Here is a 57,380-nt window from a genome sequence, read left to right on the forward strand (position 1 = left end):
AATAGGATTCCTTGAGGGGGGAAAGAGAGAGAGGGGGCCGACCACCTCTCCTAGTCCTAATAGGACTAGGGGAAGGGGGGAGGCACACAGCCACCTTGGGCTGCCCCTTTCTCCTTTCCACTAAAGCCCACTAAGGCCCATATAGCTCCCGGGGGGTTCCGGTAACCTCCCGGTACTCCGGTAAAATCCCGATTTCACCCGGAACACTTCCGATATCCAAACATAGGCTTCCAATATATCAATCTTTACGTCTCGACCATTTCAAGACTCCTCGTCATGTCCGTGATCACATCCGGGACTCCGAACAACCTTCGGTACATCAAAATGCATAAACTCATAATATAACTGTCATCGTAACCTTAAGCGTGCGGACCCTACGGGTTCGAGAACAATGTAGACATGACCGAGACACGTCTCCGGTCAATAACCAATATCGGTACCTGGATGCCCATATTGGCTCCTACATATTCTACGAAGATCTTTATCGGTCAGACCGCATAACAACATACGTTGTTCCCTTTGTCATCGGTATGTTACTTGCCTGAGATTCGATCGTCGGTATCCAATACCTAGTTCAATCTCGTTACCGGCAAGTCTCTTTACTCGTTCCATAATACATCATCTCACAACTAACATATTTGTTGTAATGCTTGCAAGGCTTATGTGATGTGCATTACCGAGAGGGCCCAGAGATACCTCTCCGACAATCGGAGTGACAAATCCTAATCTCGAAATACGCCAACCCAACATGTACCTTTGGAGACACATGTAGTACTCCTTTATAATCACCCAGTTACGTTGTGACGTTTGGTAGTACCCAAAGTGTTCCTCCGGTAAACGGGAGTTGCATAATCTCATAGTTATAGGAACATGTATAAGTCATGAAGAAAGCAATAGCAACATACTAAACGATCGGGTGCTAAGCTAATGGAATGGATCATGTCAATCAGATCATTCAACTAATGATGTGATCCCGTTAATCAAATAACAACTCCTTTGTCTATGGTTAGGAAACATAACCATCTTTGATTAACGAGCTAGTCAAGTAGAGGCATACTAGTGACACTCTGTTTGTCTATGTATTCACACATGTATTATGTTTCTGGTTAATACAATTCTAGCATGAATAATAAACATTTATCATGAAATAAGGAAATAAATAATAACTTTATTATTGCCTCTAGGGCATATTTCCTTCAGTCTCCCACTTGCACTAGAGTCAATAATCTAGATCACATCACTATGTGATTAACATTGATAGTTCACATCATCATGTGATTAACACCCATAGTTCACATCGCCATGTGACCAACACCCAAAGGGTTTACTAGATTCGATAATCTAGTTCACATCGCTATGCGATTAACACCCAAAGAGTACTAAGGTGTGATCATGTTTTGCTTGTGAGAGAATCTTAGTCAACGGTCTTTCACATTCAGATCCGTTATGTATTTTACAATTTTATATGTCTACAATGCTCTGCACGGAGCTACTCTAGCTAATTGCTCCCACTTTCAATATGTATCTAGATCGAGACTTAGAGTCATCCAGATCAGTGTCAAAACTTGCATCGACGTAACCCTTTACGGCGAACCTTTTTGTCACATCCATAATCGAGAAACATATCCTTATTTCATTAAGGATAATTCTGACCGCTGTCCAGTGATCTACTCCTAGATCACTATTGTACTCCCTTGCCAAATCAGTGCAGGGTACACAATAGATCGGTATACAGCATGACATACTTTATAGAACCTATGGCCAAGACATAGGGAATGACTTTCATTCTCTTTCTATCTTCTGCCGTGGTCGGGCTTTGAGTCTTTACTCAACTTCACACCTTGTAATACAGGTAAGAACTCTTTCTTTGACTGCTCCATTTTGAACTACTTCAAAATCTTGTCAAGGTATGTACTCATTGAAATAAAAACTTATCAAGCGTCTTGATCTATCTCTATAGATCTTGAAGCTCAATATGTAAGCAGCTTCACCGAAGTCTTTCTTTGAAAAACTCCTTTCAAACACTCCTTTATGCTTTACAAAATAATTCTACATTATTTCCGATCAACAATATGTCATTCACATATACTTATCAGAAATGCTGTAGTGCTCCCACTCACTTTCTTGTAAATACAGGCTTCATCGCAAGTCTGTATAAAACTATATGCTTTGATCAACTCATCAAAGCGTATATTCCAACTCTGAGATGCCTGCACCAGTCCACAGATGGATCGCTGGAGCTTGCACAATTTGTTAGCACCTTTCGGATTGACAAAACCTTCTGGTTGCATCATATACAACTCTTCTTTAATAAATCCATTAAGGAATGCAGTTTTGTTTATCTATTTGCCAGATTTCATAAAATGCGGCAATTACTAACATGATTCGGACAGACTCAAGCATAGATACGAGTGAGGAACTCTCATCGTAGTCAACACCTTGAACTTGTCGAAAATCTTTTTGCGACAATTCTAGCTTTGTTAGATAGTAACACTACTATCAGCGTCCGTCTTCCTCTTGAAGATCCATTTATTTTCTATGGCTTGCCGATCATCGGGCAAGTCAACCAAAGTCCATACTTTGTTCTCATACATGGATCCCATCTCAGATTTTATGGCCTCAAACCATTTCATGGAATCTGGGCTCATCATCGCTTCCTCATAGTTCGCAAGTTCGTCATGGTCAAGTAACATGACTTCTAGAACAGGATTACGAGTACCACTCTGGTGCAGATTTCACTCTGGTTTACCTACGAGATTCAGTAGTAACTTGATCTGAAGTTACATGATCATCATCATTAGCTTCCTCACTAATTGGTGTAGTAGTCACAAGAACAGAATTTCTGTGATGAATTACTTTCCAATAAGGGAGAAGGTACAATTACCTTATCAAGTTTTCTACTTTCCTCCCACTCACTTCTTTCGAGAGAAACTTCTTCTCTAGAAAGTTTCCGAATTTAGCAACAAAAGTCTTGCCTTCGGATCTGTGATAGAAGGTGTATCCAATAGTTTCCTTTGGATATCCTATGAAGACACATTTCTCCGATTTGGGTTTGAGCTTATCAGGTTGAAACTTTTTCACATAAGCATCACAACCCCAAACTTTAAGAAATGACAACTTTGGTTTCTTGCCAAACCACAGTTCATAAGGCGTCATCTCAACGGATTTTGATGGTGCCCTATTTAACGTGAATGCAGCTGTCTTTAATGCATAACCCCAAAACGATAGTGGTAGATCGGTAAGATACATCATAGATTGCACTATATCCAATAAAGTACGGTTATGATGTTCGGACACACCATTACATTGTGGTGTTCCAGGTGGCATGAGTAGTGAAACTATTTCACATTGTTTTTAACTGAAGGCCAAACTCGTAACTCAAATACTCTTCTCTACGATCAGATCGTAGAAACTTTATTTTCTTGTTACGATGATTTTTCACTTCACTCTGAAATTCTTTGAACTTTTCAAATGTTTCAGACTTATGTTTCATCAAGTAGATATACTCATATCTGCTCAAATCATCTGTGAAGATCAGAAAATAATGATACTTGTCGCGAGCCTCAATATTCATCGGACCACATACATCAGTATGTATGATTTCCAACAAATTTGTTGCTCGCTCCATTGTTCCGAAGAACAGAGTCTTAGTCATCTTGCCCATGAGGCATGGTTCGCAAGCATCAACTGATTCATAATCAAGTGATTCCAAAAGCCCATCAGCGTGGAGTTTCTTCATGCGCTTTACACCAATATGACCTAAACGGCAGTGCTACAAATAAGTTGCACTATCATTATTAACTTTGCATCTTTTGGTTTCAATATTATGATTATGTGTATCACTACGATCGAGATCCAACGAACTATTTCCATTGGGTGTGTAACCATATAAGGTTTTATTCATATAAACAGAACAACAATTTATTCTCTTACTTAAATGAATAACCGTATTACAATAAACATGATCAAATCATATTCATGGTCAACGCAAACACTAAATAACACTTATTTAGGTTCAACACTAATGTCGAAATTATAGGGAGTGTGCGATGATGATCATATCAATCTTGGAACCACTTCCAACACACATCGTCACTTCACCCTTAACTAGTCTCTGTTTATCTGCAACTCCCGTTTCGAGTTACTAATCTTAGCAACTGAACTAGTATCAAATACTGAGGGTTTGCTATAAACACTAGTAAAGTACACATCAATAACATGTATATCAAATATACTTATGTTCATTTTGCCATCCTTCTTATCCGCCAATCACTTGGGGTAGTTCCGCTTCCAGTGACCAGTCCCTTTGCAGTAGAAGCACTTAGTCTCAGGCTTAGGACCAGACTTGGGCTTCTTCACTTGAGCAGCAACTTGCTTGATGTTCTTCTTGAAGTTCCCCTTCTTCCCTCTGCCCTTTTCTTGAAACTAGTGATCTTGTCAACCATCAACACTTGATGTTTTTCTTGATTTCTATCTTCGTTGATTTCAGCATCACGAAGAGCTTGGGAGTTGTTTCTGTTATCCCTTGCATATTATAGTTCATCACGAAGTTCTACTAACTTGGTGATGGTGACTAGAGAATTCTGTCAATCACTATCTTATCTGGAAGATTAACTCCCACTTGATTCAAGCGATTGTAGTACCCAGACAATCTAAGCACATGCTCACTAGTTGAGCGATTCTCCTCCATCTTTTAGCTATAGAACTTGTTGGAGACTTCATATCTCTCAACTCGGGTATTTGCTTGAAATATTAACTTCAACTCCTGGAACATCTCATATGGTCCATGACATTCAAAACGTTTTTGAAGTCCCGATTCTAAGCCGTTAAGCATGGTGCACTTAAACTATCAAGTAGTCATCATATTGAGCTAGCCAAACTTTCATAACGTCTACATCTGCTCCTGCAATAGGTCTGTCACCTAGCGGTGCATCAAGGACATAATTTTTCTGTGCAGCAATGAGGATAAACCTCAGATCACGGATCCAATCCGCATCATTGCTACTAACATATTTCAACACAATTTTCTCTAGGAACATATCAAAATAAACATATGAAAGCAACAACGCGAGCTATTGATCTATAACATAGATATGCTAATACTACCAGGACTAAGTTCATGATAAATTTAAGTTCAGTTAATCAAATTAATTAAAGAACTCCCACTTAGATAGACATCCCTCTTAATCCTCTAAGTGATTACGTGATCCAAATCAACTAAACCATAACCGATCATCACGTGAGATGGAGTAGTTTTCAATGGTGAACATCGTTTTGTTGATCATATCTACTATATGATTCACGCTCGACCTTTCGGTCTCCGTGTTCCGAGGCCATATCTGTATATGCTTGGCTCGTCAAGTATAACCTGAGTATTCCACGTGTGCAACTGTTTTGCACCCGTTGTATTTGAACGTAGAACCTATCACATCCGATCATCACGTGGTGTCTCAGCACGAAGAACTTTCACAACGGTGCATACTCAGGGAGAACACTTCTTGATAATTTAGTGAGAGATCATCTTATAATGCTACCGTCAATCAAAGCAAGATAAGATGCATAAAAGGATAAACATCACATGCAATCAATATAAGTGATATGATATGGCCATCATCATCTTGTGCTTGTGATCTCCATCTCCGAAGCACCGTCGTGATCACCATCGTCACCGGCGTGACACCTTGATCTTCATCGTAGCATCGTTGTCGTCTCGCCAAGCTTGTGCTTCCACGACTATTACTACCGCTTAGTAATAAAGTAAAGCATTACATCGTGATTTCATTGCATACAATAAAATGACAACCATATGGCTCCTGCCAGTTGTCGATAACTCGGTTACAAAACATGATCATCTCATACAATAAAATTCAGCATCATGTCTTGACCATATCACATCACAACATGCCCTGCAAAATCAAGTTAGACGTCCTCTACTTTGTTGTTGCAAGTTTTACGTGGCTGCTACGGGCTTAAGCAAGAACTAATCTCACCTACGCATCAAAACCACAACAATAGTTTGTCAAATAGACTCCGTTTTAACCTTCGCAAGGACCGGGCGTAGCCATACTTGGTTCAACTAAAGTTGGAGAGACAGTCGCCCGCAAGCCACCTGTGTGCAAAGCACGTCGGGGGAACCGGTCTCGCGTAAGCGTACGCGTAAGGTTGGTTCGGGTCGTCTCTCCAACAATGCCGCCAAACCAAAGTATGACATGCTGGTAGGCAGTATGACTTATATCGCCCACAACTCACTTGTGTTCTACTCGTGCATATAACATCAACATAAATAACCTAGGCTCGGATGCCACTGTTGGTTTTCGTAGTAATTTCAAAAAAATTCCTACGCACACGCAAGATCATGTGATGCAAAGCAACGAGATGGGAGAGTGTTGTCTACGTACCCACGCAGACCGACTGCGGAAGCGTTTGACGCAACGTAGAGGAAGTAGTCGTGCGTCTTCACGATCCAACCGATCAAGCACCGAAACTACGACACCTCCGAGTTCGAGCACACGTTCAGCTCGATGACGATCCCCGGACTCCGATCCAGCAAAGTGTCGGGGAAGAGTTCCGTTAGCACGACGGCGTGGTGACGATCTTGACGCACTACGGCAGCAGGGCTTCGCCTAAACTCCGCTACAGTATTATCGAGGATTATGGTGGCTGGGGGCACCGCACACGGCTAAGGAATAGATCACGTGGATCAACTTGTGTGTTCTTTGGGGTGCCCTGCCTCTGTATATAAAGGACTAGAGGGGGGAGGCTGGCTGGCCAAGGGAGGGCGCGCCAGGAGAGTCCTACTCCCTCTGGGAGTAGGATCCCCCCCCCCCCCCAATCCTAGTTGGAATAGGATTCCTTGAGGGGGGAAAGAGAGAGAGGGGGCTGGCCACCTCTCCTAGTCCTAATAGGACTAGGGGAAGGGGGGAGGCGCACAACCACCTTGGGCTGCCCCTTTCTCCTTTCTACTAAAGCCCACTAAGGCCCATATAGCTCCCGGGGGGTTCCGGTAACCTCCCGGTACTCCGGTAAAATCCCGATTTCACCCGGAACACTTCCGATATCCAAACATATGCTTCCAATATATCAATATTTACGTATCGACCATTTAGAGACTCCTCGTCATGTCCGTGATCACATCCGGGACTCCGAACAACCTTCAGCACATCAAAATGCATAAACTCATAATATAACTGTCATCTTAACCTTAAGCGTGCGGACCCTACGGGTTCGAGAACAATGTAGACATGACCGAGACACGTCTCCGGTCAATAACCAATAGCGTGAGATGGATGCCCATATTGGCTCCTACATATTCTACGAAGATCTTTATTGGTCAGACCGCATAACAACATACGTTTTTCCCTTTGTCATTGGTATGTTACTTGCCCGAGATTCGATCGTCGGTATCCAATACCTAGTTCAATCTCGTTACCGGCAAGTCTCTTTACTCGTTCCATAATACATCATCTCACAACTAACATATTTGTTGTAATGCTTGCAAGGCTTATGTGATGTGCATTACCGAGAGGGCCCAGAGATACCTCTCCGACAATCGGAGTGACAAATCCTAATCTCAAAATACGCCAACCCAACATGTACCTTTGGAGACACATGTAGTACTCCTTTATAATCACCCAGTTACATTGTGACGTTTGGTAGTACCCAAAGTGTTCCTCCGGTAAACGGGAGTTGCATAATCTCATAGTTATAGGAACATGTATAAGTCATGAAGAAAGCAATAGCAACATACTAAACGATCGGGTGCTAAGCTAATGGAATGGGTCATGTCAATCAGATCATTCAACTAATGATGTGATCCTGTTAATCAAATAACAACTCCTTTGTCTATGGTTAGGAAGCATAACCATCTTTGATTAACGAGCTAGTCAAGTAGAGGCATACTAGTGACACTTTGTTTGTCTATGTATTCACACATGTATTATGTTTCCGGTTAATACAATTCTAGCATGAATAATAAACATTTATCATGAAATAAGGAAATAAAAAATAACTTTATTATTGCCTCTAGGGCATATTTCCTTCACTAGTAAGCCTCTAGTTGACTAGCTCGTTGATCAACAGATGGTTACAGTTTCCTGACCATGGATATTGGATGTCATTGATGACAGGATCACATCATTAGGAGAATGATGTGATGGACAAGACCCAATCCTAAGCATACCACTAGATCGTGTAGTTCGTATGCTAAAGCTTTTCTAATGTCAAGTATCATTTCCTTAGACCATGAGATTGTGCAACTCCCGGATACCGTAGGAATACTTTGGGTGTGCCAAACATCACAACGTAACTGGGTGGCTATAAAGGTGCACTACGGGTATCTCCGAAAGTGTCTGTTGGGTTGGCACGAATCGAGACTGGGATTTGTCACTCCGTGTGACGGAGAGGTATCTCTGGGCCCACTCGATAGGACATCATCATAATGTGCACAATGTGACCAAGGAGTTGATCACGGGATGATGTGTTACGCAACGAGTAAAGAGACTTGCCAGTAACGAGATTGAACAAGGTATCGGGATACCGACGATCGAATCTCGGGCAAGTATCGTACCGCTAGACAAAGGGAATTGTATACAGGATTGATCGAATCCTTGACATCGTGGTTCATCCGATGAGATCATCATGGAACATGTGGGAACCAACATGGGTATCCAGATCCCGCTATTGGTTATTGACCGGAGAACGTCTCGGTCATGTCTGCATGGTTCCCGAACCCGTAGGGTCTACACACTTAAGGTTCGATGACGCTAGGGTTATAAAGGAAGTTTGTATGTGGTTACCGAATGTTGTTCGGAGTCCCGGATGAGATCCCGGACGTCACGAGGAGTTCTTGAATGGTCCGAAGGTAAAGATTTATATATGGGAAGTCTTGTTTTGGTCACCGGAAAAGTTTCGGGTTTTATCGGTAACGTACAGGGACCACCGGGAGGGTTCCGGGGGTCCACCAAGTGGGGCCACAAGCCCCGGAGGGCTGCATGGGCCAAGTGTGGGAGGGGACCAGCCCCAGATGGGCTGGTGCGCCCCCCCACCAAGGCCCAAGGCGCAAGGGAGAGTGGAAGGGGGCAAACCCTAGGCTCAGATGGGCCTAAGGCCCACCTAGTGGTGCGCCCCCCTCTCTCCCCCCTTGGCCGCCCCCCTAGATGGGATCTAGGGCTGGCCGCCACCCCTAGGGGTGGAAACCTAGGTGGGGCGCAGCCCCTCCCCTCCCCCTATATATACTTGAGGTTTTGGGCTGCCAGAGACACGGATTCAATCTCCTTCTTGGCGCAGCCCTACCCCTCTCCCTCCTCGTCTCTCGCGGTGCTTGGCGAAGCCCTGCTGGAGTACCACGCTCCTCCACCACCACCACGCCATTGTGCTGCTGCTGGATGGAGTCTTCCCCAACCTCTCCCTCTCTCCTTGCTGGATCAAGGCATGGGAGACGTTACCGAGCTGTACGTGTGTTGAACGCGGAGGTGCCGTCCGTTCGGCACTAGGATCTCCGGTGATTTGGATCACGACGAGTACGACTCCTTCAACCCGGTTCTCTTGAACACTTCCGCATAGCGATCTACAAGGGTACGTAGATGCACAGTCCTCTCTCTCGTTGCTAGATGACTCCATAGATTGATCTTGGTGATGCGTAGAAAATTTTAAAATTCTGCTACGTTCCCCAACAGTGGCATCATGAGCTAGGTCTATGTGTAGTTTCTATGCACGAGTAGAACACAAAGTAGTTGTGGGCGTTGATTTTGTTCAATATGCTTACCATTACTAGTCCAATCTTGATTCGGCGGCATTGTGGGATGAAGCGGCCCGGACCGACCTTACACGTACTCTTACGTGAGACTGGTTCCACCGACTGACATGCACTAGTTGCATAAGGTGGCTAGCGGGTGTCTGTCTCTCCCACTTTAGTCAGATCGGATTCGATGAAAAGGGTCCTTATGAAGGGTAAATAGCAATTGGCATATCACGTTGTGGTTTTTGCATAGGTAAGAAACGTTCTTGCTAGAAACCCATAACAGCCACGTAAAACATGCAAACAACAATTAGAGGACGTCTAACTTGTTTTTGCAGGGTATGCTATGTGATGTGATATGGCCAAAAGGAATGTGATGAATGATATGTGATGTATGAGATTGATCATGTTCTTGTAATAGGAATCACGACTTGCATGTCGATGAGTATGACAACCGGCAGGAGCCATAGGAGTTGTCTTTATTTATTGTATGACCTGCGTGTCATTGAACAACGCCATGTAATTACTTTACTTTATTGCTAACCGGTAGCCATAGTAGTAGAAGTAATAGTTGGCGAGCAACTTCATGGAGACACGATGATGGAGATCATGGTGTCATGCTGGTGACAAGATGATCATGGAGCCCCAAGATGGAGATCAAAGGAGCTATATGATATTGGCCATATCATGCCACTATTATTTGATTGCATGTGATGTTTATCATGTTTTTGCATCTTGTTTACTTAGAACGACGGTAGTAAATAAGATGATCCCTCATAATAAATTTCAAGAAAAGTGTTCCCCTAACTGTGCACCGTTGCGAAGGTTCGTTGTTTCGAAGCACCACGTGATGATCGGGTGTGATAGATTCTAACGTTCGAATACAACGGGTGTTGACGAGCCTAGCATGTACAGACATGGCCTCGGGACACATGCGAAACACTTAGGTTGACTTGACGAGCCTAGCATGTACAGACATGGCCACGGAACACGGAAGACCGAAAGGTCGAGCATGAGTCGTATAGAAGATACGATCAACATGAAGATGTTCATCGATGTTGACTAGTCCGTCTCACGTGATGATCGGACATGGCCTAGTTGACTCGGATCATGTAATCACTTAGATGACTAGAGGGATGTCTATCTGAGTGGGAGTTCATAAGATGAACTTAATTATCCTGAACATAGTCAAAAAGGATCTTTGCAAATTATGTCGTAAGCTCGTGCTTTAGTTCCACTGTTTAGATATGTTCCTAGAGAAAATATAGTTGAAAGTTGATAGTAGCGATTATGCGGACAGTAGAAAGCTTATGTCCTTAATGCACCGCTCAGTGTGCTGAACCCCAAACGTCGTTTGTGGATGTTACGAACATCGGACATACACGTTTAGATAACTACGTGATAGTTCAGTTAAACGGTTTAGAGTTGAGGCACCAAAGACGTTTTCGAAACGTCACGGAACATATGAGATGTTTCGAGGACTGAAATTGGGATTTCAGGCTCGTGCCCACATCAGGAAGTATGAGACCTCCGACGATTTTCTTAGCCTGCAAACTAAAGGAGAGAAGCTCAATCGTTGAGCTTGTGCTCAGATTGTCTGAGTGCGACAATCACTCGAATCGAGTGGGAGTTGATCTTCCAGAGATAGTGATGTTTCTCCAAAGTCATTGCCGCCAAGCTGCTAGAGCTTCGTGATGAACTATAACATATCAGGGATAGATATGATGATCCTTGAAATATTCGCGATGTTTGACACCGCGAAAGTAGAAATCAAGAAGGAGCATCAATTGTTGATGGTTAGTGAAACCACTAGTTTCAAGAAGGGCAAGGGCAAGAAGGGATACTTCATGAAAACGGCAAATCAGCTGCTGCTCTAGTGGAGAAACCCAAGGTTGAACCCAAACCCGAGACTGAGTGCTTCTGTAATAAGGGAAACAGCCACTGGAGCAGAATTACCCTAGATACTTGGTAGATGAGAAGGCTGTCGATAGAATTATATTGGATATACATTATGTTAATGTGTACTTTACTAGTATTCCTAGTAGCACCAGGGTATTAGATACCGGTTCGGTTGCTAAGTGTTAATAACTCGAAATAAAAGCTACGGAATAAACGGAGACTAGCTAAAAGTGAGATGACGATATGTGTTGGGAGTATTTCCAAGGTTGATCAAATATCGTACGCCCTCTACCATCGAGATTGGTATTAAAACCTAAATAATTGTTATTTGGTGTTTGCATTGAGCATAGACATGATTGGATAATGTCTATCGCGATATGGTTATTCATTTAAGGAGAATAATGGTTACTCTGTTTATTTGAATAATACCATCCTGATCGTAGTGATACACATTTTCATGCCAAAGGTATAAGATAGTAATGATAGTACCACACAAATGTGGCACTGCAATTTGAGTCATATTGGTATAAAACGCATGAAGAAGCTCCATGTTTATGGATCTTTGGACTCACTCATTTTTGAAAGGATTGAGACATGCGAACCATGTTTGTTGGTAGATATGCATGAAGAAACTCTATACAGATGGATCGTTTGGACTCACTTGATTTTGAATCACTTGAGACATGCAAATCATACCAAATGGGCAAGATGACTGAAAGCCTCGTTTTTAGTAAAATGGAACAAGAAAGCAACTTGTTGGAAGTAATACATCTTGATGTACGCAGTTCAATGAGTGCTGAGGCATGTAGTGGATATCGTTATGTTCTTACTTCACAGATGATTTGAGTAGATACTGAGTATATTTACTTGATGAAACATAAGTCTGAATTATTGAAAGGTTCAAGTAATTTCGGAGTGAAGTTGAACATCGTCGTGACAAGAGGATAAAATGTCTATGATATGATCGTAGAGATGAATATCTGAATTACGAGTTTGGCACAGAATTAAGATATTGTGGAAATTGTTTCACAACTAATACAGCCTGGAACACCATAGTGTGATGGTGTGTCCGAACATCATAACTGCACCCTATTGGATATGATGCATACCATGATGTCTCTTATCGAATTACCACGATAGTTTATGGGTTAGACATTAGAGACAACCACATTCACTTTAAATAGGGCACCACGTAATTCCGATGAGATGACACCGTATGAACTATGGTTTAGAGAAACCTAAGTTGTTATTTCTTAAAAGTTTGGGGTTGCAACGCTTATGTGAAAAAGTTTCAAGCTGATAAGATTGAACCCAAAGCGGATAAATGCATCTTCATAGGACACCCAAAACAGTTGGGTATACCTCCTGTCTCAGATCCGAAAGCAATAAGGGATTGTTTCTAGAATCGGGTCCTTTCTCGAGGAAAAGTTTCTCTCGAAAGAATTGAGTGGGAGGATGGTGGAGACTTGATGAGGTTATTGAACCGTCTCTTCAACTAGTATGTGGCAGGGCACATGAAGTTGTTCCTGTGGCACCCACACCAATTGAAGTAGAAGCTTATGATATTGATCATAAGACTTCGGATCAAGTCACTCCCAACCTCATAGGACGACAAGGATGCGTACTACTTCAGAGTGGTACGTAATCCTGTCTTCAAAGACATGTTGCTAGACAACAATGAACCTACGAGCTATGGAGAAGCGATGGTGGGCCCGGATTCCGATAAATGGCTCAAGGCCATAAAATCCGAGAGAGGGTCCATGTATGAAAACAAAGTGTAGACTTTGGCAGAACGGCTCGATGGTCGTAAGGCTATTGAGTACAGATGGATTTTTAAAAGGAAGACGGACAATGATGGTAAGTATCACCATTAAGAAAGCTCGACTTGTCGTTAAGATGTTTTCCAACAAGTTCAAGGAGTTGACTACGATGAGACTTTCTCACTCGTAGCAACGCTAAGAGTCTGTTGGAATTATATTAGCGATTACTGCATTATTTATGAAATCTTGCAGATAGGATGTCAAAACATTGTTTCCTCGACGATTTTCTTGAGGAAAGGTTGTATGTGATACAACCGGAAGGTTTTGTCAATCCTGAAAGATGATAATAAGTATGCAAAGCTCCAGCAATCCTTCTAAGGACTGGAGTAAGCATCCCAGAGTTGGAATATATGCTTTGATGAGATGATCAAAGATTTTGGGTGTATACAAAGTTTATGAGAAACTTGTATTTCCAAAGAAGTGAGTGGGAGCACTATAGAATTTCTGATGAATATATGTTGTTGACATATTGTTGATCAGAAATGACGTAGAATTTCTAGAAAGCATATAGGGTTATTTGGAAAGTGTTTTTTAATGGAAAGCCTGGATTAAGCTACTTGAACATTGAGCATCAAGATCTATAAGGATAGATCAAAACGGTTAATGGTACTTTCAAATGAGCACATACCTTGACATGATCTTGAAGGTGTTCAAGATGAATCAGTCAAAGAAGGAGTTCTTGCCTGAGTTGTAAGGTATGAAGTTAAGACTTAAAGCTCGACCATGGCAGAAGAAAGAGAAAGGACGAATGTCGTCCCCTATGCTTTTGTCATAGGCTCTATACGGTATGCCATGCTGAGTACCGCACCTGATGTGTGCCTTGCCACATGTCTGGCAAGAGGGTACAAAGGTGATCCAGGAGTGGATCACTAGATAGCGGTCAAAATTGTCCTTGGAGTAATAAGGACATGTTTCTCGGTTATGGAGGTGATAAAGAGTTCGGCGTAAAGGGTTACATTGATACAAGCTTTAACACCTATCCGAATGACTCTGAGTAGCAAACCGGATACGTATAGTGGAGCAACCATTTGGAATAACTCCAAGTGGAGCGTGGAAGCAACATTTATAATATGACCTAGAGATTTGTGAAGTACATACGGATCTGAATGTTGCAGACCCATTGACTAAAACCTCTCTCAGAAGCAAAACATGATCAAACCCAGAACTCATTGAGTCTTAATCACATGATGATGTGAACTAGTTTAGTGACACTAGTAAACTCTTGGATGTTGGCCACATGGCGATGTGACCTGTGAGTGTTAATCACATGGCGATGTGAACTAGATTATTGACTCTAGTGCAAGTGGGAGACTGTTGGAAATATGCCCTAGAGGCAATAATAAATTGATTATTATTATATTTCCTTATTCATGATAATCGTTTATTATCCATGCTAGAATTGTATTGATAGGAAACTCAGTTACATGTGTGGATACATAGACAACACCATGTCCCTAGTAAGCCTCTAGTTGACTAGCTCGTTGATCAACAGATGGTTACGGTTTCCTGACCATGGACATTGGATGTCGTTGATGACGGGATCACATCATTAGGAGAATGATGTGATGGACAAGACCCAATCCTAAGCATAGCACTAGATCGTGTAGTTTGTATGCTAAAGCTTTTCTAATGTCAAGTATCATTTTCTTAGACCATGAGATTGTGCAACTCCCGGATACCGTAGGAATACTTTGGGTGTGCCAAACGTCACAACGTAACTGGGTGGCTATAAAGGTGCACTACGGGTATCTCCGAAAGTGTCTGTTGGGTTGGCACGAATCGAGACTGGGATTTGTCACTCCGTGTGACGGAGAGGTATCTCTGGGCCCACTCGGTAGGACATCATCATAATGTGCACAATGTGACCAAGGAGTTGATCACGGGATGATGTGTTACGGAACGAGTAAAGAGACTTGCCAGTAACGAGATTGAACAAGGTATCGGGATACCGACGATCGAATCTTGGGCAAGTATCGTACCGCTAGACAAAGGGAATTGTATACGGGATTGATCGAATCCTCGACATCGTGGTTCATCCGATGAGATCATCGTGGAACATGTGGGAACCAACATGGGTATCCAGATCCCGCTGTTGGTTATTGATCGAAGAACGTCTCGGTCATGTCTGCATGGTTCCCGAACCCGTAGGGTCTACACACTTAAGGTTTGATGACGCTAGGGTTATAAAGGAAGTTTGTATGTGGTTACCGAATGTTGTTCGGAGTCCCGGATGAGATCCCGGACATCACGAGGAGTTCCGGAATGGTCCGGAGGTAAAGATTTATATATGGGAAGTCCTGTTTTGGTCACCGGAAAAGTTTCGGGTTTTATCGGTAACGTACCGGGACCACCGGGAGGGTCCCGGGGGTCCACCAAGTGGGGCCACAAGCCCCGGAGGGCTGCATGGGCCAAGTGTGGGAGGGGACCAGCCCCAGGTGGGCTGGTGCGCCCCCCCCCCCCCACCAAGGCCCAAGGCGCAAGGGAGAGTGGAAGGGGGCAAACCCTAGGCTCAGATGGGCCTAAGGCCCACCTAGTGGTGCGCCCCCCTCTCTCCCCCCTTGGCCGCCCCCCCTAGATGGGATCTAGGGCTGGCCGCCACCCCTGGGGGTGGAAACCTAGGTGGGGCGCAGCCCCTCCCCTCCCCCTATATATACTTGAGGTTTTGGGCTGTCAGAGACACGGATTCAATCTCCTTCTTGGCCCAGCCCTACCCCTCTCCCTCCTCGTCTCTCGCGGTGCTTGGCGAAGCCCTGCTGGAGTACCACGCTCCTCCACCACCACCACGCCGTTGTGCTGCTGCTGGATGGAGTCTTCCCCAACCTCTCCCTCTCTCCTTGCTGGATCAAGGCATGGGAGACATCACCGGGCTGTACGTGTGTTGAACGCGGAGGTGCCGTCCGTTCGGCACTAGGATCTCCGGTGATTTGGATCACGACGAGTACGACTCCTTCAACCCGGTTCTCTTGAACGCTTCCGCATAGCGATCTACAAGGGTACGTAGATGCACACTCCTCTCTCTCGTTGCTAGATGACTCCATAGATTGATCTTGGTGATGCGTAGAAAATTTTAAAATTCTGCTACGTTCCCCAACAGCTTTCAGGAATGAAAAGTCCTCATAATTATGAAGAAACTTACATAGGTCACAAAACATGTTACAAACTTCAGATTGCCCAAGTATCTCTAGATATGTGCTTAGAGATGGATTATCCATTTGAGTTGTTAAGTCTAGGGTTAAAGTTCCTTCAATGTTGAATTGTTGCACAAAGTTAAAGAACTTTGTGTTTTCATCCCGAAGATTTGCCCATTTGACCTTTCCTCTTTACTGTTAATATGATTTTTGAAACCAAGCAGTAGTCCCATGTTAGTTTATGTTGCTTCTCCAAGGGACAAGTCGTGTGGAGCAAGTGTTCTAGATTACTCAATGCCATCAAGTACGAGAATCAAGGTATTGATGTCCTGATGATCATTCCTAAGGCCAACATGACTTTCAGCCCAACTTTTTGGTTTGTAGCATGTTAGTTTAAATTTGGCATGATCCTATTGGCAATATCCATTTAGGAATTGGGCTGAACTTGGGGTGGTTGTTTCAAATTTCATAACACAAGGCAAATAAATGACTTACTCAAAACCACGAAGTTCCATCCAGTAATTCTTAAAATCAGAAATAGGGGACTTGGGATGGTTGTTTTAATTTTCATAACACAAGGCACATGATCAAAAGTTCTTCTTTCTCAATTATTAAAATGTTGTGGATGCATAACTTCGTATATTCTTTCAACTTTGATATTCCTAAATTGTATAATGTCTTCTTATGTATAGGCTGCATAAACGTTGTTTAATTTGTCGGTCGTTCACAAAATTTGTTCCTACTAGTTTTGAAATGAATACCAAGGAGCTCCCATCATAACAGATATTCTATATATTTTTTTTATCAAATTTAAACAACCTTAACTTAAGACAAGTTGAACATGCCTTGTGAATCTGGATAGAGAGATATTTACAGGGAAGAAGAGGACAACCGATTTTTGCATAAACTCAAGCATGTAATGTTTGCTATGTGTCACCTCTGTTTCGAATTACAAGACGTTTTGGTTATTTCAGTATGTACAACATACGAACTGAAATGGGTGAACAAACGTATTAAAACACGTCTATATACATCCGATTTAGAAAAAAAAATAGAGTATCTTATAATTCGAAACGAAGGTGGCAGTACTTATTATTATTATCTTCCTTCCTTGAAGGGTTTCATCCTATCCGCAAGGCACACCGAGGATGTTGTTTAAATGTCATATCCACTGTATAAGACTAGCCACAATGGGAGTAACTTCAGCAGTAACATCAAGTCTAACTCATCAAATTTGCTTATGTGGCAATGAGTTAATGAGGAGAGAGGTAGTTTCAGTAACTTAGCTAGTTACTGTAACATCACATGTCTCAATGCAATATGAGTCTATAATATAATAAATGAAGCTTTCCATGTTACCACATTTATGTTACTATCCACTATGAAGATAGTAATATAGTCTAGGAATATGTATATGTTACTCTCCATTGTGGCTAGCGTAACTGGAATCGAAGTCATGCACCACTGATCTAGAAGAAGGTGCAGTGTCACCCGACGATGACGAAGTCAGTTAATGTCTTCCTGCTCCAGCGTCCAGTTCTCATCTTGACTAACAAAGCATCTTGACCAGAGCCGGGCATACATACATATATTCTGAACTGAACAGTACGTACCGTAAAGAAAGACAGTGCCGTCCATTCTTGATCGCACGCAGTTACGTTGACCGGCACTACTATTCGCGGCTGACGACCCTCACCGCACGCAGACCACGAAACTGTTTGGCGATTTCTGTGCTGGTGACACTTGACCGCTGTTGGAATGCGTGCCCTCTCGCCTTTGAACAGGTCTCCTTGGCGCCTCGATCGCTATATATATAGCACACGTAGAAGCGTTGGCACCAGCCCAACACCTCATCCCCATGCACTCTCTCTAGCACTCGAGCTTGTTTAAGCATACATGGGAAACGTCCTGCCGCTGCCATGCACGTGCAAGGAGGCCATGGTCGTGCATGCCACCGTCGCCGTGAAGGCGACGAGGAGGAAGCCGGTGGTGGCCAACAACGTCGGCGGCGGCAGCGCGGATCAGGACGGCGGCAAGGAGAAAGTGGCGGCGCGGCCGGGGTGCCGCGTGCAGGAGCTGGCAGCGCGCGAGGACGGCGGAGTGCGGTTGAAGGTGGTGATGACGAGGAAGGACGCGGCGGAGTTCATGGCGAGGCTGGAGAAGCGGGCCGCGGAGAGGAAAGCCAGGATGGAAGAGCTCGTCAATGGCGGCGTGATGAGCCCATGCAGGGATGCATGGAGGCCTCGTCTCGCGACCATACCGGAGATTTAGTAGCGAGAATGCTAGACGTACGCGTACGGAGGGACTACGGCGTTCCATAGGCTGACTAGCAATCTGCTGCCTCTGATGTTTGACCACGGGCTTGTAGGTTTTGCACGTAAGCATACATTTTTTGGGTTGTCGTGTAGCCTCCGATGTTTAGATTCTCTTACGCTTCAGTTTTTCCTTTTTTGAGTTATAAGCTTCAGATATTTTGCTAGCTTAACTCAAGGCTAGTATTCATCCGTGGTTCTGTCGGTGGAAAACTCAGGCATTTTAAGTCAGTTTTAAATCATGACGACGTACATGAACACACGCTCACACATGAAACTCATGCCGCCACCGTGAATCCGTGATCGATAAGTGGACTCCGGATACCGACGGCCTCTGTAATCGATCTCCAACGCTTAAGTCCACAAATGCTTACCCCGAAACCTAACTCACAAAAAAAAACCCGAGATTTTAGAGGTGCATTCTAACTGATCCCCATAACTTAAGCCTCATTGCATAGCACCCCAAAAAAACTAAATCCTCGCTTTTTTTTGCTAATTCTTACCTATTTTGTATAAAAACACAAATGATTTTAACTATATTGCCACATTAGTACCGAAAAAAGGAAAAAAAATGTAGCTAGTGGCTATTTTGGTGAACAGATTGCCCAAGTCACAGGACGGAGAACGTGGTGGCCAGCGGGAGCTCAGCATGGACATAACGGGGGCTGGGAGGAGGTTGTGGAGGAGGCTGAGAGGTGCCATGGCCTGACTCCCGGCATCACCAATGCTCAAGGGAGGAGGCAGAAGCAGACACGATGCAAACACGGGGTGAGCCGCGAGGGAGGTACATTTTGATGCAGGATGAGGCGGTGGACGGACACGGCAACACGGAGTTGTGTCGGCAGGGCCACGAGTATCGGCTCGGTGGCGGGATGTAGCAATAGTGGGAGGAGGTTCATCAGGCAAAGATGGGTGGCGACAACACTGGGAATGGTTGTGGATGCAGTTGATGGGGCCGATGCGGCTCGCTGGAGTCGGAGATATGACCGGCTGTGATTTAGTTGGCGGCAGGAGGTGACCATTTGGTTGTAAAGTCTTCTCCCCCCGAAACAAAACTAGTTTTGGGGATGGTGGGTTTAACCATTTTTTTTGGGAGTAAGGACCTGTTTTTTTTGTTAAAATCTAAAATTTTGTTGGATGCGAGAGGAGTATTGGGATGGGTTAGATGCCTTTAAGTTTCAATAGTGACAATTTTTTTACGAGCTAGGGGCCTTTTAGGGTTCGACTGAGATGCTCGTCGCATTTACTCCCTTCGTCCCGAGTTGCTGCAATTGCTCCCTTCGTTCCGAGTTACTGGATGTATCTACAACAAAAAATAATTTGGAACCGAGGGAGTATAAAAAATGCTAGATGTACGGGAAACTTTTACAAGAATTAACGGACAGGTGGGGCCCGCTTCATCTTAACAACCAATCAACACACCCCACCTCAGCCTAGCCCGTAAAACTCCTGTATATGTAGCATTGCTGAGGGAGTATATGCCAGCACCTTGAGTTCGATCTCTCCTAACTTCTTGGTCAACGTCTTCTTACACATACATAACAGTCGAACCAATCACCGTGTGTCCGTGTTGCATGCCGACCTATTCAAAGGCTAAACAAATATGTGTATAATACACTGATGACTGGTTCGGTCCAAGCCTTCAAATTATTTAGTTATACGTGATGACATCATGACATGAACGTCTTTGTTAATGTTATATACATGTGGATCTCTCCTACTTCTTGGTCGTTATCAGTGGTAGTATGTACTCGTGCCAACGCAACTGTCAAAGCCAATCGCCGTGTTGACAACCAGTTCAAAGCTATATAGGCGCGCATCCACAAAATGTTCTCCATCCAGGGTAGTTCAGACATGAGATGATCAGCTATATAGCCATTTAACTACTGATGATGAACCATCAGCATAGCATTATCGACTGGTCCAAGCTAAGTCGCTATATAAGTATATAACACAGAGGTGTCCCTCGGAAATCGAAAAGTCGACGCACACAAACATCGCCACCACCTCCTCCTCACTCTCGCCAGCACTTGCTCGAGCGTGTGGCTACGCACACATGGGCAACACGCTGCCAAGCATGTGCAAGGAGGCCAGGGTGGTGCACGGCGGCACCGTCGCCGGTGCCAAGAGGGTGAAAAGGAAGGAGCGGTCGGCGGCGGCCAAGAACGTCGTCGTCCGCAGGGAGGAGGATCAGGACCACGGCGACGAGGAGGGGGGCGAGAAGAGGCCGGCGTGGCCGCGGCGCCGCATGCAGGAGGTTGTGGCGGGCAAGGACGGCGCCGTGCGGTTGAAGGTGGTGATGACAAGGAAGGACGCGGCGGAGTTCATGGCGAGGCTGGAGGAGCGGGCCGCTGCGGGGAGGAAAGCCAGGATGGGGTGTCTCAACCACGGCGGCGCCGTGACGAGCCCGTGCCGAGATGCGTGGAGGCCTCGTCTCGCGACCATACAAGAGAACTGCTAGCTAGCTATCTCCGTGCTCTCTAGTCTGCTCTCTGCAGTCTGCACGCATGGTTTGGGCGACGTGTACTGTTACACGTTTGTAAGTATACTGTACACTTTTGCAACATGAAGCGACTCTTTGTAAAGTCACGTCAAAAACAATATTCGCGTAGTCGATTTTATATCTCCTTTTAAGACGCATAAGTACTTCTTTTCAACTCCTCTTGCTCCATATATATCAACATCTCCTGCATTACCTTGCTCCATATCCAAATTATGACTAAACAGATGTGTGTTTTGTTGTGTGGAGTAAAACTAGATTGGCTCTGGCTCCTCAACTAGTGCAGCTCCTTTTGATATTTTGGATGGTGACTTGTAAACCACACCAGCATCACTCACCTCATATATAGTGCTCTCACCAATATTGCCTATAGGAACTTGTTGATCACAAACATAACCTATGTTTAAATCTGCAGGTCCGGGCTCACTACCCCTAACTACTGTCAGGTTTTACTATGTTCTACCCCGCAAAAATAAGGTTTACTATGTTCTGATCTGTGTTGGCAGTGTGGTCCAGCATGTCATTAACCTTGTCATCATCACATACCTCCTCCAAACCTGTTATTCCCAACCCAACATCCCTCACATAATACATGCAGCCTTTAGATCCATATCCTGTTGTCTCTATGAGTGCTAAAAGATCCAAAAATGTGATGTCTGAAGCACACATAGTCCTTTCCAAGTTATCCCTATCATGAAAGTGGAGTCTAACTTCCCAAACATCATCAGACAAGCTACAAAACAAAGACACTACGCATTAATTACACAGTCCATAACAAGTACTTAAATATCTAATAATTAATTGCATTGCATAACCATTTTAACTAGTCGGTCCATACCAAGCTATGAAAAAAATCAATTAAACAGTAGATTACTACTACAAATAATAACCATGACCAATTTAAATAAACATTGCATGCCAACTACTTGAATTAATAGAGTCAATAAGGAAACACTATAATTATAACTTTATTGTCTACTAAACAGGGTACAAATTGTACTTTAAATTAGACTATCTTTTTTATGAAAAACCCCTCCATGTATTAATTAACTTAAAATGTTCGTACAATCATTCATAACAAACTTTGCCACGCAGGGCAGAATGGAATGAAACAGAAAACCATCAGATCTATTATCAAAACTAAACTTTGCAATCTCATGAGCCACCATATTGGCCCTCCTGTTGATCTTAGAAATCTGTAAATTCACCAACAACTTTGAGACATCTACAGCTTCCTTCTTTAGATTAGCAATGGATGATCTGTCCACATAATCTTTACCAAAAATGGAGGCCACAAAGGAACAATCAGTTTCCAAAATGACGGGCATGTCTAGAGTCATACCAATATATAGGCCGGACAAGGACGCTCTAAGTTTCACTTCCTCGACGCTATAGCAAGCACCAATATAATCCCAGGAGGATAGGATCACTTGTCCAGGGTGATTTCTAACAACCACACCCATGCTCGCAGCTTCAATGGACTCCACAAAACTTGCGTCGACATTAATATTGTAGACGTCTGGGGTAGGTGGCCTCCAAAGAGTAACCTGCCTCTCAATGTTATTGGATGGCTGAAGATCCAGCTCCACTTGCTTCCCTTTACTGCATATCTCCACCTGCATTTTAGTATGACAAGACGAGAAAGATGCCCAATAATTTTCGACAAAACTCACCGAGGCTGAGTTGGGTTCCATTCCCTTACCAAAGATCAAATCATTCCTTAAGTGCCAAGCTCTCCAGAACATGAATATAGTTTGCTCACGTACAGGCGAAGTTAACTGGTCCGATAAAATAAGGAACCAATCCGGTCCAGAATATTTTAAGGTCTCCTCCGCTGGTAATTTCCACACTTCCTTCAAAGCCATACGGAACGCACGAGCCTTGGGACAAACCACCAACGCATGAAAAATACACTCATCGTCAATACCACATATTGAGCATGTACCTAGAGTAGTTCGATGATGTTTAACCCTATTGAGTTGAACCGCCAAACTATTAGAAGCAGCCCTCCAGGCAAAAATTCTAATTTTCTGGGGGACATTAGCATTCCAAATAATATTCCAGAGCCTCCTATCCCCATTTATGGCGTCACTGGAATTGCCAGAATCAATCCTCGGTTCTTTAAGATTCAGAGCCAGTCTATACGCACTCTTCACGGAGAACAAGCCACTTTTCTCGTGGTGCCAATCAATAATATCTCCCTCGCCCACTCGAAGAATACGGAGCTTTAGGATTTCCTCTGCATCATGAATATAAAATAGATCCCTTATCAGGTTCTCATCCCAACTCCTAGACCCACTCAAAAATAACTCGGACACCAATCTGATCCTATTTTTGTTCTTTTTTCCGCAAATTTGTAGGCCAGAATTCCTAGGGATCCAATTATCCCTCTAAATATTTATACTAGTCCCATCGACCACTCTCCAAATAATGCCTTTTTTAGCAATTCAAGGCCATGCATAATTCCTTGCCAAGTAAGGGAAGTAGCTTGAGGGAATACCGTATCTATAAGGTGCCCATGAGGATAGTATTTAGCTTTCATCACCTTAGCACACAGAGAGTCCGGGAAAACCAAAAGACGCCAAGCTTGTTTAGCTAGAAGTGCTTGATTAAAAAGCCGAAGATCACGAAAGCCCATACCCCCTTAACTTTTTGGTCTCGTCATCCTATCCCATGCCAACCAATGCGTTCTTTTCCTATTCTCTGCATCGCCCCACCAAAAATTCCTGATAATCTGGGATAACTCCTCACACAGTGAAGCGGGGGAATTTAAAAATACCCATCGCAAACACGGGAATAGCTTGAATAACGGACTTGATCTGGATTTCTTTCGCCCCGCTCGAAGCATATTTTTCAATATAATCCGAAACCCGCTTGAGCACCTTATCTTTGGTGGATTGAAACTTACCTGCCTTCATACGACCTTCTGGAATAGGCAAGCCTAGATATTTATCCTCAAAACCATCAATCGTGATTTTAAGGATAACCAGAATAGATACCTGTTCTTCCATAGAGCATTCTTTGCCAAATAATATGGAGCATTTATCCGGACTTAATAGTTGGCCAGTTCCCTCCTCATAAGCCGACAAAATACCTTTAATATTTAGAGCTTGCTCCAAGTTACCTTAAAAAATAGGAGACTATCATCAGCAAAAAGGAGATGAGATATACCTGGGGCATGTCTGTTTAGCCGGAACTCTTGAATAGCCCCTCTTGCTGAAGCATCATTAAGTAGCAACGACAAAGCTTCAGCCAAAAAGAGGAATAAGTAAGGTGATAGTGGATCCCCTTGCCTGTGAGACCACGAGAAGGATGAAAAGGCTCTAACAGCTGGCCATTCAACCGCACAGCAAACTTCACAGTGGTAACACAAGACATGATCCACTTAATCCATGTTGGAGCAAAACCATACGCTTGAAGCATACTTTCCAAGAATTTCCAATCGACACGGTCATACGCTTTGGCAAGATCCAACTTATATGCACAAAATTCACCACGGCTATCTTTTAACGTATTTAAAGAGTGCATACATTCAAACGTGATTAGTGCATTATCAGATATTGATCTTCCAGGGATGAATGCACTTTGGGTAGGAGAAATCATACCATCTAGCAGAGGTCTTAGTCTGTTGACCAGGCACTTAGAGATAATCTTATAAATCACATTACAAAGACTGATAGGACGGAATTCTTTTATGGACTGAGGATTCTTCACCTTAGGAATAAGAACAATAGTTGTATCATTTAATTGACAGGGCAAGCAATATCAATGATCACTACCATCAAATTGACAAGGCATAATCCCCAAATTGTATTAGAACCCTAACCCTAAACCTAAACCTAGAGTTTCGTTCAGAGCTAAATACCCAATTTAGTTTAGAACCCTAACCCTAGAATCGACAGAAAATTAGGGGGATAAAACTTACTCCACACTGCCGAACGCAGATGCCCATTGGTAGCTCCCCGTCGGAGTCGCCTACACAACACGGACAGAGCGTAGACGGCACTGTACTCGAGCGGCGGCGACGACGCTCTGCTCTACGGGGCCTGGCTAGGGTTAGAGATCCTACAAACCTCCTTCGGTGGATTTGGATCTCTGTCCCCAAGCAACCCTCTCGCGCCATCGCCGCGTGTGCCATCCACTCCTCCGCCGGTGTCAGGGCTCGCCGTCGCCATGGACGAGAGAGAGAGAGAGAGAGAGAGAGAGGAGAGCGCGGGGAAAGAGGGGAAATGTCAAGATGGAGGGGGAAAGGATAAACCGGGAGCCGGTTATGACCTAGCGGCGCCGTCAAATGTCGTTAGTTCGTGTCTGTTACACACTTAATCCACGTCATAAAAAAGGGGACCCACATGTGATAATCGAGGTTAAAATGCCCAAACAGACGGGTCCGTGTTTTCTGCAAAAGATTAAGCCCAGAATCAGTGTTTTCTACCAGAAATTCGTAGAACTGTCTGCAAACCTAGACGTCAATGTGATGGTTTTATGTAATTCACTCTTTTTTTTCCTTTCAAAGAGAACTGCATGCACGCGTCAGTTGCATGGAGTACTACCTAGCTAGCTCTCTTGTGACCCTTGGAGACAGAGTAAGAGTAGTATCATCTCAGAAAAGAAAGATACTACGGTAACTTGAGTCACACATTACAATTTCCAAAGGTAAAAACTCAAAAGGAGACGTACATGCAACTATACATGGGCAAACTCTGCATCATCTTTGGGTTACCATCATGGCCACCAGCGCCCAAACATGTCTAGCGCTGGCCAATGGGTGCCATGCCTTGAGGCTGCAGACATGCATGGCCCATGCATGTATTGCGTTGACGAGGTGGATAATATTCGGCCGGGCTTTGAATGCATTGTGTGTGACATGATCGATGGGATGTGCTCAGTCTGTAAGAGTTAAGACACTGACGTGATGATCTAACCAAACCAGTTGCCGCAAAGAAAAAACGAAAATCAAAGAAAAAAGGGATGCAGTCAAACTCAGGGAATAGAGAGGGCAAAGGCCGCGTACGCTTTCGGAGCATCGGTCACGTACAGCCGCTATCTTTTTGCCTCCTTGGACATGTAGGCTTGCAGCTACTACGTACCTAGCTAGCACCTTAGCTATACCATGGAGTAAGTTAGAAGCAAACCAGACAGTACTCAGTAGCTAGATACTACAGTGACACGATGGAAATATATGCCGATTTATGTAGTTTGTGTCTCCTCAACTCATAGGGGCCTCTTTGGGTGCGCATGATGTCCTGTCCTGAGGGAAAGTGGGCTCAGCACATTGCCAACACATGTCACATAGTCTTCCCCGAAACGGAGAGCATTGTTCCGAGGGTATCTCGCCTGCAACATCACCCACTATCCACTCTCCATCCTCACTACTCCACCTTTGACTCCGCGTGCACTTGGTCACTTCCGGCTGTCCATCCATCCTCACTCATCATTCACTCAAACATGTGAGTGTGTGCGTTGTGCTTGAGACAGTGGCAAGCTAGCCATTGGTACATGTGTTGAGTCCGAGGAGAAAAAACAAACAAGTACCGTGTACATGGTGGCCACTGCAGGAGAGGAGCATATATACCAGCCAGTAGCCACCCTACACCAGGCGCATCAGTTCCACACACACACATACACCGCAACAAACGGAGCCAGTAGCTAAGCAAGCTTTGATGGAGAGCAGGAGCACCGCGAGAGGAGGAGACCGCGGCCAGCTAGACCACCACCGGCAGGTGCTGCTGCTGAGGCCGGCTGCGGCGTGGAGCTACGCCTCCGCCGCCGGCGTGTCGTGGCCGGCGCAGAGGCCGCCGTCGTCTTCGTACACGTGCGGCTACTGCAAGAGGGAGTTCCGGTCGGCGCAGGCGCTCGGGGGGCACATGAACGTGCACCGCCGGGAGAGGGCCAGGATCCGCCACTACTACTGCTCCGCCTACCCCGCGGCTCCAGCTCCAGCCCCTGCTGCTGTCCACAGGGACTGGGTGCCCAACCTCAACTTCTCGCCGCCGCATTGCCCCGGTGGCGACTATGGCGGCACATCCACGGCGACCCCGGCCGTCTACAGCTTCTTCTCCACCGCGGCGGCCGCGGAGGCGGCCAAGGCTACGTTGGTGGTGGACCTGGAGCTGGGGGTCGGAGGAGGGGGAGGAGGTTTGGATCTTGAGCTTAGGCTTGGCTGCTCTTGAGCCTTGACTCTTCAGGACTGACATTGTAATCCATCGATCAATCTATCTATCTATCCATCTCTGACATGTCTGCATGCACGACTATGTACGCGTGCATGCATGCTAATGTGTTGGCTGCCTAGAGAACGAGAAACGCGGTGATGTAAGATGTTCTAACTATGTAGTATGTCGATTTGCAGGGGTGTATTATTTGTTCAAGCACGTGAACAATTAATTGTAACTTGTATTAGCTTGATTGGTCGGTTTGCAATGAAAACTTACATCCTTTGGAGCTTGTTCAACTATGCATGTGTCTGATTTAAAATCTAGGGCCCGGTGCAAAATCAGCTCTATATGTAACAAATATCAATTATATATTTTGTACTCTTGCAAAAACGTCTTATATTGTGGGACAAAGGGGGTATTAACTTTTGCGTTACTACAAAAAAAATCAAAGAATTGATATTTTATCGTCACAAAAGTATTTACATCTTGCCAAAAAGAAAATAATAACGAAATATTAGAAAGAACAAAAAATATACTAGTCTGCTCGAAACTAATTAGAGACCATGACGCTGCAGTGCATGGGCCAAATCGCTCTACTAAGCAACATGCAGTGAAAATGAGACGAATACTTTTACTTTCTTTTTAAGAAGAAAAAATGAGACGAATACTGAGAGGGAGACGTGAGCGCGTGAGGTTCACCTGGATTTCAGGTGAGTCCATTTCATCTGGCGCATAAAAAAACATTAGAACCTATAATCCTTTGACTAGTAATAGTCTTTCATTTTGGGGGCCCTAAAATTCGGAGGCCCTGTGCAACTGGGGAGCTCCTATGCGGAAAACCCTATTTGTCGCGTTTTGCGTCAAACAGTCGGCGAAACGCATAGACGAGGCAACTTACTGACTAGTAGAATGTCCGTGCGTTGCTACGGACTACAATACATATACATGAATCAAACAAATGATTAACGTCGCCTCCAAGGTCGACACTCATTTCTTCCTCGTACGTCTGGGCGTATTCAGGCATCAAATGGGCGCCCATCATGCTTTTGAAAATCCAATCATCTGAACAGTCAGGGCTTCCCCAAATCCAGCACATATGTGAGGAGAAATGTGGTTGTCTGGACTATCCAACATGTTATCTCCAATACACGGCCCCATCCCATACGATGCACCCTTCCTATTTTGTCCTCTATTTTAAACCGGATGACGCCCACTTCTCCTTCGTCATCTCGCCCTCTCTCCTTCACATCGGACTTCCCCAGAACCGCCCTGATCCCCTCCCCCTGTATTCATGTCGATCCACCACGACCATCAAGGTGGATGAGGCGTGCGCTGCCCATGACACCCCCTGAGCCAAGAAGGCAGATCTGATGTCTCTTGAGCCATTGTCACGTTGTAACATATAGTTGAATGGTGTGCATTACAACGAAACAATAATATGATGTTTGTTGTTGGGCATGTGACTGGTACACCATTGTGTTCGTCATTAACTCTTGAAGCAACCAACCAATGCATTTACCCTTCTATCGTAACCAAAAAATTATATGACTTGATGAAAAAATATATATGAACCGCTCGCTCGTACAATTTATTATAAAGCCATCTCTAATGAAATTCCAATTTCCTACATTATCTAAAGTTGGAAAATTATTCTACTAATACAGTCATACCACGGGCCTCAGTTTACGAGTCATTCCTAGTATGAAGATGCACAAAAGTTATCATACATATAGATTATGTATGACATACCAAATGAGGAGGTGGTGGCATTATTGTAAACCATCATAAAAGGCATATTATCTCATGGTTCTTTAGTTTGTATGATTGTCCCAATGGGTGTTAGATTAAACGGTCATTGATCTAGTTGCAACCTGTAAATATGTAAATGTCCTTTTATCAACAATAATGATCCTTGATAAAATGAAGGGATAGCCACATGTCTATCGGTATTGTAGCATCCCAAATTAATTGCTCTGAAATAATTGGTCTACTAAAAGAAGAAAACAAAATACACAACAATACCACACTATCACTGCCATAATTCAATAAGAGACCATCTACTAATGTTCTCAACAAGGGAAACACCAAATGGAAATCAACATTGTGCCCTTCATGTTCAACTTCAAGGTTTCAACCAATATGATTCCCCTTGCTACAACAAACGAACTTTAGTTGCCAAACCAACAAATCACAATCCAGCGATAACCAGATCCAGAAAATCATATCTCACCATGAAACTGAATCCCCAAACAATAATCTACCGCAATGGACTTGTGCCTCGACGTAAGGGTGGATCCGAACAGCCGATGTCTGATCATTGGCTTAGGCACACTCTATAGTTGCAATAGGTTATTACATGTCTCTGTTAATTGTAACATGAAGCAATACCTAGCAAGTGTCAGAGTATAGTTGCAATAGGTTAAGTAAAAAGCAAATAAGGGGGTGCAAACTGTCACGTGCTTTCCGCTGAAATTTTTGTCAAGAGAGATAATTAAACTAAGCTAATATTGAGAAGTGTTGACCTGTCATTGGTTTTACGTGGCCATACAAATTTATTTGAATGAAAAGTAAAACACCCATAATGGTAGCTCCAGCCAACAACCAAAAATGTAGTCTCGTAGGATATAAATGAACATGCATAGTCATCATATTCAATAAACTGCTAGACCTCAGGCGACCTAGAAAAACTTTGGAGATTCTCAAGTTATATGGATTTTCTAGCTTATAAGTCTGCACTACTGCTCGGTTTTGTATCTTGTAAAAATTGGTGCGCTTTTGTTTACAACACGATGTTTAAGTGGCACCTCCATATAGGATTACGGCCTTCATTAATTTCACACATGCAACCTTGCACTATTCTTGTGCCTCGAACAGAAAGACAACAAGGAAGCAAACTTGCTTGCTCTAAAGAAAATATACAATATGGAAATTTTACACTGTAATTTCAAGTCCAATTTAGACAGCTCCAAGTCAATCAAATATACAGCTCATCATGACAGAACTGTTCTGTTTATGAGACATATCTGTAGGTATAGTACAATAGTACACCCAAAACCAGCTCTAGAAAGAAAGCACAATGGTTATCACCAAAAAGTCCCCCACGTCGCCTCCTAGGGGCGGCTCGGGCGGAAACCCCATCCACTGCCGCCGGTCCCCTTCCACCCTCCTCATCCCCTCATCGCCGCCGGCGCACGCCACCGGGCAAAGCTCGCTGGCGGCCGGCGGCGGTGGGACCTGGTCCTCGTGCACTCGGGGCGGGGAAGAGCGCTCCTCCCGGTGGTTAACTTGCTCTGGATCTGCGTGGCGCGGTGGCGGCTGGTCTCGGGCGGCGCTCCGACGGGCTGTGGCGATGTGGCTCCTGCTTTGTGGTTCTCCGGTGCAGCATGGGGTGGCAGCAGTGCAGGGCACGGCGCGTGATGAAGACTCAACTAGATAGCGAGTCGTTCGTCGGTCCAATCTTTCACGGTACTTGGCAAACGAAAACACAAGAAAACAGATGATGAAGATGAAGACGAACAAATACTATGGATCAAACAAGATGCAAGAAACCAAAGTCACAGAACTAGCACAAGATAGATGAGAATCAATCTCGCTAGCAACTCCCGTCGTGCTCTCGCGGCAACGCGGCAAATCAAAGGATTTTGCGCCACCCAAACATGGTAGCTTTTCTGTATTTTCTTCACGTCTAATAAAAACCAATCTAAAAACTACTCCCTCCGTTTCAAAATAGATGACTCAACTTTGTAATAACTTTAATACAAAACTGAGTCATCTATTTTAGAACGGAGGGAGTACCTGATACAAGATCGACGCTGCCTTTTATATAGGTGACCCACCAGCCGTAACGGCGTCCAACACTCTAACCGACCTGACCCAAACTAACAAAACTAGATCCTCTCCTTTTACATCTCAAAGAAAGCTAGCTAGTAACAAACTTGTCCGTGAACCTCTATCCTAAGTAGTACTCTTTTAATTAAAATCTAATTAATAAATCCGACCACGTTGATCACATAAGCCTTATTATATTTTAAAATAAAAGGGAAGGACGTTTGCATGCTTTGGACTTCTGTTAACCGTCTGGATCACCAAACGAGAAAAACCTTGTTCATTCTGGAGGAGTCCGGAAGTTGGGTGTCACCAGGTCCTTCTTCGGTTCAATCGGTGGAACCTCAAAGCAAAAAGAACCAACTTGCAACACATGCTGAAGATTATATCTTGAAGTCCCTGATATATTTGCATCAAAATATACAATCGACTATGTCTTCTGTTCAGTATGTGGAGCAGCACCAAGTAAACATGTTATGTTTTGCACTGGAAAAATAATAAAATCATTGTTGCGCGCATCATCCTCTCCCTCTTGAATCGAAGCCGTCCTCGGCTTCAAAGACGGCTTCAAAGCAGTCTTTGCGATCTTTTGTTGTGGAGAAGCATTAGCATCTACCTTGATGGCATTGGCAAACATCGGTCTCAACACATTTCGTTTTCCATCATACCAAAATGAATAAGTATTGGACCTTCCATCATGTGCAGCTCCATGATCATATTGCCACGGCCTCCCCAACAATAAATGACATACATCCATTGGCAAGACATCACATATCACCATATCAGTATAATTGCCAACAGAAAAGTTCACACGGACCTTATGAGTAACCTTTAGCTTCCATGTATGATACATCCACTCAACACGGTGTGGCTGAGGGTGCTTCCATGTAGATAACCTCAAAGCGTCTACCAATCCCTTGCTGACCGTGTTGGTGTAGCTTTCTCCATCTATAATCAACTTACAATTGGTGTTGTTGATTTTGCACTGAGTCTGAAAAATATTCCAACGTTGTCCCTTATCCTCAATGCGATCCTCTTGCACTCGTTGCACCATCAATGACGGATATGATTCAGCAGCCTCAAAACTCACAGTCACCTTTTCAACATCTTCATATTTTTCACTAGAAGTGTCAGAAACTACCTCTTCATCACTAGCGGATGTATAGCCATCTTTTGTGAGCAACACTCTTTTCTCATTAGGACATTCACGCTTCATATGTCCTCTTCCTCCACATTTAAAACTCTATGTCACTAGTACGTGTGGTCGACTGCACACTAGAATCAACCCTTGACAGTCCTGAGTTTGGAGCATCCTTCTGCACATAACCATGAGAGCGATTTGATGTTGTCGTCCTGGAGCTAGGACCGACATCCTCACTCTTATGCTGCGAACGTCGCCATGTGTTCAAAATGGTACTGGGAACAATGTTGACTTGGCGTCGCTTAATCTGTTGTTCCGCACGCACAGCTTGGTGCACAAGATCTTGTATGTTGTAATAGACCACCATCTCAACATGATCCTGCACCTCGATATTTAGCACGTTAAAGAAACGTGCCATAGTCGCCTCCGGATCCTCCGTTGTCCCTGTACGTATCATAAGCAATTCCATCTCCTTGTAATATTCATCAACACTCATATTACCTTGAAAGAGCAGCTGCAACTTGTTGTACATATCTCTTTTATAGTGCTCAGGAACAAAACGTCGCCTCATGAATTCTTTCATACCTCGCCAAGTCGTCGGGCGATGCCTTGAACGACATATTTGATTCCACCAAATTAGCACGTAACCGGTGAACTCAATTCCAGCAAGTTGAACTTTTTTCTCCTCGCTATAATGATGGGCATCAAAAATTTGATCAACACGCATCTCCCACTCCAAATAGCCTTCTGGTTCGCACTTGCCGGAGAACAAAGGAATTGAAATTTTTATGCGCCCAATTCCATCATCCAAAGGCACACGCACAGCTTGACCAACTCGGTCGTGCACTCCACCACGAACGGATGTTTCGGGACGAGGCTCATAGTGTCGTGGTCGTGGCGCGTACCCCACCTGGTCAACTCCGTCGTCGGCGCCATCATCTCCAGCATGAGATTGTGCCGCCAAACGGCGATCATGCATGTCCATCGCGAGCCGGTGGTGCATAACGCGATGGAGCAGCCGGAGCAGTTTGTGGTGGTGCAGAATTCGTTGCCGGCATATTGATGATGTCTGCCAAACTATCGAACCGAGTGATCGGGACATCTATCATTTTGCCGAGCGCATCATGACATTGCTTATGTAGTTGCATGTGTGGTCAAAACCATCCCGGATATTTTGCGGAATATCATCCGCATACACTGGACGTACTATTTCCTCAGAATCAGCAGCAACCTCATCACCCTTGTTGACCGAGGTTGACATCTTGATCAACACAGTACCGTGAACAACCTTAGCTCTAAATACCACTTGATAAAGACTCAACTAGATGGCGAGTCGTTCGTCGGTCCAATCTTTTACGGTACTTGGCAAACGAAAACACAAGAAAACAGATGATGAAGATGAAGACGAACAAATACTATGGATCAAACGAGATGCAAGAAACCAAAGTCACAGAACTAGCACAAGATAGATGAGAATCAATCTCGCTAGCAACTCCCATCATGCTCTCGCGGCGACGCGGCAAATTAAAGGATTTTGTGCCACCCAAACATGGTAGCTTTTCTGTATTTTCTTCACATCTGATAAAAACCAATCTAAAAACTACCTGATACAAGATCGACGCTGCCTTTTATATAGGTGACCCACCAGCCGTAACCGCGTCCAACACTCTAACCGACCTGACCCAAACTAACAAAACTAAATCCTCTCCTTTTACATCTCAAAGAAAGCTAGCTAGTAACAAACTTGTCCGTGAACCTCTATCCTAAGTAGTACTCTTTTAATTAAAATCTAATTAATAAATCCGGCCACGTTGATCACATAAGCCTTATTATATTTAGAAACATTAAAGCTGTGCACTAATCGAGCCTTCTCAGGCCATTAGTGTTGCGAACCGTTGGATTTGCGCTTTGGATGTTCGTGGCCGTTAAATCCCTCGTACTGGATTTGTACATTCAGCACCGAGCACCTAATGGGACTGGGCCGCTGCTCTAGAAACAATTTCGGATGCCTCCTGTGGTTTTGGGCCAAATGGACTGTGGTGTGTGACCGAAGGCGCATTTGCCCATGGAAATAAACACCGGCACTGGCCTCCTCGTTCGGAGGCCAAGGTTAAAAAAAACTCGCTCGGATGCCAAGGTTACACGGAGATGAAGAGGCTTCATCGAACGAGCGAGCGAGGCAACGATGCTTCAAGCGCCGCGGTGTTGCGTTTAATGTCCGTGGAGGTGCCGCGGCGTACGTTACTGCCCTTCCACCTCCTCCTCCCTTGACGAGCCTATTTATCTCTCCTCCGTACCCTAGAGCCCACCACCCCGTCTTCTCCGCAAACTCCTCTTTCCTGGTGTTGGGTGGGAGTTTCACGCTGGCTTCCCTTCATGCGATTGCAGTCTCCTATATAGCCCCCCTTCCATCCTTGCCAGTTACCATCGTGCTCGCTTCAGAAGGCAAACGCATGAAAAGATGGTACACACGAGGCAAGTCCCTCCCTCTTATGCCAGTAAGTGCAGCATTTTTGTTCAACCAATCAGCCATGGTGGCCTATGGGGGCAAGGTGGATTCGGGAAGGATAACGACCACGAGCCTCGAAACACTAGCTCTATGGCAACGGTGTATACATAGAGATAGAAACGACGGAGATGATTGCCTTTTTCGTAGGTGCCTAGGTGGTTTACTACAACGTGAGGACGGCGCAGATGGGAGTTGAATGTATTTTCTTTACACAAATCAATTCATGTTAGTTCACCCCTAAAAAAGGTCATTTTAATTCTATAATTTTCAGGTCTGACAATTTTGGCGGATGTCTCACTTGGTAGGAATGGTAAGGGTGAAGGTATGATGTTTTCTCTTAATGCTATTTGATGTATATATGCATTGATTCTCAAAACTGAAATTCTTCATCAGAACTGAAGTATAAGCCCAGCTAGCAGAGCAAGGGAAAAGAAAAACCGCAGAGTAAAGAACGAGTTAATGCTATTTATATATATGGGAAATAATTTACGACATCATTTCCCCATTCATGTTCGAGGTAATCAGTTGCCCTTTCCTGCAGGTATTGCATAATTTGAATGTTAATAAACTATAAAGAGCTTAAAATTTTACCGTGAAGATGAGCTGCTCCATATTTGAGTGAGTGCATCTGTTGGTTTCTCTACAACAGTTCTTTTTTTCAAAAAAAATGTACGGCAGTTCGTTAGCAGTTATCATTCTTCAACAATTTCTTGTCTCAGATGATATGTGTTTCTGAAAAAAAAAATAGATAGAGTACCATTATTAAACTTCCAATTCCTTTCACTTGCTGGATCAACTTTTGATATTCGGTATGGATAATTGGATATCCTGTAGTGGTTGGCAGTTTGGTGGTCACTTGATCCTACCACTATATATGATACAAAATCAATTGGGCCATTGGATTTTAGAAGCATTTTTTTTCTTACTGCACTCCAAGAATACATGGATGGTATCAGATATAAATTATGTTCTAAAGCAAACGACTTGGATTTCCATTCAGACGAAGATCCTATTCAATTTTCATTTGTGTTAATGGACGCGGACTAATTGCGCTCGAGCTCAAATGAGCTCGTTATCTACGTCGTCAGTTAGCGCTCGTGGATCTGTGCCAGAGTTCTATACGCGCGCAGGCGATTCGCGAGAAAATCGAGCGCTGTAGCGAAATACGTATGCGGCAGCGCTGGGTGGTGGGCCATTACTGCGGGGCAGGTTTGACGGATCTGAGGATAGTGCGGACGGCCGTCGGTCTCGCATGGTGAGCCGTGTGGATCAGAGCCCGCGTCCCCGTCTGATCCGTGGACCAGGAAATTGGCTTTCAGTGTAGTGATGGCAGCAAAAACGAATTGAGGGCAGGACCGAGATTCTTCTCGGCTACGGCGTGTGTCATTTGGAAGCTGAAGACCCGGGGACGGAGGCAACTGGCGTCGCCGGCGAGCCGCCATGGAGTTTCTGGTGCAACTAATTAGCAGGTGCGTGGATCTTTGCTTTTTCCAGGGATGCTGCCTCCATTTTGTAGCCCTCTTGTTAGCTGATCCAGAGATGGATTTGTTGCAAGATTCAGATTTAGTCTGCTTGAGGAGGTAGGGGAGCCGGTTCCTGTGGTTGTCAATGTCTTTGCCGTGGCGGATCTGCAAGTGGCATTGCAGGCGGAGCGGGAGGCAGCGCAACGGCGGTGGACAGCGGCGAAGCACAAATCTTCTTGGCAAAGGAGGCGGCGGCGAACAGAAGGGAGAGCTCGCCACCAAGGTCGGAGCTGTCGACGGGGAAGATGAATCCCCAAGCACCGGGGTGGAACAAAAGGTTCGTGAAGTAGAAACTTTGCCTTCCATTCGATATTCTGTGACTTAGAAAATGGAAGTAGAAATGACTGAATATATCATGCAGTTAGAGCAAGTGCAGGTTGCTGTCTGCATTAATAAATTTCCTGTTGTATGTGCCTGTGTTTGCACACTGATTTGTTCTCTGCATTCACAAAATTCAGGCGCCTGTAGTCTCTGAAAGTACGGATGCAGGCTAATTACTCTCTGTAGTGAAAAGATTTCTGATTTATGTACTGGTGGTTGCAGACTGTTTGCTCCCTGTATTTAGATAATTTTTACTATACGAGAACCTATGTTTTCAGGCTGGTTGATCTCTGCAGTAAGGAAATTACTAAATCATGTACTGGTGTTTGTAGTATGTTTGGTGTATGCATTTTGAAAATTCATAGATATGTGCCTGTGTTGGTAGGCTGATTGCTCCCTGTGATTAGAAAAAATCATGCTATATTTGCCTTTGTTTTGTATGTTGATGATTGCTTTATAGGTAAGATCGATGAACAAAATCCATCTTCTTACTCTGCATATATATGCATATTTTTTATTTACTAAAGGTGGAGAGGCGTCCCAATGATAGCCACAACAAGTTCAGGAAGAATCTTGAAGCACCTTCTGTCAAGGATTTGAACTTTTGAAGCCATCTCTGTTCTCTTTCGGCTCCGCTTGATGGATGACCAAAAGTAGCTTTATATCCCCATGAAAGTCTCGAATGTTCCAGTAAGTATTGTTCATGTACATTATGAAAATGCTATTCGGTTGAGTCATGTTTTTATTCTGTCAAATGATGATTTTTTTAGTATAGTCGACAGTAAAAAGTTTAAACCCATTAGAGATTATTAAACAAATGTTCACCTGAAAACAGATTGTGAGGGTTTGATTGAGATATGGAAAAGCCACAAGAAGAATCGTGCTTCTGTTCTACCTATTCTCCTTGAAATCCAAGAGCTCAGTGGTTCTTTTTTATTATTTTCCAGTTCAGCTTTGTAAGGCCTGAGTTAAATTTAGCTGCACATTTAACTGCCAAACATGCTTCTAGCTCCTTGCCGGAGTGTGCGCGGTTCTACTAGGTCCCGGCATCTCTGAACAATTGTATACAGCATGAACTTGCTGTTGTTGGTCAAGTAATATAAGCCATTGCTTCCCCAAAAAAAACACAGTTGGCTTGCAGGGTAAAGACACCATGCCCGTCGCACGTGACTGCCTTTTGTTTCTGAACAATCATAGGTGCAGCACAGCCTTGCAGGACACTGTGCCTGTCACGCGTGACTGCCTAAAAGCCATGAGGGGTTTTGCATAGAACCCTACAGAGAATGTGATTGTACCACAGTAGATACAAGTTTCGACTCCCTCGGAGAGGCGTACAATTTTTATAACATATATTCATGGGAGAAAGATTTTGGCATAAGGTATTGGAAGAGCAGATTGAGTGTAGAGAGGACGTGTTGCATGCAGGATATCGTCTGCGGATGCTTGGTGAGTACCATGAAAATGTGTCCCGTATGGTTTGAAACTTTGTTCAGTTTTATCAATGAACTGTCCTATTCCTGAAATGTAAGCCATCGATTTTATCCGTGTGAATCAGATTCCAGTCAAACATATAGTGAAGAGGTGGACAAAGGAAGCCTACTGCCAGCACACCTGGCCCATTATCATAAGGATCAAATGTATAGGAATCCATTCTCGTATTGACACATCAGAATGTACATGCAGAGGTAGCTGAATGTGATTTGGACTGCAGAGAAGGGAAAGTTGTGAGTGCGGATCTGAACTGTTCATTATGTAATTCGAGATACAGTTTTTAGAGTCGTAACTGATGATGATCCATTTCACATGTATTGTTTTGGTGTTGTACTGATCTGCTGTTGTTGCACCGTTGAGCTCCTATGCATGTACTCTCCAAGGGAATGCTATGTGGTTTGTTTTCATGATCTCTGTGTGTGGGCAATCTGAGAGGTGATGAGGTGCACAGGTCGGTCTGTGGATTACTGAAGATTGTTTGTGCTGCCGCATTTTGGTCTGCTTTTGCGATGTCTGCATGGAAAACAATTGTGAAGTGAAACTGTTTTTCATGCTGCAGAACTGGGAGTTACTGAATTTGGATTTGGGTGCAGAGGAATTATTTGTGTACACCGCACTTGACACTTCCAGAGTTTGCCAATGTGTACAGGCAAGAACAGGTGGGAGTAAATGGACCGATGAAGATGGCGTCCGTTGGTTCAGAACGGTAGGGTAACGGCCTGTATCGTTAAGAAGCGTCCAAGCCGGCAAACGGGTAGCGGAGACGTCACATTAATGCTGGTCGGTAGGTGGGCCACGCCATGCATATATTATTTCGAATACACTGTCGTATACCTGGTGCAATGCGAATCTGGAAGCGCTTGGATGGGAAGGATAACGAGACCATCTCAACTCAGGCTCATAATAGGACTTCCCTGTGTTAATTTCTTAATTTGCATGGAAGATAGCTCATAAATGTGACCTCACAATAAAATTATGGTTGATTACTATGATTCTAAAAAGCTTTGATTGGATGAATATTTTATTAACTGCTAAATTTCTGTAGTCTATTGTTTAAGAGAGCATGATGGACTTGCAAATAACAAACCGCTTTTAGTTGACTTCTTATATATGTTTTTATCAGAACACTATACAGATGGGGCTCATATATACGCATATAAACTCATCCCAATGAAAACATACGTAAACCCTACCCCTATGAGCACCTTCGTGAGACTGAGCCATTATATCATCTTGATATTAAATAATGGATATGCATGGCGAAAAATCTTATAATACACTCCCTCCGTAATTTAATATAATACTTTTTTACACTGCCATATTGTCAAAAAAACATCTTATATTTTGTTATAGTAGGAGTATATTAAATCTTGCTGTCCGTATGCTACAAATTTTTGACATTTTCTGCAGAAATGATACATTTAAACTGCAATCTCTATCATTGCAATTCCTGAAATTCCTAAGTTACAAATACTTCTATCTTTTTTACCTCGGTATACTTATAGAAAATCATATCATCTAAACTTACAAATGAAAGGGCACAGCAACACGCGCCATCATGGTCTAGTTTTAAAATAAAAGGGAAGGACGTTTGCACGCTTTGGACTTCTGTTAACCGTCTAGATCACCAAACGAGAAAAGCCTTGTTCATCCTGGAGGAGTCCGGAAGTTGGGTGTCACCAGGTCCTTCTTCGGTTCAATCGGTGGAACCTCAAAGCAAAAAGAACCAACTTGCAACACATGCTGAAGATTATATCTTGAAGTCCCTGATATATTTGCATCAAAATATACAATCGACTGTGTCTTCTGTTCAGTATGTGGAGCAGCACCAAGTAAACCTGTTGTGTTTTGCACTGGAAAAATAATAGAACCATTGTTGCGCGCATCAGCGCGGGGCGCGCGCGGCGGTTCTACGGGCCTGATCTGGGCCGTGCAGGGCCAACAGCGTGTGCGTGCAGGGGTGGCGTGGAGCTTGGCCGGTGAACCGGCGGCCGGTTCCAGTGCGTGGAGGTGCAGCGGTGCTGCTGCTGGTGGTGGTGGTGGCCTGCGGCCAAGGGCGTCGAGGGGCGCGGCCGAAGAGTGCCCCAGCTGCGAGTGATGCAGATCCGGTCTTCGGCGGCTGTGCTGGTGTGCATGGGGGGCGCTGGTGTTTCTGTTGCTTGGCCGCGGCTCGGAACCACGGTGGTTCTTGCCTTCGGGCAGCGGTCCTCCGTTCCTGTCGGCATGGTGCTTGGTAAAGCACGGTGGCTTGCGCTGCGTCCGGTGGATGTGCGTCTGGAAGGCCATTGATGGATCTGTCGCCTTGTTCTGGTGGTTGGCTGCCGGTGGTCTCCGCGAGGTGCGGTTGACTGCGGTGGACCGAATTTGGTCACGTGCGGCGGCGGGCTGCAATGACTCTTGCTCTGTGGTGGTGCAGGGAGCAGCGATTCGTAGTCTACCGGTGCTCCTTGGAGGTGGTCTACTCACTTGGGCGAAAGCCACTGCTCCCGCCGGAGTCAGCGATGGTGATGCCCACGCGTGCCGTTTACCTCCTTGGAGGCATCGTTGTCATGGTGACTTCCCCTTCGAGGCTCCTGGGGAAACCCATGTTCCTGGTCCGTCCGGAACAGCCGATGGCGGCGCTTTTCGCGTCGCACTCCTTCCTGAAGGCATCAGCTTGGTGGATTGTGTGGTGGCTGCTCACTGCGGGTTGGACGGTGGTGGTGGCGCAGCCGGCTTGCGCTGGTGTGCTCGGAGAAGCGATCCGGGTGCAGACTCGGCTCCTTGATGCCCTTCGGCTTCGCCGGCGGTGTCGCTGTTGTGATGTAGACTCGGATGTGTGTGACTCTTCGTTTGTGTGTGGACTCGGTCGCTCGTTGCCTTTCGGCTGCACCAGTAGCTTTGAGGCATCATGGATGGTCTCGGTTGATTGGAGCTCTTCGTCTACGGTGGTGGTGTTCTCGTGCGGCTCAGGTTGGTAATGGTTGCTCAAGACCCTCTCATGGTTACCGTTGTGTTGCGGTGAGCTTGGTGCTCTTGGTGTTGTCTCGACTCATCTTTGCTCAAGGATGGCGCAAGATGCCTCTCAAACTGCTATTCGTTCCATTTTTCTGTGGTGGAGCCCCAGTCAAGGTTCGTGTCTGGGATGACACTCATTGATTGTGGATGCTCCTGAGTTGTGCCATGGGGCCGGTATGCCCGCCGATGCGTTCGGTTGTTTGCAAAGTCCTGGTATTGTGATCTCTCGACGACACCCCACATCTACTTGTGTCTCTCATGATGATGGTCTTATGTCTGCCAGCTAGGCCGTGCCTTGTACGGTTTTCGGCCCGGTTTCCCTTATAAACGGGGTTAATTTGTTAAGGTTTTCGATCCGGTTTTCCTTATAAACTGGATCACCACTTTGGCATTCTGGCCACTTTGAGTAATATATTCAGGTGGGGAAACTCCCCCCTCCCCCCTCCCCGGTGAATCTCAAAGAAAAAAACAATGGTTATCACGTGTCAATCTTTGGTGGTTGATGAAAATTCTTCCTAACTGTAGCAATCAGTGATTAGCATATATAAAATCGACAAACTCCCTACACCCTGCTACACATAGTTTGGTACTATGGCTACTCTGTTAGTTCACATCATTCATGAAATGGACCAAATTATGTTACCAACATGCTACACGAACTGAAGGCAATGAATTAATTAGAGCATCGATTAGGCATTTGACAATCATGAAAATGACGCGATGACAATAGGGCTAGTGATCTGAAAATGAACCGATGAGCTATATATGGATGTTCACTGGTAGCCTTGAGCTTGACAACATGTCGGTTAAAGTGGGGGTCATCATTGGGCTAGCTATAGAAACCCATGCTACTAATAATAAAAACTTAAAACACACGACAAAAAACGCCGTTGAATGACATGTACTTTAAGTGGTCCTATCCAAATTAATTGCCACACGTGCTAACAAGTGAATTGAATATAATGTGTGTTTCCTATATACTTAAAGCTAGGAAATCATCTACAACTTATTTAGAAATGAGAGATGTTTATGCCTTTATACATATGAAATGTACTAATTTGAAACTAAGTAAATCAGTGTTAACACTACAAACCTAGATGTTGAATAAATTACTACAAACCTAAATTCGAATAAACCAACTGGATAATGGTAAACAGCCTTGAAGATTATCTACTTCAACTGATGGTTATGCTGCATCCATCACCATATGAATAGTTTCAACGCTGGACAATGAAACAAAACTGTCAGTATTAGAATAGCCAGAAACACAATTGTTAGTATTAGAAATCAATTGATTCATCGACCAATCATCATATCCATGTCTACAACATGGAAAGCAGCCACGTCTAGAACAAGAAAATGGCATACACATAGCAATTGCTTTGACAAAATCTGCTTAATAACAACTGCAGTAAAGTAGAACAGCAGTACCAGCATCCCATCATGCACATAAACCACTATGAGAACTCACTGTAAATCCTTATCAAACTCCGGAAGTAGTCAGGTTCGTTGACTTTCAATAGCTAGAGTCGCACTTGAGGCACCCTCGAGATTTTTTATCCTGGCCCAATGAACGACGCACTTGGTATAGTGTCCCGGTGATTTATCTGGGCGGTGATTTATCTACTACACGCAGGAGCTGCACGACATCCCCAAGTTGTTCTTCGATCTGTTGCGGCTAGAGATCCTGGTGGACATCGGCGGTGCTGCCGACATTGCCGCCCCCCACCAACGCAGCCCCGCCAACTTAACGCACTGATGCCCTCGCCCTAGGTTGCATCCTCCATGCCCATTGAAGTCCTACCAGTCCTCACAACATTGGCGGCATGAACTGAAGAGCTGCCAGTCCTCACAACATCAACAGCGTGAACTGAAGAGCGGTGGCAGACGAAGCTTAGACTCTTGCGTAGACGATGTTTGAGATCAGAGGAATAAAAATATTCAGAGGACTAACAATTCATTGAGAGCAAGTCATTGGAGCTGAACATGCCTTGAACTTCGGCTCTCCTTTCCTCATTTACATATATATTTTTAGCATTCCTCAAGGTCTTGATTTACTTTCTTTTTAAGCAGTAAAATAATAAAATAAAAATATGTTGTACAATAATAGTAAAAATATGTTTCTTTTGCATTTCCATCGGAATCATGCTATCCAATTAACTACTTTTCCAGGTTTGTTTCTTTTGCATTTCCATTGGAATCATGCAATCCAATTAACTATTATTTCAGGTTCTGTTTCTTTTGCATTTCCATCAGAATCATGCTTTCCGGTTAACTATATTAGGCTCATAGCAACTGAGAGACCCACAAAATTTACATTGCATATCACATTAAGGAAAACATACTTACGTGACATGTATTAAGCTAGAAAATTATACTAATTGGCTGATCATTTGTCAATCAGCTCTGACTAAAATTAAATCCCTGGAGCAAATATGTGACCATATATTTTCCACCATTAGGCAAGATTCTTGCATAGAAAATCAACCAACAAATAAGGAGGGTCGCACATGAAGAGGTAGCAAAGAAGACCATGCCAAAACAAATTCTTGGAACACCCAGTTGTAGACTACAGCTAGGAGCCAAAATAAAACATACTTCTTCATTCTTACACCATGCAAGCAAGTATTGAGATCTGCTATTAAATTGGAAGTTGTAAATATATAAAACATGTAGAGGGAAATGTGTTAAGAGAAAGAATGTACCTGACTAAAGAATTCTAAATAAAATAATCCAATACGGTGAAATGTGTCCCATGATTTACTCTCATCTAACCAGAACAATGAATCTCATGCCATACCTGCTGATATATTACGACTTTAACCAGCACAATGAATCCCATCAACAAACATAACTATCCAAACTTGCAGGCTCCTCTACTAATATGCTGGAAATGAGATACTCAACAGTAAACATTTAAGAAGACTACTATGAAGGCAAAAGTAAATTATGGTAAACACCATGTACTTATCTATATATGCAGGGGGGTGCCAGATCGCGAATGGCTGAGGGAGAGGTAAGATTTAGATTTACGGCATCCCAAAAATTATGTAGATCATTCACCCCATCGCTTCAGAGATGCCCTCCTATATTTACATGAGGCTTAGGCTTTGCAGCTTCTCAGTACAACAAAGCATAGTACATCAAGTTGCATGAGATTAGGTTACGATGATTTATTTTTGTAGAAAACATACTATGTCTCCATGGATCAAAAGTTTAGAACATGGCAATGTGTATAAAATGTAACTGAAACCTGAAGCTGTACTTAAGCATTTGTAGCATAGCTTAAAAACGGAGAAATATTGATGTGTACTGAAGTCTAAAGTATCAGACTAAAAGGAGACATATGTGCCAACTCTTCCTGAAATGAAATTGCACTTAAGCTCCCTCTGCAAATGGAGTTCACAAAACCTGCAAAAGGGGATAAGGAACCAAATGAAATCCTAACTGATTGAATCTCAAAATCGAACAATAAGAAGATTCATGGTCGATCACGACATACTGAAGCCGCCGGTGGCAATGAGGTGACCGAGGAGTAGGTTGTGTAGGGCGGTGAGGGAGGGTGGCAGCCACGAAGGTGCGGCATCCGTGGTTGGATGCATTGGCCATGGCTTCCTCGAGCTCATGGAGACAGACCTGTACCTCAAGGTCGGCGGCGACATCGTCTTCTCAGCAGATTCTCTGGGCGTGCGTTGCCTCTTCCGCTCCCACTGCAACACAAGGAGGGTCTCGGGGCTGCTCCATCATCGACCTCGGTAGTTGCTGGGCATGTGGGCGTGTAGGCCTACCAGGAGACGGCGGCGTCAGGACATCGGTGTTGGAGCAGGAGGCAGCGAAGGGAATGGGGATTCTGGGGAGGGTGGAGCCGATCCACCGGATGGAGGAGAGAAGCGACTCCGGTCACTGGCGGCTGGGTACGAAAAAAACCGGAGTGGGGGTCGGGCGTGGGGTGAGACATCCGTGGGGCTTTCGAACGGAAGGACGGCGGCGGCGGGACGAGACTTGCCTGCTCCCCCAACGTGCTCCCATCCGTGCTCCCGCATAGGTGGCATGATTTAATTGAAACAAGATAAGGCCCGACCCCACCCCCTTAAAATCAGGGGGAAGATGATTAGATTAGGAAGAAAAAGAAGAAAAAGACAGCCATAGGATGGAGTGGAAGCACGGATGGGAGCATGGCGAGGGAGCAGGCAAGCCGGATCCGCGGTGGCGTGCGCACGAGCAGGGGACCCTCACTCGGGACTCCGGAGTTGGTGGGCCGTTTGTTTTTCCTTTGAGAGGCTGCATCGGTTTTCTTTAGCGTGGATGCATTGTTAATTTGGTAGAAAGAAAATTGTAAGCGGCAAGCGAGGAAGTTTCCTTCTCTTTCCTTTTATCGTGCACGATCTTTTTCCTTTTACTGTACGCGAATAGAGGTGAGACCGATCGAGCGTAGGAAATGAAACGACTACCGACCGACCATCACAACCGCAGACTGGGTAGAGATTATTTGTTTTCTGAAAATCTGTTATTTGTTTCCTAAAACAAATTGCATTAATGAAAGGATCAGTTGATTTAGATAAATTAGGAAAATTAGATCCGTGATCTTTTGTATGTTAGGAAAGTGCTGATTTGCAATAAAAGAGTAAAGAAACAAATAAACCGATAGATAAGAAACCAGTATGGTAAGGTGATTGGTGGTTGGACAAAGAATGTTGGAAATATGCCCTAGAGGCAATAATAAAAGTATTATTATTATATTTCCTTGTTCATGATAATTGTCTTTTATTCATGCTATAACTGTATTATCCGGAAATCGTAATACACGTGTGAATACATAGACCACAATATGTCCCTAGTGAGCCTCTAGTTGACTAGCTCGTTGTGATCAACAGATAGTCATGGTTTCCTGGCTATGGACATTGGATGTCGTTGATAACGGGATCATGTCATTAGGAGAATGATGTGATGGACAAAACCCAATCCTAAGCTTAGCACAAAGATCGTGTAGTTCGTTTGCTAGAGCTTTGCCAATGTCAAGTATCTCTTCCTTTGACCATGAGATCGTGTAACTCCTGGATACCGTAGGAGTGCTTTGAGTGTATCAAACGTCACAACGTAACTGGGTGACTATAAAGGTGCACTACAGGTATCTCCGAAAGTATCTATTGTTTTATGCGGATCGAGACTGGGATTTGTCACTCCGTGTAAACGGAGAGGTATCTCTGGGCCCACTCGGTAGGACATCATCATATGCGCAATGTGACCAAGGAGTTGATCACGGGATGATGTGTTACGGAACGAGTAAAGTGACTTGCCGGTAACAAGATTGAACAAGGTATCGGTATACCGACGATCGAATCTCGGGCAAGTAACATACCGATAGACAAAGGGAATTGTATACGGGATCGATTGAGTCCTTGACATCGTGGTTTATCCGATGAGATCATCGTGGAACATGTGGGAGCCAACATGGGTATCCAGATCCCGCTGTTGGTTATTGACCGGAGAACGTCTCGGTCATGTCTGCATGTCTCCCGAACCCGTAGGGTCTACACACTTAAGGTTCGATGACGCTAGGGTTATAAAGGAAGCTTGTATGTGGTAACCGAATGTTGTTCGGAGTCCCGGATGAGATCCCGGACGTCACGAGGAGTTCCGGAATGGTCCGGAGGTAAAGATTTATATATAGGAAGTCCTGTTTCGGCCATCGGGACAAGTTTCGGGGTCATCAGTATTGTACCGGGACCACCGGAAGGGTCCCGGGGGCCCACCGGGTGGGGCCACCTGCCCCGGGGGGCCACATGGGCTGTAGGGGGTGCGCCTTGGCCTACATGGGCCAAGGGCACCAGCCCCTAGAGGCCCATGCGCCAAGATATAGGAAAAAGGGGAGAGTCCTAAAGGGGGAAGGCACCTCCGAGGTGCCTTGGGGAGGATGGACTCCTCCCCCCCTCTTGGCCGCACCCCTTTCTTGGAGGAAGGGGCAAGGCTGCGCCTCCCCCCTCTCCCCTGCCCCTATATATAGTGGAGGGGAGGGAGGGCATCCACACCTGAGCCCTTGGCGCCTCCCTCCCTCCCGTGACACCTCCTCCTCTCCCGTAGGTGCTTGGCGAAGCCCTGCAGGATTGCCACGCTCCTCCATCACCACCACGCCGTTGTGCTGCTGCTGGATGGAGTCTTCCTCAACCTCTCCCTCTCTCCTTGCTGGATCAAGGCGTGGGAGACATCATCGAGCTGTACGTGTGTTGAACGCGGAGGTGCCGTCCGTTCGGCACTAGGATCATCGGTGATCTGAATCACGACGAGTACGACTCCATCAACCCCGTTCACTTGAACGCTTCCGCTTAGCGATCTACAAGGGTATGTAGATGCACTCTCCTTCCCCTCGTTGCTAGTCTCTCCATAGATAGATCTTGGTGACACGTAGGAAAATTTTGAATTTCTGCTACGTTCCCCAACAGTGGCATCATGAGCTAGGTCTATTGCGTAGATTCTTTGCACGAGTAGAACACAAGGTAGTTGTGGGCGTTGATGTTGTTCAATATGCTTACCGTTACTAGTCCAATCTTGTTTCGACGGTATTGTGGGATGAAGCGGCCCGGACCGACCTTACACGTACTCTTACGTGAGACAGGTTCCACCGATTGACATGCACCTGGTGCATAAGGTGGCTAGCGGGTGCCAGTCTCTCCCACTTTAGTCGGAACGGATTCGATGAAAAGGGTCCTTATGAAGGGTAAATAGCAATTGGCATATCACGTTGTGGTCTTGCGTAGGTAAGAAACGTTCTTGCTAGAAACCCATAGCAGCCACGTAAAACATGCAACAACAATTAGAGGACGTCTAACTTGTTTTTGCAGGGTATGCTATGTGATGTGATATGGCCAAAAGGATGTGATGAATGATATATGTGATGTATGAGATTGATCATGTTCTTGTAATAGGATTCACGACTTGCATGTCGATGAGTATGACAACCGGCAGGAGCCATAGGAGTTGTCTTTATTTTTTGTATGACCTGCGTGTCATTGAAGAACGCCATGTAACTTACTTTACTTTATTGCTAAACGCGTTAGCCATAGAAGTAGAAGTAGCCGTTGGCGTGACAACTTCATGAAGACACGATGATGGAGATCATGATGATGGAGATCATGGTGTCATGCCGGTGACGATGATGATCATGGAGCCCCGAAGATGAAGATCAAAGGAGCTATATGATATTGGCCATATCATGTCACTACTCTATTTGATTGCATGTGATGTTTATCATGTTTATGCATCTTGTTTGCTTAGAACGACGGTAGTAAATAACATGATCCCTTACAACAATTTCAAGAAGTGTTCTCCCCTAACTGTGCACCGTTGCTACAGTTCGTCGCTTCTAAGCACCACGTGATGATCGGGTGTGATGGATTCTTACGTTCACATACAACGGGTGTAAGACAGTTTTACACAGCGAAAACACTTAGGGTTAACTTGACGAGCCTAGCATGTGCAGACATGGCCTCGGAACACGGAGACCGAAAGGTCGAGCATGAGTCGTATAGAAGATACGATCAACATGAAGATGTTCACCGACGTTAACTAGTCCGTCTCACGTGATGATCGGACACGGCCTAGTTGACTCGGATCATGTGATCACTTAGATGACCAGAGGGATGTCTATCTGAGTGGGAGTTCATAAGATGAACTTAATTATCCTGAACATAGTCAAAAGACCTTTTGCAAATTATGTCGTAGCTCGCGCTTTAGTTCTACTGTTTTAGTTATGTTCCTAGAGAAAATATAGTTGAAAGTTGAAAGTAGCGATTATGCGGACAGTAGAAAGCTTATGTCCTTAATGCACCGCTCAGTGTGCTGAACCCCAAACGTCGTTTGTGGATGTTACGAACATCAGACATACAAGTTTTGATAACTACGTGATAGTTCAATTAAATGGTTTAAGTAGAGGCACCAAAGATGTTTCCGAAACGTCGCGGAACATATGAGATGTTTCGAGGGCTGAAATTGAGATTTCAGGCTTGTGCCCACGTCAAGAGGTATAAGACCTCCGACGATTTTCTTAGCCTGCAAACTAAGGAGAGAAGCTCAATTGTTGAGCTTGTGCTCAGATTGTTGAGTGCAACAATCACTTGAATCAAGTGGGAGTTGATCTTCCAGATGAAATAGTGATAGTTCCTCCGAAGTCATTACCACCAAGCTGCTAGAGCTTCGTGATGAACTATAATATATCAAGGACATATATGATGATCCTTGAGATATTCGCGATGTTTGACTCCGCGAAAGTAGAAATCAAAAGGGAGCATCAATCGTTGATGGTTAGTAAAACCACTAGTTTCAAGAAGGGCAAGGGCAAGAAGGGATACTTCATGAAACGGCAAATCAGCTGCTGCTCAAATGAAGAAACCCGAGGTTAAACCCAAACCTGAGACTAAGTGCTTCTGTAATAAGGGGAACAACCACTGGAGCAAGATTACCCTAGATACTTGGTAGATGAGAAGGCTGGCAAGGTCGATAGAAGTATATTGGATATACATTATGTTAATGTGTACTTTACTAGTACTCCTAGTAGCACCAGGGTATTGGATACCGGTTCGGTTGCTAAGTGTTAGTAACTCGAAATAAAAGCTACGGAATAAAACGAAGACTGGCTAAAGGTGAGCTGACGATATGTGTTGGAAGTGTTTCCAAGTTTGATGTGATCTAACATCGCACGCTCCCTCTACCATCAAGATTAGTATTAAACCTGAATAAGTGCTCTTGCACCTAAAGGAATGGTTTATTGAATCTCGGTCGTAGTGATACACATTTTCATGCCAAAAGATATAAGATAGTAATGATAGTACCACTTACTTGTGGCACTGCCATGTAAGTCATAATGGTATAAAACGCATGAAGAAGCTCCATGTTGATGGATCTTTGGACTCACTCGTTTTGAAAAGTTTGAGACATGCGAACCATGTCTATTGGTGTATATGCATGAAGAAACTCCATGCAAATGGATCGTTTGGACTCACTTGATTTTGAATCACTTGAGATATGCAAATCATACCACATGGGCAAGATGACTGAAAAGCCTCGTTTTCAGTAAGATGGAACAAGATAGCAACTTGTTGGAAGTAACACATTTTGATGTGTCCAGTCCAATGAGTGCTGAGGCATGCACTGAATATCGTTATGTTCTTACTTCACAGATGATTCGAGTAGATATTGAGAATATTTACTTGATGAAACACAAGTCTGAATTATTGAATGGTTCAAGTAATTTCAGAGTGAAGTAGAAGATCATTGTGACAAGAGGATAAAATGTCTATGATATGATCATAGAGATGAATATCTGAGTTACGAGTTTTGGCACACAATTAAGACATTGTGGAAATTGTTTCGCAATTAATACCGCCTGGAACACCATAGTGTGATGGTGTGTCCGAACATCGTAGTTGCACCCTATTGGATATGGTGCGTACCATGATGTCTCTTATCGTATTACCACTATCGTTCATGGGTTAGGCATTAGAGACGACCACATTCACTTCAAATAGGGCACCACGTAATTCCGATGAGATGACACCGTATGAATTATGGTTTAGAGAAACCTAAGTTGTCGTTTCTTAAAGGTTTGGGGCTGCGACGCTTATGTGAAAAAGTTTCAGGCTGATAAGCTCGAACCCAAAGCGGATAAAACACATCTTCATAGGACACCCAAAATAGTTGGGTATACCTCCTGTCTCAGATCCGAAAGCAATATGAATTGTTTCTTGAATCGGGTCCTTTCTCGAGGAAAGGTTTCTCTCGAAAGAGTTGAGTGGGAGGATGGTGGAGACTTGATGAGGTTATTGAACCGTCTCTTCAACTAGTGTGTGGCAGGGCACAGGAAGTTGTTCCTGTGGCACCTACACCAATTGAAGTGGAAGCTTATGATATTGATCATGAAACTTCGGATCAAGTCACTACCAAACCTCGTAGGACGACAAGGACACGTACTACTTCGGAGTGGTAAGGTGATCCTGTCTTGAAGGTCATGTTGCTAGACAACAATGAACCTACGAGCTATGGAGAAGCGATGGTGGGCCCGGATTCCGATAAATGGCTCGAGGCCATAAAATCCGAGAACGGATCCATGGACTTTGGTGGACTTGCCCGATGATCGGCAAGCCATTAAGATAAATGGATCTTTAAGAAGAAGACGGACGTGGATGGTAATGTCACCATCCATGAAGCTCGACTTGTGGCAAAAAGTTTTTCACAAGTTCAAGGAGTTGACTACGATGAGATTTTCTCATCCGTAGCGATGCTTAAGTCCGTCGGAATCATGTTAGCATTAGCTGCATTTATGAAATCTGGCAGATGGATGTCAAGACAAGTTTCCTTACTAGTTTTCGTAAGGAAAGGTTGTATGCAATACAATCAGAAAAGTTTTGTCAATCCTGAGGATGCTAAAAGGTACGCTAGCTCCAGCGATCCTTCTAAGGACTGGAGTAAGCATCTCGGAGTTGGAATGTATGTTTTGATGATGATCAAAGATTTTGGTTTTGTACAAAGTTTATGAGAAACTTGTATTTCCAAAGAAGTGAGTGGGAGCACTATAGAATTTCTGATGAGTATATGTTGTTGACATATTGTTGATCAGAAATGACGTAGAATTTCTGGAAAGCATATAGGGTTATTTTGAAAGTGTTTTTCAATGGAAAGCCTGGATTAAGCTGCTTGAGCATTGAGCATCAAGATCTATAAGGATAGATCAAAATGCTTAATAATACTTTCAAATGAGCACATACCTTGACATGATCTTGAAGGTGTTCAAGATGGACCAGTCAAAGAAGGAGTTCTTGCCTGAGTTGTAAGGTACGGAGTTAAGACTTAAAGCTCGACCACGGCAGAATAGAGAGAAAGGACGAAGGTCGTCCCCTATGCTTAAGACGTAGGCTCTTCAGTATGCTATGCTGTGTACCGCACCTGAAGTGTGCCTTGCCATGAGTCAGTCAAGGGGTACAAGAGTGATCCAAGAATGGCTCACAGGACAGCGGTCAAAGTTATCCTTAGTAACTAGTGGACTAAGGAATTTTCTTGATTATGGAGGTGGTAAAAGAGTTCGTCGTAAAGGTTACGACGATGCAAGCTTGACACCTATCCGGATAGCTCTGAGTAGAGAGACTGGATACATATAATGGAGCAGTAATTTAGAATAGCTCCAAGTAGAACAGTTGTTTGGAATAGCTCCAAATAGAGCGTGATAGCTGCATCTAGGAGATGACATAGAGATTTGTAAAGCACATACGGATCTGAAAGGTTCAGACCCGTTGACTAAAACCTCTCTCACAAGCAACATGATCAAACATAAAACTCATTGAGTGTTAATCACATAGTGATGTGAACTAGACTACTCTTGGGTATTAGTCACATGGCGATGTGACCTGTGAGTGTTAATCACATGGCGATGTGAACTAGATTATTGACTCTAGTGCAAGTGGGAGACTGTTGGAAATATGCCCTAGAGGCAATAATAAAAGTATTATTATTATATTTCCTTGTTCATGATAATTGTCTTTTATTCATGCTATAACTGTATTATCCGGAAATCGTAATACACGTGTGAATACATAGACCACAATATGTCCCTAGTGAGCCTCTAGTTGACTAGCTCGTTGTGATCAACAGATAGTCATGGTTTCCTGGCTATGGACATTAGATGTCGTTGATAACGGGATCACGTCATTAGGAGAATGATGTGATGGACAAAACCCAATCCTAAGCTTAGCACAAAGATCGTGTAGTTCGTTTGCTAGAGCTTTGCCAATGTCAAGTATCTCTTCCTTTGACCATGAGATCGTGTAACTCCTGGATACCGTAGGAGTGCTTTGAGTGTATCAAACGTCACAACGTAACTGGGTGACTATAAAGGTGCACTACAGGTATCTCCGAAAGTATCTATTGTTTTATGCGGATCGAGACTGGGATTTGTCACTCCGTGTAAACGGAGAGGTATCTCTGGGCCCACTCGGTAGGACATCATCATATGCGCAATGTGACCAAGGAGTTGATCACGGGATGATGTGTTACGGAACGAGTAAAGTGACTTGCCGGTAACAAGATTGAACAAGGTATCGGTATACCGACGATCGAATCTCGGGCAAGTAACATACCGATAGACAAAGGGAATTGTATACGGGATCGATTGAGTCCTTGACATCGTGGTTTATCCGATGAGATCATCGTGGAACATGTGGGAGCCAACATGGGTATCCAGATCCCGCTGTTGGTTATTGACCGGAGAACGTCTCGGTCATGTCTGCATGTCTCCCGAACCCGTAGGGTCTACACACTTAAGGTTCGATGACGCTAGGGTTATAAAGGAAGCTTGTATGTGGTAACCGAATGTTGTTCGGAGTCCCGGATGAGATCCCGGACGTCACGAGGAGTTCCGGAATGGTCCGGAGGTAAAGATTTATATATAGGAAGTCCTGTTTCGGCAATCGGGACAAGTTTCGGGGTCATCGGTATTGTACCGGGACCACCGGAAGGGTCCCGGGGGCCCACCGGGTGGGGCCACCTGCCCCGGGGGGCCACATGGGCTGTAGGGGGTGCGCCTTGGCCTACATGGGCCAAGGGCACCAGCCCCAAGAGGCCCATGCGCAAGGAAACTTGGAGAGGGAAGAGTCCTAAAGGGGGAAGGCACCTCCGAGGTGCCTTGGGGAGGATGGACTCCTCCCCATCCTTAGCCGCACCCCTTCCTTGGAGGAGGGGGCAAGGCTGCGCCTCCCCCCTCTCCCTTGGCCCTATATATAGTGGGGAAAAGGAGGAGCAATCATACCTAAGGCCTTTGGTTGCCTCCCTCTCCCTCCCGTGACACATCTCCTCTCCCGTAGGTGCTCGGCGAAGCCCTGCAGGATTGCCACGCTCCTCCACCACCACCACGCCGTTGTGCTGCTGTTGGATGGAGTCTTCCTCAACCTCTCTCTCTCTCCTTGCTGGATCAAGGCGTGGGAGACGTCACCGGGCTGTACGTGTGTTGAACGCGGAGGTGTCGTCCGTTCGGCACTTGATCATCGGTGATCTGAATCACGACGAGTACGACTCCATCAACCCCGTTCACTTGAACGCTTCCGCTTAGCGATCTACAAGGGTATGTAGATGCAAACTCTCCTCTCCTTTCTACTCGTTGCTGGTCTCTCCATAGATAGATCTTGGTGATTCGTAGGAAAATTTTTGAATTTCTGCTACGTTCCCCAACAAAGAAAAACCAGACGAAAGTGATGGGACTATTCAATCAACTCGTAAACCGATGAAGTGGGGGGAGGGGACGAAAAAAATCTACAAAAAAACCAGCAAAGGTGGGACGAAAAAAACATGGTAGGTGGGACGAAAATTGACCGGCGGAGACTATCAACTGCTCCATTAGGAGTAGAGATTGGTTGTTATCAAGGAAAGTTAAAAATTTAGGAAAGTTAAGATTTTGAACTGATTTCTATGCAAATGGGGTTTTATTGTTTGGTAACGTGATATCAGTACCTGCCCGTTTGTAACGTGTCCGATTAGGAAATTTTGCAAATGTTAAGAAACTATTTATTAGGAGGAAAGTTTGTGACGTGTCTGTTATTTATTTCCTAAAACAAATTTCACTAACGAGAGAAATCGATTGATTTAGATAAGTTAGAAAAGTTAAATTAAAATATATTATTTGTTTCCTGAAAATCTGTTATTTGTTTCCTAAGATAAATTGAACCAATAAAAGGAATTGATTGATTTGCATAATTTAAGAAAGTTAGATCTGTGATTTGTTATACCTTAGAAAAGTTCTGGTTGTAATAAAGAGTGGAGAGAAAAATAAATCGATGGACCAGGGTGGGAGGGGGTGGTGGGAGGAGAGACGAAAAAACCAGCGAAAATAAACCAGCGCAAATAAACCGTGCAGACGATTCACCAACTGCTCCATTAGAAATAGAGATATTTGGGCCGGCTCATCTATAGCTTACGTACATTCTAGTTTTGGAAACCTTCTAGAGGATTTCCAGCCGGCTGTTACTGGTTTTGGGAAACCTTCAAAAGGTTCCTGAACCATTTTTTAATTTCTAAATAATCTCTGCTTTCTATTTTTCGTTTTTTGTTTTTCGTTTTTTCTCGTTTTCCCTTTTTCGTTTTTTCTCGTTTTTCTTTTTTCTGTTTCACTTTTGGTTTTGTCTTTTCTTTATAATTTCTTTCAATTTTATTTTTCAAGTTTCTTCTTTTTCGCCAAATGTTCTGTATTTTTAAAAAGTTTGGGTTTCTTGAAATTTGTTCATTTTTACAGATTTTGTTAATGTATTCAAATTTTGTTCAGAAATTCCAAAAAGATTGAGTATTTAAAATTTTGTTCACTTTTTTAAAAATTCTAAAATTCAAAAAAGCTCCAAATTTCTAAAAATCTTTGCATTTTTAAATTTTTTTACAAATTCAGAAAAAAATCACCGATTTCATAAAATGTACCTGTTTAAAAAATTGTTCACAACTCAAAAAACCCATGTTTCCAATATTTGTCCACAAATTGTAAAAATGTTCCGAAAATTACATAAAATGTCCGTATTTTGCCAAAATTATTCATTATCATTTTTAAAGTAAAATGTTCATGTTTTCATAGTTTGTTCACAATTCAAAAAATCATGTTTTCATAATTTGTTCACAATTTGAAATAAAATTGGGAGAATTTCATTAAATATTCATGTTTTGAAAAAATATTCATATTTCGGAAATTGTTAGAGTTTGTCAATTTTGCTCCTGTTTTTTCATTTTAAGAAAGTTGTTCATAGTTTCGAAAAATGTTTTCGTTTTTGATTTTGTGCCTTTTTACAAAAAAAATTGAGATTCCCAAAAAATGTTCGAAGTTTGTGAGAAATTTTTGAAAATGTTCGTTTTTGTAAATATATTTACCATTGTGAAAAAGAAAACCACGTTCGAGATTTCAAAAAAAAAATTATTTTCTTTCGCCACCTATAGTTTTTATAAACTGAGCTAGCATTTTAGACAAACAAGTCTATGGCCACAGTGCCTAGGGATGATGGTTCACTTACTTGGGGTCGTGTCTTCCATCCCACACACGGACGTTTTTTTAGAGAGCTGTTCATTGTATTATAACCGTTGCCGTTCGTTGTTAACCACTAGACTCAGCTTTTCGCACTGCCTAGCTGTGCGTTCGCGTTTGCCGTTGGTCGCTGGTTCGATTCCCACATACAATTTGCCGCAATAAGCGGCGTATAGGAGGTCCCCTCCTATGCAGCGCTGCAGGCGGCAGCACCTCTAGCTGGCGCTCACAGCCGCCTGCTTGTGGGCCGGCCCATGTGGCGAGCCGCTCCTTCATTAATCGCCGCCTGGTCGGTCGCTCGAGCGTTGTTTCACCTGTTGCTCAAAAACACTGAGCGTTGTTTCACCTCCATTGAATTTTTAAAAATAAAAAAATAAAAAGGTAAAAAATCAAGAAATAAAAAATGTTTATGATTTTGAAAAGGTTCATCGAATTTTATAAAAATCATCAAAATAAAAAAGGAGTTCATCGATTCTAAAAAAAGTTCATCCATTTTGAAAAAAAGTTCATCGATATTGAAAAAAGTTCAGCGGATTTGAAGAAAAAATTTCATGAATTTTGAAAAAGGTTCATTAGATTTGAAAAAAGTTCATGAATTTTTTAAAAAATTCGTCAGTTTTGATATAAGTTCATCGATTTTTTAAAAAGGTTCACTATATTGTTAAAAAAATTCATTGATTTTGAAAAAAGTTCATTCAAGTTGGAAAAAGGTCATCAATTTTGAAAAAAAACATTGATTGGAAAAAGATCATTACTTTAAGTAAAGAAAAAAGAAACAAGAAAAAAGCATGGAATATGTAAGGGGGCATTTCCTATACATAGAAATATATAACATGAAGTAGGTATTCATAAAACGACGAGGTGGCGGTAGTGGTCAATGTGCCTCACTTGGAAGGAAGAGGTCTCAGGTTTGATCCTTGTCAATTGCACTTGTCGCACACTTTTTTGAGTCTTAAAATAGAAGAAAAAACGTAGAATGAGTCGGCCCA

The 57,380-nt window shown here is 43.9% G+C and overlaps 1 protein-coding gene and 1 long non-coding RNA gene across 3 annotated transcripts; both read left to right on the top strand.

Annotated features, from left to right (window-relative positions):
* The first annotated feature begins 26,505 nt into the window (after nt 1-26,505).
* On the top strand, nt 26,506-27,827 carry LOC119355529 (zinc finger protein GIS3-like). The gene is made up of 2 exons (XM_037622348.1): nt 26,506-26,510; nt 26,992-27,827. The coding sequence occupies exons 1-2, from the start codon at nt 26,506-26,508 to the stop codon at nt 27,563-27,565; spliced, it is 579 nt and encodes a 192-aa protein (XP_037478245.1). The 3' UTR covers nt 27,566-27,827.
* An 8,527-nt stretch (nt 27,828-36,354) lies between these two features.
* Nucleotides 36,355-38,216, top strand: LOC119335373. Of its 2 annotated transcripts, XR_005161858.1 has the most exons (4): nt 36,355-36,494; nt 36,587-36,825; nt 37,397-37,559; nt 38,067-38,216. It is a non-coding gene; the product is annotated as an uncharacterized LOC119335373 (long non-coding RNA). The 2 variants fall into 2 exon arrangements; XR_005161842.1 differs by having other exon boundaries at nt 37,397-38,216.
* The last annotated feature ends 19,164 nt before the right edge of the window (nt 38,217-57,380 follow it).

Source organism: Triticum dicoccoides, chromosome 1A (genome assembly GCF_002162155.2).
Source record: "Triticum dicoccoides isolate Atlit2015 ecotype Zavitan chromosome 1A, WEW_v2.0, whole genome shotgun sequence".
NCBI classification, from domain to species: Eukaryota; Viridiplantae; Streptophyta; class Magnoliopsida; order Poales; family Poaceae; genus Triticum; species Triticum dicoccoides.